Source organism: Chenopodium album, chromosome 8 (assembly GCF_948465745.1).
Source record: "Chenopodium album chromosome 8, dcCheAlbu1.1, whole genome shotgun sequence".
In the NCBI taxonomy this organism is placed as follows: Eukaryota; Viridiplantae; Streptophyta; class Magnoliopsida; order Caryophyllales; family Amaranthaceae; genus Chenopodium; species Chenopodium album.
This window is the reverse complement of record NC_137841.1, coordinates 50,138,054-50,210,142: the sequence shown is the minus strand read 5'-3', so window position 1 is coordinate 50,210,142 and position 72,089 is coordinate 50,138,054. Positions and strand designations below refer to the sequence as shown.

Below are 72,089 nucleotides of genomic sequence, written 5' to 3'. Positions count from 1 at the left end.
TAGCAACTGGCAAAAAGTGACTTTGAGCAATTGGCATGTAATCCCCCATATTTTTAAAATATATTATAAATGAAATTATATATTATTTATAATATTTATTTGTATTTTTCCGGAATTTAATTTCAAAAGTTTCAATTTTAAATTTTGGGTCAAAAATTATTTTGGTACAAATTTTTATACATACCTTCATTCTATATTTATGTCCAAACAATCAAAGCCAAACTCATCTTACTTACTTAAATGACCCATTAATTTTATGAGGCCCAATATTACTATTTACCCTACACCACTCTCTCTCCTATAAATACCCCATACATCCCCAAATTTTTCCCCACACAAAAAGGTTAGTAAACTCTCTTCTCTTTATTTTATTTCTCTTATTTTCCCTTTATTTTTCTTTTCTTTTATTTTTTTCCCCTTCTTTTTCCTTTTTCTTTTCTTTTCTTTTTTTTCTTCTTTCCCTTTCCTCCTCCTTCACGTGAGGAAAACCTCACTCACCACCACTGCCGCCCAGCCACCTCCGGTGCACCCCCCCTGCCGCCGCCGCCGGCGACCCTGCCGGCCCACCAGCCCAGCCACCACCGTGGCTGCCGCCCCTCTCTCTCTCCTTTGTTTTATTTCATTTATGCTTAATGTTTGATTAATTAGTTTTGGGTTTTGATTTTATAGTATAAAGTTTATATTTTTAGTATCAAAATCATGTTTTTGATGTTTTAAACTAATAATTTCAGATTTTAATTATGTTATAAAATTTCAGATTTTGTGATTATAAAACCTAGGGTTTTAATTGGTTCAAATTGGGATTTTAGGGTTCTAACGAGCAATTAATTTGGGGCTTTTATTTCTGTTGTATTTCTATTGATTAATTAAGCATAAAAACATGTTTTTAATGAAGTTTTAAGGAGTTTTAATCTAAATTATATTGCTGGAAATTTGGTTAAGTATTAATTTATTGTTGTTGCTTGTTTTCTAGGAAGTGATTATTTCTTAGGAGACTTTTAAGTGATTAAAAGTGGCACAAAGGATTGTTTATACGAGGTACGTACATGTCTACTTTGTTGTAAGTAGTATCATGTTTAGGTACCAAAGAAAAGAACTTAGTTTAATAATTAGAGAACACTTGGATGAAAATTGTTTGGTTATACATTTAATTAATTCATGTGCTTATATTTATGAGACATGTTTTGGTGAATTGATTATGTTTATATGAAATTATGGATGCAAGCATGTTGAATTATATTGGATTAATTGTTTGTATGGAATGTTGATACAAGCATAATTTTATTGGATTGGTTTGTTAACCACATTTGGATTATTAAAGGATTGGAATTGAATGGTTTAAGTGGAATGAATTTATTAATTATTCCACAAGGTTGTTATTTATTTTATTTATTAATCAAGCATGACTTGTTAGTATGTTGAGTAAAAGTGGATTAAGCCGAAATGGCTAGGTGGGTTGACTATGTTCAACAATTTGGATAATTTGGAAGTTTAATGGATTTAAAGGTCAATTTGTGATGTGATCACTATTGTCCTAAATAAGATTAAAAGTAAATTGATTTATGATTTTTATGTATGGTCTATTTGATTGAGTCGGCTATTAATTAAAATTGTAATCACGTAAAGTGAAACATGGATGAGCAATAAAACTCTAGAAAGCGTGCACTTCTAGAGTATTGACAATTATGGGTTGGGGTACACGGTGGTAGCCCGTGGCTTTTCGAGGCTTGTTTGATCAACATGTCCTCTTCTCTTTTGGTATTTATATTTTTATTTTATAATGAAAGTTAGATGGGATCCTAGACTAACTTTGTGAGAATGGAGTCGCGCCCATTCTTGCATCGCGCTAAACTTTTATTTTAAATGGTCATTTGGGACCAAAATGATTTGATGGATTGGACAACCTCGTCTATTGCTTACTCTATACTAAATTAATTAAATTAAATATAAAGAGTCAAGTGTTTTGAATTTATTAGCAAGTATGTTGAGTCGATTGAATTGTTTAAGTGTAGAGTCTTGATTAATGAATTCGAGTTGTATATTTATTTACTTTAACTAGTTGAGCATGCTAGATTTTGTGCGTTGTAGGTTGTATGTACTCAGCTTTGCTGATTGCGTGCTTTTGTGTGTTTTCTTTTGGTCATGGCCTTCGCCTTTCAAAGACCCTGTGATGATCCAATTATTATACTTGTATTATTGGGGAGCAGTATTGCACAGGTTAGCTTGATGATGTGAAGTTCTGGGATTTGACATACGCATTGTCAAGGGATTGGTGTGATTGAGAGTATTCGTTCTTTGTGTTGAACTTATTTATGTTTTTCAATTTTAATTATGTTTTGGGATTTTGATTATTGGTTTGGTTTTAAATAAGGGCCTTTATGGTTCCAATTTGTAAGCTTTGACTTATTGGTTTTCTAAATTATATTATTTTAATATTTAAGTTGGATTTCCGCTACAATACTTTGATAAAGCCTTAACGTTTTAACACGTGGCGGTAACATGCCAATGGTTCTCCTCTATTTTTATTTAAAGTAAGTGGTTTGGAAAAGGGAGAATTATTGGGGTGTTACATGGCATGTGGAGATGCTATTGCAGGGTGCTACTAATGCTTATATTATTAGAAACGGGCACTTGCCAGTTGCCAATAGTACTTATTCTCAACTGGCGTAAATCTAAGGCAGCTGCTAATAGTACTTTTTTTCAAGTGGCGTAGAACTAGGCCAGCTGCTAATAGTGTTTATTTGCAGCTGACATATAACTAGGCCAACTGCTAATAGTTTATTTTTATAAAAAAAAAAAAAAAAAAAAAAAAAAAAAAAAAAAAAAAAAAACAATTAGCAGCTGGCCTAGTACTATGCTAGTTGCGAATAGTCATTTCTTTAAAGTTCAAAAAAAAAAAAAATCAATCTTGCCAAATTGACATACAAAAATATTATATACAAAAATTTATGTTAATTTTGAAGTATACATTCATTACAAATTAAAAAAATATGCAAAATTTTTATTTTAAAAAAAATGACTGGTTGAAACATCTAGAGATGCTTTGATCACACTGTTGGGGTTTGGTAAGTCCAACTTACCGCGGAAACGACCCCGACCCGAAGAACCACACGCAATTAATAAAACCATAAAGCATAACAAATAAACATAAAAGGATAGAATCGTAGTTTATCTTTGACGCGTACTTCGCCCGACCTAATGGGCTCTTACTTGAAAGCTTTAGCTCCGAAAATACCGAGCCTCCAACGGTATCCACCCACAAAGGACGAACACCGACTTTTTAGGTCCTCTACCTTGGAGTTAGCAAGGTCCGACCAAAACTTGAGTGATTAAATGAGTTCAAAGGTTTTTACAATGGTGATGCCTTTTTCAACTCTCACTCAAGTGATTTTCCCAATACCCCAACTTGGGTATTTATAGGGAAAACAAGATAGTGAAAAGGCTCTCCCATCAATGTGGGAGAATTTGATTTTTCCATTTTATTTTAAAGCAAAATAAAATAAATAATCAAACTAGTAATAAATCAACAAGTGGCAAGCTCATGAGAGAGGTTAGGTGAGGACGATTTGGAGGAGGGAAGGACCAAACTTGCTCCCCACTCCCTCTCCAAAAACCGGCCACCTCATTCCTCAAGCCTCCTTTTACAATGCTCCACATGGCACCACACTTGGGCACCAAGGCCCCCAAGGTGGGGCGCCATGTGCGGCTGCCAGCAGGCCCAGCACAACCGTGCGGGCTGCTTGGCGCTGCTGGCAAGCACGCCCAGCACAGCTTGTGCGGGCTGCTTGCGCACTCGACCAGCAAGCCGCACATCAATGATCCGGGCTGCTTGTTGAGTGTCGATGCACCTTGCGCGCGTTGGCCAGCGCTGCTAGCATGCTATGCTAGCATTGGTGCGCTAGCACGCACCAACAAGCCTAGTCTCGGCTTGGTGCGCATGCTAGCCACCATGCTATACAAAATGCCCCTAGCACTCGGTTTGCTCGGGGCATTCCGACACTACGGGTATTTTGGTCTTGTTGATTTATTATTTTCATGTCTCGTCTTTTATTATTTTGACTCGACTTTCGACGCTCGGTTTCGACGCTCTATGCTCGAATTTCCGACGTCTAAATATTTAATACTCGGACGACGAATTAATTTCTTCCGAATTTATTCGTCGAGTCGGTTCGTATATTTGCTAGGGTGTGACCCGAAGTGTTCAGTCAAGATTAAGCTGTAATATTAATTGTACATTAATATTACTGATCGGAAGCGGCCTTCACCCAGGCATTCCGATCACGTGACCTTGCTGAATTTATTAGCTTTCTAATAATTCTAAACCCGCTATAAGAATAATACACTTGTTCGAAGGAAACCATTCCTTTCAATCTCCCACTTGTCCGGAAGGACAAGTGAGCATTTAATGTATCGTCGTTTTCCTATGTCTCTTCATGTCCTCTTCATGAACTATAAGGTAAGATTATTTTGTCATCCTTATTACGTCCAGAAGTGTTTCTCGATTCCAAGTCCGACTGTCAATAAACAGATGATTTCTAAAATCCATCCGAGCACGACCATGCATTTTACAGTCTCGTTCTACGAGAGGCCTTGTATACAACAAAGACATCTTCCCTATTTTAGTAGGGGGACATTCCCAGTCTGACAATGTAGCTCCTCTTAATTAGAGTACCTAGCCGCCCGAGTGTTGCCGTTATAATCCCTTATTACGGTAGACGTTTGACAACATCAAAACGGACTAGTACTCAAACAAGAGAACTCACAATACTCATGGTCAAGGAATTAGGTTCCGATAGCCATAATGAGAAGTATACTTATGACGATTTTTAATCTCTTAAAGTATTCTCATAGGTCGATCCAGTACGGTTCTAAAACAATACATATGCAAATGATTTATGACAATCATGTCCTCGTAGCACAAGAAACAGTGTTATAAATCAAACTACACACTAATCTCAATTGGTCATTAATCGTCCATCGTTTAAATGACCTTGATTAGGGACAATTTTCGATTATAATATTCAATGTTCACTTAATAGGTGTTTCCTTATCAAGACTGGTCTTGATACCCTATTTTGAATATTCCAAGAATCGAATGGACTCATTATTTAATCCTAAACCACAATTAAATAGCAAACGGAGTAATAAAATATTGCATGTAATTTATATTACTCCAAAACTTGAATGATTTTTCTTAGTGTCTTACATTAAGTGTTTAAAATTTAACTAAAACACTAAACAGGAAAATCAAAGCCAGTCTCCTACATGCCTGATTCCCATTGCCTTAACGTTCTTGTTGTGCTTCACTTGAGGCAAAGGTTTAGTAAGTGGATCGGCTACGTTGTCATCCGTTCTAGCTTTGCAACTTCTTATTTCACCTTCTGATTTCCATTCTCGAATCATGTGAAACCGCCGTTTGACATGTTTGACTTTCTGATGTACCCTTGGCTCTCTGGCCTGAGAAATAGCTCCATTGTTGTCACAATAGAGGGCTATTGGACCCTTTATGGAGGGGTACAACATCAAGTTCACCAATGAACTTACGAATCCAAATAGCCTCCTTAGTCGCTTCAACAGCTGCTAAGTACTCGGCTTCAGTCGTAGAATCTGCGGTTGTACTCTGCTTGGCACTCTTCCAACTGAATGCTCCTCCATTCAAACAGAACACATATCAAGATTGCGATTTGAAATCATCTCTGTCTGTCTGAAATCTTGCTTCGGTATAACCTTCAACAACTTATTCTTCTATACCACCATATACAAGGAATTTATCCTTGTTCCTTTTCAGGTACTTTAGGATATTCTTGGCCGCAGTCCAATGGGCCTCTCCTGGATCTGATTGGTAATGGCTCGTTGCACTCAAGGCATACGATACATCTGGCCTAGTACATATCATGGCATACATGATTGATCCAATAAGCGAAGCATATGGAATCAGATTCATTCTTTCCCGCTCATCAGGTGTCTGTGGACACTGCTTCTTGCTCAGGGTTATGCCATGTGACATTGGCAGGTGACCTCTTTTGGCCCCTTCCATGACAAATCGAGCAAGTACCTTATCAATATAAGTACTTTGACTCAATCCAATCATCCTTTTTTATCTATCCCTATAGATCTTGATGTCTAGTATGTACTAAGACTCTCCTAAGTCTTTCATTGAGAGACATCTTCCAAGCCAGGCCTTTACAAACTCTAACAACGAATTGCTGTTTCCAATGAGCAATATCTCATCGACATATAAGACTAAGAAGGCGATGTCACTCCCACTGAACTTCTTGTAAAAACAAGATTCATCTGGATTCTTAATAAAACCAAACTTACTGATGGCTTCACCGAATCGCATATGCCAACTTTTGCTAGCTTGCTTTAGTCCATAAATGGACTTCTTAAGCTTACAAACCTTCCCAGCATTGTTTCGGTCGACAAAACCTTCTGGCTGTTTCATATACACAATTTCTTCCAAAATACCATTTAAGAAGGCGGTTTTGACGTCCATCTGCCATATTTCATAGTTATAATATGCAGCAATCGCTAGGAGGATCCGAACGGATTTAAGCATTGTGACTAGTGAAAAGGTTTCATCGTAATCAATACTATGAACTTATCATTAACCTTTTGCCACCAATCTATTTTTGTAAATGAATACTTTTCCATCTTTGTCGGTTTTCATATTGAAAATCCACTTACATCCGATAGGTGTATAACCTTCGAGTAAGTCAACCAAGTCCCAGACTTGATTTTCAAACAAGGAATCCATTTCAGATCTCATGGCCTCATGCCATTTAGCAGAGTCGGTGCTTGCCATCGCTTCCTTGCAGGTTGCCGGTTCATCTCCATCCATAATCAGGATGTCCTTTGATATCTCGGTTAATACTAAACCAAGATATCTATCAAGTTGAGATCTCGGCCTCTGGGACCTACGTAGGGTAATGGATTGAGAATTTGTATTGTCGGTTTGACTTCGCACATTTTTACCATTTTGACCTGCGTCAATAGATGCTGTTTGAGCACTTTGACTGTCATTCTGAATTTGTTGCTCATCCGCACGAACTTCGTCGAGTTCGATTTTCCTCCCACTTGTCATTTTGGAACGGTGTTCCTTCTCCAAAAAGACACCATCGCGAGCAACAAACACTTTGTTCTCCGATTTGTTGTAGAAGTAATACCCTTTGGTTTCTTTTGGGTAGCCCACAAAGTAAACCTTGTCAAATTTTGGGATGAAGTTTGTCAGAAATCAATTTCTTGACATATGCTCTGATACCGCTGTTGGGGTTTGGTAAGTCCAACTTACCGCTGAATTGACCCCGACCGAAAGAACCACTCGCAATTAATAAAACCATAAAGCATAACAAATAAACATAAAAGGATAGAATCGTAATTTACCTTTGACGCGTGCTCCGCCCGACCTAATGGGCTCTTACTTGAAAGCTTTAGCTCCGAAAATACCGAGCCTCCAACGGTATCCACCCACAAAGGACGAACACCGAATTTTTAGGTCCGCTACCTTGGAGTTAGCTAGGTCCGACCAAAAGCCGAGTGATTAAATGAGTTTAAAGGTTTTCACAATGGTGATGCATTTTTCAACTCTCACTCCAGTGATTTTCCCAATACCCTAACTTGGGTATTTATAGGGAAAACAAGAGAGTGAAAAGGATGTCCCATCAATGTGGGAGAATTTGATTTTTCCATTTTATTTTAAAGCTAAAATAAAATAAATAATCAAACTAGTAATAAATCAACAAGTGGCAAGCTCATGAGAGAGGTTAGGTGAGGACGATTTGGAGGAAGGGGGACCAAACTTGCTCCCCACTCCCTCTCAAAAAACCAGCCACCTCATTCCTCAAGCCTCCCCTTACAATGCTCCACATGGCACCACACTTGGGCACCAAGGCACCCCAAGGTGGGCTGCCATGTGCAGCTGCCAGCAGGCCCAGCACAAGCGTGCGGGCTGCTTGGCGCTGCTGGCCAGCAAGCCCAGCAAAACTTGTGCTGGCTGCTTTCGCACTCGGCTAGCAAGTCGCGCATCAATGATTCGGGCTGCTTGCTGAGTGCCGATGAACCTTGCGCGCATTGGCCAGCGCTGCTAGCGTGCTATGCTACCATTAGTGCGCTAGCACGCACTAGCCAGCCTAGGCTCGTCTTGGTGCGCATGCTAGCCACCATGCTATACCAAATGCCCCTAGTACTTGGTTTGCTCAGGTTATTCAGATGCTAGGGGTATTTTGGTCTTGTTGATTTATTATTTTTGTGTCTCGTTTTTTATTATTTTTACTCGACTGCCGACGCTCGGTTTCGACGCTCTAAGCTCGAATTTCCAACGTTTAAATATTTAATACTCAGGCAACAAATTAATTTCTTCCGATTTAATTCGTCGAGGCGGTTCGTATATTTGCTAGGGTGTGACCCAAAGGGTTCAGTCAAAATTAAGCTGTAATATTAATTATACAATAATATTACTGATCGGAAGCGACCTCCACCCAGGCATTCCGATGACTTGACCTTGCTGAATATATTTGCTGTCTAATAATTCTGAACCCGTTATCAGAATAATACACTTGTTTGAAGGACACCATTCCTTTCACACACGGCTACAGTCATTTGTATGTATCGCATGATTCACATTAGAAGTATGCGCACAAAATTCCTTCAACGATTTCCCAGACTTCAATCCATGAACCCTGAGTTAAATCAATAACTCAAATTAGTGAAGATATTTAAATTTTAGAACACCAATGTGGAGAGCCCATCATGCCAGACAATAGCAACTTAAAAAAAATTAGAAAAAAAAATATCTGAACTGCTAACAAGCCAGCTGGAACATTCAGAGTAATTAATGGCCATGACGGAGGAAGAAAGGTAGATGGGTTATATACCAGACAAAGAATATATGTAAAAACTGGCACTGATTGTATTCCAGAAGTTGGAAACTCAATCTCCTATAGAGTGTTTATGTTCGACGCAACACTATAGCTACTTGGGCGTATAAACCAAGTGAAAAAAGACACCACATTACAAACCACCAACTGAATATTGCCCTTATTGCTATCTTAGTTGCTTCATTTTCCTGTCATCCACCTAACACAGAAGGAGTGGAGACAGTGAAGTGAGAATCAAAAAGTTGATTTACAAAATGATTACAAACAAGTCACTCAACAAGTACTCCCATGGATTCTAGATCATATAGAAGCACACATTTTGCTCACTAAGATAAATTAGAAGCTTTTAGGGCCTATTTGCGATTCATGAACTACACTCTAATTCCTTTCGACTACAAGCCTCTATTGTGAATTATAACAAACGTCACAGTTATATATCCATCTATGAGGTACAATAGAAACATATAGGGTAAAATTAGGAGAAACCATAAATAACAAAGAAAACAACACAAAACATTAGTCAGTTGCAGAACAACTAGTCAGAACTACATATGTGTAGACACCTAAAAATGTCTCCCCAAAACCAAACCCGATGATAAACAACCTTTCACCGCCATTATTGGTCGAGTTGAGTATTTAATCTTTGGAGTGCTTAAATCCATGTTTCCATTCAATACATTTTATAAACCAATCCATTTCCTAGCCCATTTCCCTACATCATAACTTGTTTTCCTCTTTTTTTTCCACATCGCAAAACCAAGAGAAACTGATTTTTGAAGGAGTTATGTCTTCGATAAGTGCAATTACTAAATATATCAAGGATCACAGTTATGGAGATAATTATTTCATTCTATAGGGTCGTCAATGTTTGGTGCTAGATATGACAATTGATCTTTGGGCTAGCTAAATGGCCCAAAGCCTTATAGAGTGGATCCTACAAGGTCACACATAAGAGTATTGGGTTAAACAAGTTAGAGGCCCATTATTGGGCCTCATGAGTTTATGATATAACTTGTTGATCGTTGGTCTTGGATAGTTAGAGTGGATCCTACAAGCTCTCTCTCTCTCTCTCTCTCTCTCTCTCTCTCTCTCTCTCTCTCTCTCTTTCTCTCTCTCCTGCCTGTCTGTACGGCCCTCCTCCCTGGGTGGGGCGTGTGGTGGCGCGTGGATGGTGTTGTGGTGTGCTCGTGGCTCAAATCTCTGTAGAAGTTTGATTGAAGTGTTCGGTCATAACTAACTAGAATTAGTGGAGGTTTAATCCGTGCTCGTGGACTTAGTAGAGGAATCACATGTGGGGTTCTTGTTCTCCTTATTGTTCTTTCTCGATTACATGTGGAATCACGCTTCAAAGGTATAATTCTTACTCCTTTATATGTTATGCATGAGATCCTTGGTTTAGGTGCTTTATGATTATGATTCATGTCTATTCCACAATTTAGTACCTATATTGTTATCAGTTAGCCTCTTGCAATTACATATATTGAGTATTAATTATTTGATAATCCACAATTTTAATTCAACTAGGGGGGAGAATAATTTCATTATGTGTCAATTATTATATTAAATAAGATTTAACAATATAGAATCAATAAAAGTTGTTTAATTTGCTCCATATTAGCCTTAATATGATCCGAAAATTGCCCTAATTAATTCGAAAAATTCAAACCCCCCACCCTAATTTTTCGAAAATTTCAAAATCATAAACCCAAATTTGTGAAATTTGTGATTTGGTTTTGATTTAATTCGATAGTTATGTTTTTAAAGAATTTAATCCATTTTGATTTCATGTTAAATTATGAATTTTTCATGATCAAATTGTTTAATTTAAAAGTTAAATTGAATTGGGAATTAAATTCATGAAGAACCCTAATTTTGAAATTGAATATGATTTAATTTTAAATTTAAAAGGATCACATTTATTTAATTTTAATAAAATGTTTTGTTTTAATTAAAAATAAAAAAGGGGATTTTAGGTGCGACAGCCACGGCTGGGTGGCGCAGCCACGACGACTGCCGCAACGGTGGTGTTCCAGGAGGGAGGGCGGGCTGGGAAGGGGTCCAATAGAAGTAGCACAACAGTGCACCACCTTGTTGCGTGTGCTGCTGCTACTGCTGTTCTTGCGTCGTTGTAGGACAGTGTACACCGCAAGGTGTACGGCCACCGTGGCCGGCTCTGGCTGGCCACACCACGGTGACTGGCGCGTATTTCAAAAAAAAATTAATTATTTTATTTTATTTTGGATAAAAATCAGTTTTCAAAATTAAAAATTAAGGACTTGTTTGGCATCATTTTAAGTTTTCTGTTTTCTGATATTTTTAAAACCAAAAACCAAAAATAGGAAACAAGAAAAAGGTGTTTCCTTTCTTCTGTTGTCAGTTTTCAAAATTATCATGATTTTAATAAGTCTATATATTTTTTGATTCATTATGTGACATATATAATACACTTTTAAAAAACAAAAAACCAAAAAACAGAAAACCACAGCGATGCCAAACGAACCCTAAAAGATAAGTTTTGATTTTGGAAGATTAACAAAGTTAATCATGTTAATTTAATTAATATAGGATAATTATGGAGCAAAAGATTCTATTAGGATAATATTTGATTTAATAATGTGATTATCCCATATTTATTTTATGATATTAATTGATTTAAAATATGTGATTGGCAAGTAATTTAGATAGAATTTCCTAAATTAGTTAGGATAATCATGGAAAATAAATATGATTTCTGTTCCATAATTAAAATAAGATTTGATTTTATCTCATACCTAAATTAAATATGTGATATTGTATAATTAGTCATAAATAATATATGATATTATCTAATTACATTAATTAAAAAATGAGATATTTAGGAGCTATGTTTCCTTAATTGTGAACAATCGATGTTGTAGTTTAGGAAAGCATGATGAGTGATTTATTAGATGGCATTTTATAATATATGATGTTATTTATTGCTATATAGACTAGTATGGCCCATAGATTTTAAATACAATCTGCGCATCGTGATGTATTTTTGTAATCTAAATACAGTCTGCGTATCGTTAAGTATTTTAATTTATTTTATTTAAGTTGTAGATAGAATAGAATAGTATTACAGGTTGCAATTAATACAAGAAATCCATGGAGTGAAGGCCCAAAGGAGCAAGATGGATGAGATCCATGAAGGTTCAAGTGGGAGCTTTTTGCTTTATTAGTTTTCTTAGGATTAAGGGGCCATACTATGTCATGTTTTATTTTGCATTAGTAGATTATGCATGTTAGATTTTATTTATGTTGCTTGATGATGCGCTAGAGTTCACTAAATAATCACAACATAATAAATCTAGGTCCCGGTAATATTGAGGTAGCTTTTCAAATCAAAAACCCGATGAAACCTTCGATATTTATGATGGGTCATGCCAAAGCAGGGTGTCATATTATATCTTAGGGGAGTGGAGGTAAAAAAAATTTTACAATTTTGATTGGTTATACTCAACAAGGTTACCTAAATAGTTTAGAACCTTGAAGCTAAGGGTAATAATTAAACATGTGATGGGTAATTATACAACCAAGAATTACAAAGAGTTGTAATCAGTAAAGAATTTACTCACCATGAAAATGTAATGGTTGATGGTAGGGCAAAAGTCCTGTCAATTATTGCACAAATAAAGGGTCTTGGAATCATTTTATTCAATAGGGATCAACTAAAATTGAATAAATGCATTAAAGTTACCAGTTTTAAAATCGCTTATGGTACTTTAAGTTTATTAAACATAATTATTGAATTTTGCCTCGTTTGTTTTTGTTTGTAGATGAATAACTTATACGACAACACTATTTTACCAATGAAACTTAATTTAAGGCTGAATCTCATAAACTTCAGGGAATGGGAAAAAGAGTTGAGAAAAGTTCTCAGAAGCCATAGGCTAGAATCTCGTTTATATATACCTGTAGAGAGCGAGTACACTAAAGGTTATAAAGTTGAAAGGCATGCTGAAATTGTTTCAGGTGCAGAAAAATTAGAAGATTCATTTTAGAATCTATTCCAAGTTGTTGGAAAAGAAGATTCAGGCACTATGAGCTAACCAACTTGCATAAATGTCTTCGTGCTATCTGTCGAGGTGGCATTGCGGCATCAGGAAGTAGAGGCTTCAAAGATCATAATGTAAGAGAGGTCGTTAACTTGATCCCTCAAATTTACTATTCCTGGACTGACAGCATTAGGTATGAGGCTTACAATGTTCATTGTAAGATAATGGCTAAGAAACTCATGCCTGGTCAGTCAGTAAGGGCCCATGTCAATGAACTGATTGAATTGTTCAATTAGATGGATGTCCTTGGGAAACCGATTGATGATGACTCTGCACATGATATTATCTTGTTCTCACTCCACGATTGCTTTGATATAGTAAAGCTTACTCATAATGATGAGGGCTCGTCGGTGACATTGATCAACCTTTTACTCAACCATGCTGAGGAGTTCATGAAAATGACAGGAAGTGAATGCTTATTTTGTGGTAGTTGGCCATGCCATACACCAGGGTGTCCCCATCATACACCAGTGAAAACATAAGGGAAGGAGTTACTTGATGTTTTTTTGTAGAAATTAATCTTACTTCATCTTCCACTTGGGTATTCGATACCGGTTATGGTGCTCACATCGTTAATAACGTGCAGGGCTTTAGAGAAAGTATGAAGTTAGCAAAAGGGGAAGTAACGCTTCGAGTAAGAAATGGAGCAAAAGTTGCTGCACTTGCTATTAGAAGTTATCACTTGAAACTTCCTTCTGGACTTATTTTTGTGCTTAATAACTGTTATTATGTACCAACAATTAATAAAAACATAATTTCAGTTCTTGTTTTAAATTCTGAAGGATTTTCATTTGAAATAAGAGACAAATGTTGTTTTATTTCTAAAGAAAATATGTAATATGCTAACGCAAAATTAATTAATTGTTTGTATCTCTTAGAATATACAACTCATGTCTACAACATTGATCATAAAAAGCAAAGAACAGATGGTTCAAACCCAACTTACCTATGACATTGTAGGCTTGGTCACATCAACCAAAAGCGCATCAAGAATTTACATAAGGATGGACTCCTTTCTTCTTTTGATTATGAATCATTAGAAAATTGTGAGTCATGCTTGCTTGGAAAAATGACTAAGTCACCCTTCATGGGTATAGGTGAAAGAACTAGTGACCTTTTGGGACTCATACATACAGATGTGTGTGGACTAATGAGTTCAAAAGTAAGGGGTGGATTTAATTACTTCATTACTTTTACTGATTATTTAAGTAGATATGGTTATATTTACTTAATGAAGAACAAGTCGGAAACCTTTGAAAAGTTCAAAGAATTCCAGATTGAAGTATAAAACCAACTTGGGAAAATATTTAAAGCATTACGATCTGATCGTGGCGGTGAATATTTGACCCAAGAATTTGATGAACATTTAATTAGTTGTGGAATACTTTCACAATTAACCCCTCCAGGAACACCCCAATTAAATGGTGTGTCATAAAGGAGGAATAGGACTTTACTAGATATGGTTCGGTTCATGATGAGCTTTACTGATCTTTACATATCATTTTGGGGATATGCATTAGAAGCAGCTGCCAGAGTAGTAAATAGAAGCCCGTCCAAAGCAGTTGAGAAAACACCATATGAGTTATGGACTAGAAAAGTACCAAAGTTGTCTTATCTCATGATTTGGGGATGTGAAACCTATGTAAAACGTTTACAAGGCGATAAACTATACCCTAAATCAGACAAATGTTTCTTTGTGGGTTATCCAAAAGAAACAAAGGGGTATTACTTCTACAATCGCGAAGATAACAAAGTGTTTGTTGCTCGCGATGGTATCTTTTTAGAAAAGGAATTCCTCTCTAGAAAGCCAAGTGGGAGTAAAGTGGTTCTCAAAGAAATTCGAGACGAGCAACAAATGGATGTGGATAACACCGCATTAGAGGCAAGGGCCCATGAGTCGATTAATCATGCGTCGGAGCAAGCTAATTTGACTAGCGAGACTCTTATCGTCCCACTTGAATCTAATTCATGCGAAAATCTTCAAGGAGTTGGAGAGAATATTTCTATTGTTGCTCCTACCCCACGTAGGTCTGCCAGAATCAGAAAACAAATAGTTTGTTGAGGTTATGACAACTGAGGATTATGAAATCTTCTTATTTGAGAATGTGGAACCTACAACCTACAAAAAAGCATTGGCGAGCCCCAACTCAGATAAATGACTTGAGGCCATGAAGTCCGAAATGGAATCGATGTCTGAAAATGAAGTGTGGACCCTAGTTGAGTTGCCTAATGGGGTAAAACCTATTGGTTGCAAATGGGTTTATAAGATTAAAACATACAAGGATGGAAATGCCTACATCTATAAAGCAAGAATGGTTGAAAAAGGGTACAGAAAGATTCATGGCATTGACTATGATGAATTCTTTTCCCCAATAACTATGCTTAAATCCATTCGGATCCTTCTAGCGATTGATGCATTTTTTTATTATGAAATTTGGCAGATGGATGTCAAAACCGCCTTCTTGAATGGGTTCTTGACGGAGGAAGTGTATATGATACAACCTTAGGGTTTTGAAGATCCAGAAAATCCTTGAAAGGTATGCAAACTTCAGAAATCCATTTATGGATTGAAGCAAACATCCAGGAGTTGGAATCTTTGTTTTGATAAGGCAATCAAACAGTTTGATTTTGTCAAAAGTGAAGAGGAACCTTATGAATACAAGAAGTCCAGTGGGAGCAACATTGTTTTCTTAGTCTTGTATGTAGATGACATACTACTCATGGGGAATGACATACCAATGCTTGAGTCAGTCAAGGAATGGTTGAAGAGTTTTTTCTCCATGAAAGACTTAGGTGAGGATGAATACATATTGGGGATCTAGATCCATTGAGACAGATCTCAAAGGATGATTGGATTGAGTCACGAGACTTATATTGGTAAGGTTCTTGATAGGTATTCCATGAAAGACTCTAAAAGAGGATTTCTCCCCATGTCTCATGGCACTACACTCAGTAAATCTCAGTGCCTTAGTACGCCAGAAGAGATGAGACGTATGGTTGATAAACCTTATGCTTCGGCAATAGGATCAATCATGTATGCCATGATATGTACAAGGCCGAATGTTGCATATGCTCTAAGTATGTGTAGCCGGTTTCAGGCAAGTCTAGGAGAAGCACACTAGACAGCTGCCAAGAACATCCTTAAGTACTTAAGAAGGACTAAAGGAATGTTTCTAGTATATGGTGGCGAAAATGAGTTGGTTTTCAAAGGTTATACAGATGCAAGTTTCCAAACAAACAGAGATGATTTCAGATCATAGTCTTGGTACATTTTCTATCTGAATGGAGGAGCAGTGAGCTAAAAGAGTTCGAAGCAAAGCACTATCGCAGACTCTACGACATAATCAGAATATTTGGCTGCTGTTGAAGCAGCTAAGGAAGCAGTTTGGATTGAGAAGTTCCTAGCTTAGTGATATATCTATTTTATATAGTGTTTTACCCCCGTCCTTTTGTCATAATTAGTAGTGTTTTTGGCTCTTTCGAGTCATTTTTATTACGCATTGGTGTTTTCTAGTGTTTTCTTAGTTTTGGTTGAGTTTTGTAGGAAATTTCACTTTTGGAGCATTTTCCGTGTTTTTATGGATTAACTACGGAAACTGGAGGAGCACGACCATCTTTGAAGCCCAAGGCCGGTTAGAGTTATCAAGCCGGTGATTAAGGGCTCAGTAATCAGGATACCGAGGTATTTGGACAGAGTGATCAAGACCCTAAGTGGATATCCGGATCGGGCAGAAGGAATAAGCCTAATCGAAGTTTCAAGCCTCGAGGTGAAGCAAGGGCCCGATCGGGAAAGCATGTGCTCGATCGGGCAAGGTGCGCAAGAGATGTGCTGGTGCGAGGCAAAAGGTGCGCCCGATCGGGTGAGCTATTAGCTCGATCGGGCGTAGCAGTTTAGCAGGCTACGCTGAGAAAAAGACACGCCCGATCGGGCGACCTTTAGCCCGATCGGGCGCGTGTTTCTGGAGCTGCTCCTTAGACGAGCAGTTAGTTTCTAATTAGGAGTTGTTTAGAGTTTTGTTTAAGTACGCTTTAGGATTATTATTTTCAATTATATCTTTTCTTAGATTTTCTCTCTCCACTTAGATTATTTTCTCTCTCTAGACTTCTCTCAACTTTTGCTCTTGTTCTTAACTCAACTTTGTAGTTCCGTTGTTTTCGGTAACGATTTCTTCTTTATTAATTTCAGCAATTTTATTTCTTTATTCTATCATGTCTTCTTTTATTGCTTTGATTAGTTTAGATTTAATTATGCGTGAGTAGATTTATTTCAAGGGTTTATGGGGATCCATAAATAATATGAAGGGGTAAATTATTGTTGTTAATTGTGAATGCTAGATTGATTTCCTATTGATTGATTTAAATCTCTGTGACTAGATTTCCGCAGATCTTTTATGCATGAGTTTGACAATATTGATTCGAGATTCGAGAGATGAGAATTGATGTTTAGGTCTAGTTTCAATCGACAGGTTAATTTATAAATGGTTAAGTCGAGATTCGAGATATGAGATTTTAATACCGGTAAATTAATTGTGTGATTGTAATACGGAGCGAAAACCCTTTATGATCTGATTAATTTAAAGCATTGATGATTGTTTATTATGTTTTACCCTAGAATATTATTTATTGCTGAACGTATGCCCTAGATCTTTTATTCATTGTTTTCTCTTTACTCTAAATCTCCGTAGTTTAGTTTCCTTTGATTATAATATATTGGTTACTTGATAATTTAGATTGTTTTAATTAATTAGGAATAAAATGACTTGTTTCTATGTGGATTCGACCCTACTTCCCTATCTACATTAGTTAGAGGATTTAGGAATTACTTTTGATCAGGTGATACGACTTTAGCCTGTCAAAATTTTGGCGCCGTTGCCGGGGAGACGATTTTATTTTTATTTCCGATTATTTTTGTAGTCTAGGTTATTTCTTTTTGTCTCAAAGAATGTTAGTTCTTTGAGGCAAGCCTCATATTTGCTTCTAGTTCTTTGTTTATGCCCAGGTGTTCCAGATCAGGTTACATCCCATTCGATCCTGAGATCGAATGATCCTTCCATAGGCAGAAGAATTTTCACAAGCAAATTCTGGCGGGTTCTGGTGATAATAATAATCACCGAGACCCTCCAACTAATTCTAGCGAGTCAGAGGTATCTTTAGATCAAGAATCAAAGATGACGGCTCCAAAGAAGCTTATAGTTTATTCACAACCAAAGCTTACAGATTTTCCACACCTTACTCCCACTCCAACTCTTGATGGGGTACAGTTTGAGATTAAAGCCCAATAAGTAACGATGATAGAAAGGAAGCAATTTAGTGGAGCTAAGGGTGAAGACTCAAATCTTCGTATTGCAGACTACTGTCAGTACTGTAATACCATCAGGCAAGCTGGGGTCACACAAGACCAAATCAGGGAGATTCTCTTTCCTTATTCTTTTACTGGAAAAGCCAAATTATGGTTTAATAAGTTAACTAGAACTGCACTTGGTATAACTGACTGGGAAATTCTTGTTTTGAATTATTATAACAAATATTATCCTACAGAGAGAACAGCTGTACTACGGAGTGCAATTCAGAACTTTGCCCAAGAAGCCGATGAAACTTTATATGAGGGTTGGGAGAGGTTCAAGGACCTACAAAGAGAATGCCCCCACCATAATCTGGCACAATGGCAGTTAATCCAAGCCTTTTACAATGGGATTGGAAATTCATCTAGAATAATATTGGATTCTACAATTAGTGGGAGGTTTATGAACCTTAATGTTGATGATGCAGGTCAAGTTATTGAAGATATGGCGATACATAATTCCCAATATGGGAATCCTAGAGGCTTTGCTAACAAGAGGAAGCATAGTGTTGACTCCGTATCCTTTTTGCAAGCTCAATTAACCTCTATCTGCCAGAAGTTAGATTATCTTAGTACTGTAAATGTAGCTAATGTTTCTGCAATTAATAATAATGCTAATGAGGCTTTCTGTGAAAATTGTGGAATTATAGGTCATTGGGAACAAGATTGCAGGAGTTCTGTGGAGCAAGTCAATGCCTTTCAAGCTTATAGGCAGAATAACCCATCCTCCAACACCTACAATCCTAAGTATCGGAATCATCCGTACCTATCCTACCAGAGCACTAATGTTCAAAATCCACCACCAGAAGAATCACAGGCGCCACAACAACAACAGAAATATTACCACCCCAATGCTAGCCAGAAGAACCAACCCCAACAACCTTCCTAATCTTCTGACCTTGCTTTGGTAGAAATTAGAGCGATGCTGGCTAATATGCAGAAGCACATGGAGAGTAGAGATGCCAAAATTGATTCGATCCTAGCACATAATAAAATTGTAGATAATCAAATTGCGCAAATTTATGCTACTCTACAAGCCCGTGAACATGGATACAAAAATAGGCAATGAGACCCGTCCAAATATGTCTTAGAGACCACATGTGGACAGGTCTCTATCTCAGAGGTATGTTTGATAAACAGACCACCTCATCAGAGGGGTTTGTTTTTAAGAAATAAGAGACTCGTTATTAAAGAAAGGGGGTCTGTTACACTAGCGATACAATGAATAATTCAATAGGCGAAGAGACCCGTCATTAGAAAAATGTGGTCTGTCTGTTTCATAAAAAAAGACCCGTCAACGAAGAAATGCGGTCTCTTTGGATGAATTTTTTCCGAAAAAAAATATATTATTTATTATGGTAAAACCCAGTATACCCCATCAAAAAAAAAAACCCAGTATACGATAAGAACAAATAAATTTGAGTATATTAATAGAACAATAAGTATGCCTCTAAAATATACTTGTATACAATTTTTATTATTGATCAAGATTTATACTGAAAATTTACAATAAAATTACACTTATTACAACAATGAACAATGATCTTTAAAAAATAAAAAAAGCTCACTAGTAATGATAAATTAAAATAAAAATCAAGCTATTCCTTCAATTGAAGCAAATTTGGCAATACTTCAATTCATGTGGTATCATACTGTCATGTCTTTAAAAGTTCATCCATCTGTTTTGCGACTTCACAAGCATTAATAGAAGACCCAGTGCTAGCTGCACAAATTATCATTAACACCAATAAGCATCATAACATATCACCATTGATATTGATATAAATGGAGCCACAGTTAATTAGTAAATGCAAGAATTAGAAAATAAAAACTTAAAGGAAAAATGAAATTAAATAAATCATCCGATTATTTTGAACATAACACATAAATAAGTGAAATTATAGCTTAAATTCACACTAATTAAGATAACCAACCAAAGCAAACAACTAAAATTAAATCATCAATATCAATCCAACAAACTGGAGAAAAGAAAATCATGTAAAACTCATAGTGGTGGAGTAAAAATCACAAAGGAAAGAGAAAATAAAATACCTTCATTGTTACCACATACTCTTTCCCTTTCCTCCCTCAAAACTATAACTCCGACAGTCAACAACCCTTATTTTATTGCTTTATTCTTCGATCTACGCCCTTCCAACAACCATCGTTCCTCCATTGTTGTCTCCTTTCTCTCATAGCACTTTCAATCACCGATAGAAACTAAGAATTCGAATCCGAATCCATCAAAGGAACAATCTGATTTTTGTTGCATCTTTCTCTTATGGTGATGATTATATATTTATATGAAAGTAATAAAGAATCCATGTCTTACATATTCTTATAGTTTAAGTGGTGGGTGGAAGTAATCGATTGACGGCGGATTTAGTTTAGGGTTTGTGGAAAAATAAATACTCCGTAAGAAGAAAATGAAATGAAATAATGAATATAGGAGATAAGAGTGTCAGTTAGCAGACCCGTTAAATTAAACGACGGGTCTCCTATCTCTCTCAATGTATTTCTCCCATCACAATTGTGGGCACATTACATAAAAGAGACCCGTCATTTTTAATATTGGATCTTTTGCATCAAATAGACCCGTTATTTAAATAACAGGTATGTAATTAGAGGTTAGTTTTTCAAGTTTTGTAGTAGAGGAGCCCTACCAGCACAACCGATCAGGCCTACGGATCAAGCCTATGCAATTACTCTAAGGAGTGGTTCAAACTATGAAGGGCCCCCTAATGCCTAGAGATGATGAACCTGTTTTAATAAATAATGCTAATTTTGATTCTTTTAAACCCGACAGTGTAGCTAATAGCCCTGCAGGGCTAAAGAATAGTACTAATATATCTGATTTTACATTGCAGGGTACGACTCCAGGGAAGGTAGCAGCTCCAGATAAGAGCAGTAATGCTCCAAAGCCAGTTATCAAACTTCCATTCCCTAATCGTCACTTGAAAACAAATTTTGATAAGCAGTTTGGTAAGTTTCTAGAGATGGTTAAAGAATTGCAGGTAACATTTCCCTTCACTGAATTAATTACACAAACTCCTGCATATGCAAAATTAATGAAGGAAATATTGACAAGAAAAAGATCTATTAGTGAGGTAGAGACTGTAGCTTTCACTGCAGAGTGTAGTGTCGTACTTCAAAATAAATCTCCACCTAAATTAAAAGATCCGGGTAGTTTTTCTATCCCTTGTCATATTGGCAATCTAATGATTGATAATGCATTGTGTGATTTGGGTGCTAGCGTGAGTGTTATGCCATTATCTGCGTGTTCCAAGCTAAATATGGGTAAATTAAAAGCTACTAATATTACTCTACAAATGGCCGACCGTTCTTTTAAATACCCCTTGGGTGTTTTAAAGGATGTTCCTGTTTAAGTAGGTAAATTTTATATACCTGTTGATTTTGTTGTTCTTGATATGGTTGAGGATATGCAAACCCCAATTATTTTGGGGAGACCATTCCTTAACAATGTAGGAGCAATTATAGATGTGAGATGTGGCAAACTGACACTATCAGTAGGGGACGATAAAATTATTTTTAATCTTAATAATACCCCTAAAAGCCCCATGATAGAGGAGAAGTGCTTTAGTGTTGTTGTGGTCCAAAATTGTTCTAACAAGCCCCAACCTCTTGTGAAAGATCCCCTGGAGGCGGTATCTTGTGTTGCATCCTTTACAGAAGAGATAGACAAATAGCAGAAGGAAGTTGATGCAATTTAAAGGGTCCTCTACACTATCGGTTTTGGCTTTGAGGATGAGAAGGTGGAATTAAACAAGCAAGCTATGGTAATTGAGCCTACAATAAGTGTTCCGTCAGATCGAGTTGCAAGTGCTAAATGTAATGACAATTTGAAGCAACCATCGATCGAAGAGGGATCTCTGGTGCGTAGCATTAAAGAGCTCAGTCCAAGTCAAGGAGGATCCACCAGATAAGGTGAATTGGCATCCCACAGGGTATGTCAGGGTGCCGTGTCGTGGCCTAAACACCGCTCGACCGGGTGAGAAACCACCCGACCAAGCGTTAGGCCAAGGGTCCTAGTTCTTGAACTTGGTAAGAAGGTTGTGCGGGACCTAGATAAACCAGCGCTTTGCGGGAGGCAACCCGTATTTCTTGCTTTCTAGACTAGTTTTTCCTTTATTTTATTTTATTTTATTTTTATTTTTATTTTTATTTTTACTTTTAGAGAGGTGAGGAGAGTGCAATTATACCTTTCATAAGTGTTTTTGTACAGGTATTTGGTCATAAACTAGAGATTTAAAGAGAAAAAGTTCGAAGAAAAGAGCATTATGATTTGGGTACAGGCCCGATCGGGCGAGGCTCACCCGATCAGGCGCGCACCTAAGTGTCAAAAATAGAGGAAAAATATGCCTGATCGGGCAAGGAGTCCCGATCGGGCGCGTAACTTGAGTTTTATTGGAGCTTTATTTCGCCCGATCAGGCGCGCAAGTGAGGTTGGAAATCAAGCTAATTTCGCCCGATCGGGCGCATTTTTTGGGAAATCGAGTGATGAAGAAAGATATATCGGGCGAATCAAGCCCGATCGGCCGGGCAAATGGAGAAAAATTACTTCTCAATCGCGCCCGATCGGGCGGAGCTTGCACGATCGGGCGCGCAATTGGGGTTCAGGAAATCACATTTTCGCCTGATCGGGCAAGGCTTGCCCGATAGGGCGCGTCTCTTTTTGTCGGGCTATTATTTCTTTCTTTCTTCTTCTTTTCTCACTTTCTCCCTATTTCATCTTCTTCATCAACACTTTCTCTCTTTAAAACCTCCATTTTCATACCTTCAAACTTCACTTCTTTTCAAGATCTCCTCTAATTCTTCCATCCAAACTAAATTTTTTTTACATATTCTTAATCCCCTCATCTTTATCTTCAATCTACACTAAATTTCTACCACTTTCTCTCAAATTTTCTCAAAACCCTACGAGAGATAAAGCTTCAAATTCCCCCATTTCACACAAAAATGGCCTTCAAAATATCTAGGACTGTAAGGGGTGAAAGTTCGAGGCAACAACAACCACCAACGGTTGACCCGGAACTCCAAATTCCGGGATGGAGCGAGGTGGTGATTACCTCCAACGAACAACGACAAAGGATGCTCAACCTCATCTCGAGGCAGGTAATTCCTACACGCTTTGTTCATCATCCTACGCTTTCTAGATTAGGAATTGATAAACTGGTAGAAAAATTATTTAAGGGTATTGGAATGAGTGGTTTGTTTAAGTTGCATTATGATACTTATGATTACTTGACTTTGGAATTTATATTTAGTTTCAATGTGATAAATTCGAATGCCCTAATTACTCATGTTCAATTCCATTTTCTTAATAATGATGTGAGATTGACTTTGAAAGAATTTGGTAAACTTTTTGACTTGAAATCGGATAGACCAATTGAACCACCACAAGACAAGATTACCGTTGTCTATCAATCCCTCACGGGGGATGCAAACCTTAACCTCCAACACGCTAAAGGCACTTGGATACAACATCCCGTGCCAAAATTTTGGCAACAGTTTGTTGGCCTCACTATCTTTGGGAGGCATCAACCGGCCAATGTGAGGAAGGATGAACTAGAGTTGTTAGGTTCTTATATGATCCCTAGGAGTGACAAACTAAACATACCCCATAGGATATCTGAACACTTCCAACAGGCGGCCAATGCGGCCGAGGGTCGTAGGGTCTAGGGCCCCTATTTATTTTGGCGGCTTAGTCACCCACATAGCGGTCAAGCACCTTAATTTTGCTCCTAACAACTTTAGGAAGGTAGAAGGCCCAACTCTTATGGACTTACCCTACTTAGGTAGCCTCAACTGGATTAACGTCATTGGGGGTGAGACTTGCTGGGTCATCCCAAGAGAGTCGGGGAGGAGGGACAATGCCATTACGTTGCCTAACCCCGTATTGACTAAGTTTGAGAAGGGTCAACCTTCTTACACCTTTGAGTTAGGTAACCAAGGTGAGGCTCAAGTGGCTCACCAAGCACTACCTTCACCACAACCTCAATTTCACCCACAACCACCACCCCAACCCTACACTTATGACATCCCCACATCTTCCACGAACTATAACATTGACCCTAATGCCCCTTATGACTTCTCGGCTTTTAGGAGCCAACTTTATAGGATTGAGATAGGGCAAGGGAGAGTGCAGAGTATGGTGCGAAACCTAGATACTAGAGTAGGGTCTCAATATAGGAGGGTTGGGAACGTGGAGAGAAACCTAGGGAGGGGTTTATACACCATGTATGATGATTATGCACGTCAGGGGGCTATTCCCCCCGAATCACTTGTTTCCGATTGGTTTCAATATCCTCAAGGAGGATATTTGGACCCCGGTGCCTTTGATACTTATGTGGATTACTCTTCGGTCCATAGTTATGGGACCGATGCTCCTTTTGGTGGGCTTGGGGGGAATGTGGACCCTAACTATTTTGCAGGTGGTTCGGGTTACGGAGGTGGTGGTCCTAGCCATGGAGGAGCCGGTCCTAGCCATGGGGGAGGCTATTTGAGGATGGATGAGGATGAGGAGTAGCTACTTATAGCTACAATCACAAGTCAATAAGGGCATTGCTTGATTTGGCTTGGGGGGTGATCTTGTTTTTGGTAATTCTCTTCCTTTTCTCTATTTATTTGCTTTGTAGTATAGTTTTTGTGCTTTCTTTTATTGCTTTCCTATATGAAAAATACAAAAATAATTGAAAAATAAAAAAAATACAAAAATACGTTACAATGAACTATAAATTATTCTTCCCTGTGCTCCATACTTGAGAAAACTTGTTTTGATTCTTGGTATATGATGATGAGCATTGTGGATTTGTTGATCATGATTTTAAGTTTAATTGCTTGGATGCCTTAACATGCGTCAATTTTGTCCAACTACTTGTGAATATAGTGCTTGACTAGTTGATTTGGTTAGGAATGTGTGTTTAGTTCCTGGTATGTCGATGAATTTGAGTATTGGTTTGCAGCTATGAGTAGTGTTTCATGACTCGTTATTATGCACATGAGTAGGACGAAGGCGTTCATTCTTTTAGGTATGCTTCAGAATAATTTAGATACATTTGTTCCCTTCTTGTTACCCATGTTGTTGCCTTGACTTTTTGTTGTTTACTATTCACATTACAAGCTATATTTGCCCCATTGGTTACTAGTCCCAAGCTTGGCTTGGGGAAGCTATTAGTGAGTAAGGCGAGGGAGTTTGTAGTGTGCTTATTATTTGCACAATTTTGGTGGGTTTTGAGAAGTTATTTGTTCTTGATCATATTTGTTTTGATGAGTTTAAAAGTTCAATGTTCTTCAAAAAATAAAGTATGATGATATGAAAAAAAGAGAAGAAGTTCAAGGAAAAAAAAAGTTAAAAAATGAGAAAAAAAAAAAGTGAACTTCAAAAAGAAAAAAAAGAGCAAAAAAAAAATGTCATATGTTCAAATGATCTAAGTGAACGAAGGTTGATCAAAAGAAAGAAAAGAAAGAAAACAAAAAAAAGTGAGTTTCAATGAAAAATTCATGTTTAATGGTTTTATTAGGATTTGGCTCCCTAGATGCATAGCTTTTCTCTCACATGTTCCCAAATATATCATACCCTTTTTCCTAGCCTTACATTACAATCTTTAAAGACCTTCTGACCTTGTGCATAGAGTTGTGTAGATGTGAAAGTGTTGCTTATTAATGAAAGTTATGACATGACATATTCCGAGTCGACTATTAAGTTGAGTGTATATCTTTTTAAACACACGAGTGTTGTGAGTTTGGGAGGGCATTGTTCACATTAAAGGGGTTGGGATGGAGAGCGATCGAGTACATCTCTTACTCGCCACATAAATGACAGTTGAGTGTGTGAGCACTAGTCTTGAATTCTATATGCTCATGTGGTTTTCTCTATTTGACAATTGTTGGGGAGGATGAGTGATTGGATGAATGAGATTGATTGATGTTGAAGCATGTTCATTAGATTTGCCTTGAATCGTTTGTGCTTGATTTAATTATTGGGGTGAGGCATGTTTTATATGTTCATTGATGAGCTCTTTGCTTAAGGACAAGCAAAGGTTTGGCTTGGGGGAGTTTGATATGTCTATTTTATATAGTGTTATACCCCGTCCATTTGTCATAATTAGTAGTGTTTTTGGCTCTTTCGAACTACTTTTATTACTAATTGGTATTTTCTAGTGTTTTCGTAGTTTTGGTTGAGTTTTATAGGAAATTGCACTTTTGGAGCATTTTCCCGAGTTTTCATGGATCAACTACGGAAATTGGCGGAGTACGACCATCTTTGAAGCCCAAGGCCGGTTAGAGTTATCAAGCAAGTTATTAAGGGCTCGTTAATCCGGATACTGAGGTATTTGGACCGAGTGATCAAGACCCTAAGTGGATATCCGGATTGGGCAAAAGAAATAAGCCTAATCGAAGTTTCAAGCCTCGAGGTGAAGCAAGGGCCCGATCGGACAAGCATGTGCTCGATCGAGCAAGGTGCGCAAGAGATGTGCTGGTGCGTGGCAAAAGGCGCGCCCGATCAGGTGAGCTATCAGCTCGATCGGGCACAGTAGTTTAGTAGGGTACGCGGAGAAACAGGCGCGCCCGATCGGGCAGCCTTTAGCCAGATCGGGCGTGTGTTTATAGAGCTGCTCCTTAGACGAGCAGTTAGTTTCTAATTAGGAGTTGCTTAGAGTTTTGTTTAAGTATGTTTTAGGATTATTATTTTCAATTATCTCTTTTCTTAGATTTTCTCTTTCCACTTAGATTATTTTCTCTCTCTAGACTTCTCTCAACTTTTACTCTTGTTCTTAACTCGACTTTGTAATTCCGTCGCTTTCGGTAACTATTTCTTCTTTATTAATTTCAGCAATTTTATTTCTTTATTCTATCATGTCTTCTTTTATTGCTTTGATTAGTTTAGATTTAATAATGCGTGAGTAAATTTCTTTCTAGGGTTTATGGGGATCCTTAAATAATATGAAGGGGTAAATTATTGTTGTTAATTGTCAATGCTAGATTAATTTCCTATTGATCGATTTAATTCTCTGTGAATAGATTTGCGCAGATCTTTTATGCATGTTTTTGACAATATTGATTCTAGATTCGAGAGATGAGAATTGATGTTTAGGTCTATTTTCAATAGGCAGGTTAATTTATAAATGGTTAAGTCGAGATTCGAGAGATGAGATTTTAAGACCGGTATATTAATTGTGTAATTGTAATACGTAGCGAAAGCCCTTTTTATCTGATTAATTTAAAGCATTGATGATTGATTATTATGTTTTACCCTGGAATATTATTTATTGGTGAACCTATGCCCTAGATCTTTTATTCATTTTTTTCTCTTTACTCTTAATCTCCGTAGTTTAGTTTCCTTTGATTATAATATATTGGTTAATTGATAATTTAGATTATTTTAATTAATTAGGAATAAAAAGACTTGTTTCCCTGTTGATTCGACCCTACTTCCCTATCTACATTAGTTAGAGGATTTAGGAATTACTTTTGATTAGGTGATACGACATTAGCCTGTCACTGAGCTGGATATCATACCAGGTGCTCAAAAGGGAATCGAGTTGTATTGTGATAACAGTGGCACCATTGCTCAATCAAAGGAGCCTAGGTCACACTTCAAATCCAAACATGTAGAGAGGAAGTATCAACTCATTCGAGAGATCGTTGACAAAGGAAATGTCAAGATGTGCAAAATTCATACGGATGAGAATATTGCTGATCCACTTACTAAACCCCTTCCATTTCCAAAGCATGAGAAACATGCCAACGAATCTGGATTGAGGCAAATGATGTAATTAGAAGTTGTATTTGTTTTTGGAGAAAAATTAGTTACATATGGAATACATTCAATTGCAGAATTATGTTTAATCAGATATATTATTATTTCTCTTATTTAATTATGGTTTTCGATGTTAAATAAAATGTCTAAAATAATTATGGATTGATGGGCTCATTAGGTTGATGACCTGGTGAATAAAACCCTACAGGTGAACAAAATCCATATATTATTTGAGTTCCTAGTTCAGAATCATTAAACTGGACATAAATGATTTCATAAAATGAACTAGCATGTATGATTGACTGGATAGTGCAGTTTTATGGCTATAGGAGCATAGTGATGATGCTCGGTCAATCACATGGATATGCATGAATGATGCATGATCGAACTATGAGTTGAGTGGGAGCTTTGGTTGCCATAAAATTGTATTGAGTCTACCTATTTAATTAGGAATGTGTCTTTGCCCCTTGAAGAGTGAGAATTCAGAAAATGCATGGCCGTGCTCAAAAGCATTACACAGTAATCTTTTGTTCTGTGAATCTAACTCGGTATTTCAAGAAAAGATTTGTAGACTAATATGATCACGACATGAGATGCAATCATATCATCAAATCGACACACATTGACTTAAGGAATTTGAATATTGCGCACTTGTCTCAAACAAGTGGGAGATTGAAGGAGTTATGTCTTCGATATGTGCAATTACTAGATATATCAAGGATCACGGTTATGGAGATAATTAGTTCATTACATAGGGTCGTCAATGTTTGGTGCTAGATATGACAATTGATCTTTGGGCTTGCTAAATGGCCCAAATACTTATAGAGAGGATCCTACAAGGCCACACATAAGAGTATTGGGTTAAACAAGTTAGAGGCCCATTATTGGGCCTCATGAGTTTATGACATACCATGTTGATAGTTGGGCTTGGATAGTTAGAAGAGTTTAATGGGTTTTGGACTTGACATGGTTTTATTTCTAGATATGATCTATAAATATAAACCATGCCTAGGGTTACATGATATAACAATTGACATACAGTGAATTTTCACACAAGCAACCAATCTTCTCAAAACCCTAACTCCCTCTCTCTCTAATCGGCTCTCTCTCTCCTCCCTGTCCGTACGGCCCTCCTCCCTTGGTGGCGCGTATGGTGGCGCGTGGGTGGTGTTGTGGTGTGCTCGTGGATCAAATCTCCATAGAAGGTTGATTGAAGTGTTCGGTCATAACTAACTAGCATTAGTGGAGGTCTAATCCGTGCTCGTGGACTTAGTAGAGGAATCACACATGGGGTTCTTGTTCTCCTTATTGTTCTTGCTTGATTACATGTGGAATCACGCTTCAAAGGTATAATTCTTACTTCTTTATATGTTATGCATGAGATCCTTGGTTTAGGTGCTATATGAATATGATTTATGTCTATTCCGCAATTTAGTACCTATATTCAGCTACAATTTTGTGGGCTAATAATTTTGATCCAATTATTTTTTTTTTGGATAGGCCTTGAAATAAGCTTTCCAACCATATATCATGATATGAAATAAAGAACAAAGATCAATTTTTGAGGAATTTTTGTGAGTTTTTTAGTGCAAGAAAAATAAAGATGTGATCTTGGATCAAGATCTAAGCTAAATAATCAACACAAAGTAAGATTATCTAGCAAAAGAACTTGATTCACTAGTCACATAGTCTAGAGAAACAAGGGTTTCAATCTAATCAACCACAAAGTTTGATAAAGATTGAGGTTTTACCACAAAGGAAAGATCACAAAGGACACAAAGAAGAGAAAGAAACTCTCAAATTTTCAATATTTAAAAACAAGTCTATTCTATTACATCATAAAGTAACTCCTTTTATAGGGAGGCAATAGTACATGAAATAAAACCCTAAACCTCATTAAATCTAAACCATACAAAATGAAAGGCTAGGATTAATTACAAGATAGTAATTAAATAAATACAATCAAAGTCACATCCCACATACGAGGAAAATTATCTAAATAATTTCAAATTAAGCTCAAATATTTTCCGATCTTGAACAAGTCAACAATAGTCAATTTGGCCCAAAAGTAGTGTCCATGCTCTCGCATCATATCATAAGTCTAATAATGATTTAAAACGAAGAAGATATGAGAAAAATACTAAACTCGGCCAAAAATCGACACCCTTTCATTAAAACGACCATTTAATAAAATCTACACATAATTTTAACTTTATTAAAATTGGGTTGTAAAATAGACTTGATAAGCTTTCCAATGATAAATTATATGCCTTATTCCAAGTTACAGATCAAAAGTTATGATTAAATACTGGAATTACCGCGCAGCAGCTAAATTGCCGCGACGCGGCAATTGCTTTCGTTGCACGGGGCATATTGCCATGACACAGTGCCTTTATGTGTATTTTTTGCATTTTTCTTCAAACGTTTATGAATTTGGACTCATTTCTAGAAAAATAGTGTACCTTGACACTGCGTCACGTGCCGCGCCACGGTGGAAGTTGCCGCTCCACGGCAGCTTCCGTCGTGTCACGGTACCCATTGTAGACATCTACTTTTGGCCTCTTGTCCTGACAGGAAGTGCAATGACAATAAATAAAACCATCTTCGTATAAGATCAAAGTGAAGAATACTTATGGATAACTAGTTAAGCCAAAAAACAAAAAAAAACTAGCCCAAATTAAATATAAAAGCTAAAAAAAAGGTCCAATTAACTAAACCCGATCATAATTAGGTTTAAGCCCATGCTTAAAACCTAATAATGACGGATTTAGGAGCGCCTAGGTTAAATCTCAGTGCTGCCGCAGAAAAAGCCGCGTGCATCTCAAACAGTCACGCTAGGCTGCCGTGCGCAACTAATTCAGTTGCACGCGACACCCAGCGCAACCTCCAGAGTTGCGCTGCGGAAGATTCAAAATTATACGGAAAATATAAAATCGAATATTACCATAAAGCCACGCACAAGACAATTAGTTGTGCTGCCCATAGTAGGGCAACCTAATCACTTGCATTGGGATGCCGCGCGCAACTCATCCTGTTGCGCGCGACACCTGCTATGGCAGAATGCTCGAAACCCTAAACCTAGTCATTCCCTATAAATAAGAGCTTAAACCCAGGCTTAGACAGACATAAAATAACCTAAAACTATGGCAAAATACTTGTGAACTTGTGCAACCTAGCCCTTCTTGTCCTAAACACTACCCTTTTGATATTTTGTTACTACGGTGGAGGTTCCCCAACAAGAAAGAGTCCATAAGTGTTCTAAACGGAGATCTAGCAAAGAGAAGTGGTAAATTCCCGAGCACTTAGTTAAATCATATTTATTTTCTTGTTGAAAACAACCTTAATTAATTAATTAGTGTTGTTTGAATACCTTTAAAATAATAAATTAATCAATTCCACATAGTATCTTGCGTTAAATAAAGATTAGAATTGAATTAAATAATTGTTGGTTGATCACTCAAGCCAAGGCGAATATTGTTTATTTTCTTGTCCTTTTCAAGAATTTCATTAAATAAGAATAAGACATTACGATGTAATTCCTACGTGAATTAATATGTATAAATAAAATCAACTAACATAGAATAAGGTATCGCGTTGCATATATTGTTTGGTGATGAAATTGTAAAAAAAGGAAGAGCTAGTAGAGGTCGTACTAGGGCTAGGATAACGATTCCCCTCTAAAAGGAACGTTATTTTAGTACCCTCGCTCCCGAACTCATTTCTGGTTTATAGACCAATTTGGGCATGGGTGAACTTATGATTCGTGCTAATTATTCCATGAAATCCACATGGAAGAAAGGCATGAACGAGGTTTATGAGTTTTCCTAGATCGTGCTAATTATTTCTGGTTTAGTAGAGGTTACATGATTAATTCGTAGTTATGGTCCAAGGTTTCCAACACTAGGTTGCCTATGGGTTGTAACAAGAATTAACTTGGATAATCTCTAGTTAGAGAGCGAGGCTTGAACGCATAATATATTCCTTTTGCACAAGAGTAAAAACAAAACAAGCAACATTACATCATGCATAAGTATAGCACACTTAAACCATTAGGGATTGGCTCATCTACTAGGGGTCGCCAACACTAGGCTTCTATCCCGAAATCAATAACAATCATCCCACCCATATCGCCAACAAAATGTTAGGAGGGCGATGCCATGAGTCAACACGTTGAGTGATTGATTTGTGCGTCGTTTCTTAAGATATGATACCTTTGGACAACCAAGCCTTTTTGACCTTAGAATGGCATTGCGTGAATCTTTACTTATGGCGTGCTTATGTGATTATGTGACTATATGCAACGTGTTAGGATAGTCTTCTTTTTCTCTTTTAAGTTTGGTCTAGGTTCCCAATTACAAAGTTGTCTCCTCGTGATTTAGCGTCATATTCAAAGGATATCATAAAAATAAAAAAATCAAGTCAAAAAGTAATCGAATACAAAAATATGATGACAAAAAAAAAACGCTCGAATTAAAAAAAATTACGAGCAGGTGGCGCGCGCAACTTCGTGAGTTGCGCGACCCCTCCCAGCGCAAGTGATTTCGTTGCGCCTGACAGCCGTGCGCAACTGAGTCACTTTCGTGCGCCCACTGGGCGAGTCAATTTTGATTTCTCAAAAAACAAATTGACTCGTGTGAACAATATCTTCATTGAAAAATTGTTAAGGGCGATGTTATCGGTTTGAATATATTTTGCTCCTTTTCTTTTTTTTTTTCTTTCTCCCTTTTTAAACAGGCGTATTGATTTACTAATCCTTTCGTACTCCTTTATGCCGGTTTTCAAGCTTGGGAAAGAGGACCCTCGGACACTCGCATTCTACGTTTTCCACCTAAAGATCAACCCCTTTCAAACCACTTTGCTTCGACAACTAATCCTAGTCCAACAACAATGCCAACCATCGAAGGACTTCAACAAGAGATTCTTCGTTTGAGAGAGCAAAAGGCTCAAGAGGCCGAGGAGAGAAGAATTAAGAAAATGGAAAAGGCTGAAAAGAAAAATGCTGAAACCTTAGCCTCGCAAGAAAAGATGGAACAATTATCCATCAAAGAAAAGTCGTTGGAGAAGCTAGTTCTTCGTTCTATAATGGGGAACAAGTAATTTGACGTAGAAAAGTTTGCTCATCCCCCAGGATTTGCTTTACCAGAAAAGTTCGTAGCTACAGACTTGCCAATATTTAAGGTGACCAATAATCCACAAAATCATTTAATGTGTTTTACTGGCACTATGGCATTAAAGGGAGTTGATCCTAAGCTTTATGCTTTAACATTTCCTTTATCCCTAGACCCAACCACGAGAGAGTGGTACTATGGGTTAGATCAAAAATTCAAGGCAACATGGGAAGATGTAGTTTTGGCTTTCATCACCCAATATGAGAGTAACGTAGAGTTTAAGTCAACTCTACATGAACTCGAGATGCTTAAGCAAGGCGACGATGAAGGTTTCCTTGCTTTCTATGGTAGATGGCGAGAAAAGGAGGCCCACCTTTCCCAAAGGCCTCCTGAACTCGAGTTAGTAAAAAAATTCATTGACAACTGTCAAGAAAAGTACAACAAACATCTATTTTACCTTGGTCTAGACACTTTTCAAACGGTCTATTTTGTGGCTACTAGGATTGAAGATGATCTTGCTAAAGAAAAAAAAAAAAACAAACCTCATCATCATCATCAACCTAAGAATAACTACAAGAAGGGGAATGATAATGCATCATCCTTTATTGACGTATTTGCGACTTCCACGCAATACCATAACACAAATTGATATGATGATCTTAGGAATAGATGGACAAAAGAAAGAAAATTTACTCCATTTCCTGTAAGTTATAAAGAATTGTTAGAAAATTTAAATGAAAAAGGCTTACTTGCACCAACAAGGCCAACACCACCCGCTCCACCAGAAAGAAGATTTCCTCAATGGAATGGTAGTGCTTATTGTTCTTATCATAGAGGCGTTGGACATGATACTGAACGTTGCTATGTTTTAAAGCACAAAATACAAGATTTAGTAGACGATGGAAGAATTCCTACGCCTAAACCTAACAATAATGCATCCTCTTTAGGGGTGTTTCACATCGATGAGGACCATATGAGAAGTGATACGTTCAATCCTTTGGACTATATCACCCTATAGGATAACCTCTACCCACAATACTCATTCGGGCAATTAATGAAGTATGTGGACTATGCACTAGTAGAAAAACACAAATGCGCACTGAGTTATTGGCACCGGTTCTTAAAAACCAGTGGCAAAAATATTAGGCGGAATTTAGTATAATAAAAAGACACCGGTTCAAACCAAACCGGTGCTAAAAATTTTAAATAGCACTAGTTTGAACCGGTGGGAATTTATTAGAGTGAAAAAAACCCTGCCCCTCTTCCCTTATTTCTCTTTCCTTCTCGCTCTCTCTCTCCTCTTCGTTCAGACCTCTACTGGGTTTGTCATCCTCTTTAACTTCTGTATTCAACCATTACTCTCTCTTCACCATTTTTATTACCTTCACTAACCTCCCTTTCGGTTCATCAATGCGTCTTCTCCTTGATCTTCCACCTCCTCTTCCTTTGACGAATTCGACGACGAAATTAGACTTAAAGATCCGATTTTCAGCGATCTCTTTGTTGCTTGCTTCATTTATCCTTCCCACCCCGCAGCGCCATCTATCTTATCTCTTTACGAAGGTATGTGCTCTTCGATTTCAAATCTAGGGTTTCTGATTTTTAATTACTTTTTTTTTTATTAGTGATGAACAATTGAAATGATAGGGCATTTGATTGAATTAGTTGGGGTTATGTTGTGATGAGGTCGATGAACATGGTGAACATGTCGATAATTTTTTTTTGGTCCCTCTTGTTCGATAATTATTGTAATTTTCTGAATCCCCGAAACCCCTTATTTATTTTTCTAGTAATTTTGATATTCAATTGTTTTCACTTAGTTTAAATTATGGGTTTAATTAGGTTTTACTAGCCTTAGCAGACTTGATAGTAAGTTTTGGGGTTTTAGTACCCATTCCTGTTCTGGGGAACTGTTTGGAGCAACCCTGTTTGATTATTTCCGTTGAGGATTCTTATTTCTTGTTGACACTTATTCACAATTGTTCATTTACCCTTATGTTCTTGAAGGATGGTTATGAGTTGGGGTTTAGATGTAGTATGTAGGCTAGAACGATTTGTAAGTGAATGAATAAGATGACTTGCATATATTTGCTTCTCTAATTTTTGTCCTTTCATAGTCAAATTTGAATTGTTGTTATGAGTTGGGGTTTTAATTCCTTTTTTTTTTTTAAAGAGTCTTCGACATTTGAATGCATGATTATTTAATTAATAACACATTACTCGTTGTTAGTGATTCTTTATAAGGCTAATTTAATATTTAGGGTCTCTATAACATGTTACAAATTATGTTCATTCATTTTTCATAGAATGCTTTCGACTCTAATTTAATAATTTAATCTTAACATCTAATACCAAATATTCAATTGACCTTAATGTTTGAGTGATATGGATTCATTGATTAAGGTTTTTAGGTAGCATAATTTGAGTTGGCAACAACCCTTTTTTTATAACAACTTGGTAATATGGATATGAGCTTGATAGTTATATCATTTTCTAATATTTTTTTATTTTATTTCTTTTTTGAATTTAGTCCTCTGTGTTTCTTAGCTTTGAATGAAAATTATTACAGCTTCATTAAGTATTAATGCATGCCTTTTATTTTATAATCTCTTATAAATTTTGTTACTACTTGTGGCTCATGGCAGTATATCAGACTGCTTTCAAAAGAAAGTGAGGAAAGTTCCTCCGGAAAAAAGGATCAAGAGCCTGCTTTGGCAAAAGGTGTTGAATGTATGAAGGCTAGCATGGAAGCTTCTACCGATTTTGAAAATAAGAGAGATAAACAACGTGAGTATGCATTGGAATGCCGAGAAAAGTGCTTTGTCCCTGAGGTGCCAGAGACACCGTCAACTACTAATGAGATAGAAGTGATCCAGTCTATACAAGAAAGAACTATTGCAAATGTTCCTGAAGAAATTCCCACTCAAGGACCTGAATATAAGTAATAATTGAGGTCTAGACACTTTTACAATCTCCCTCTTTATAATATTTGCATTCTAACATTGCAGTCCCAACCACTTTCTCATAGTCTAACAGACTCGCTCTTTATAGTATATAAGTAATTCCTTTACTCTCAAACTTGCAATTTTGATTAGAATAATTCTGAAATAAATCCTTGATAAAGTGGGTGCTTACATTATTTTGGGAATTCCTTTATCCTGTCTAGTTTTTTTTTAGTTTGCTACAAATTAAATGTGAATTATAGTTTGCATTAAGGAGAGCTCACACCATTAGTATCTTCTGAAAATGGATGTGTAATATATAAATTTCAAATATATATTGATTACTGTGATGATCTTTCATCTTGCGTGGAGATGATATGAATAGTTTGAAATATGCTTGCAAAATCAGGAGCTAGGAAATTGAAGGAGACTTTGCTTTACCTTATTAGATTGTGGAATTGACTGAGATATCCTAGAACACGAAAGAGTGCAGTAGAATGAAGTTTTAATGTCTTTTCTTGTCAAGGTCTTTTGGGCCTTGGGGGTGTCGTAGTAGGATGTATTTTGAATGTTCTCACATTGCACATTTGTAGCTTGCAAGTATATAAGTTTTCTTATACTCTTATGTAGTTATATGCTCCTAGTTGTTTGAAAATCATTTTTGTTAAGGGTCACAAGATTATCAAGCTTACGATATTAATATGAATGATCACGCAATTCTAACATTCTGAGTCCATGTTTCAAGAAAAAATGTCTGGCTTACCCAGTTACCCTTTAATTATTCTCTTCTTCATTAACTTCCTTCTCTATCCAGTTGGCTCTTCGAATTGTCCCCTATTTTTTAAATTGAATTGAAGGGGGGGTGGAAGTATGTGTGGCTGGGTCATCAAGTGTTTTCATTTCTGGCTTTCCAATTTTAAAAGGGAAATTGAGGAATCAGTCCGGTACATGTTCATAGGGGTATCGAAAAAATCTGAAGAATTAGCATCAGTCTTGTCTTATTTCATGTGGTTCAAAACTTGAAATATTGGAGAAGTGAAAGAGGGAGAGGGAGAGAGAGAGAGAGGGGGGGGGGGGGGGAGGGGGAGGGAGGTGCTTGACCATATTAGGAATTTTATCAGTTGTTTTGCAACACCAACTTTTGCCATGTAAGAAATATTCTATAGCTCCAATTACATCGTTCTTCTATTTGACACATAATTTAGAAGAATGAAAGACGTAATAGTTGATGATATAGTCTCCTTTGTGAGCTTTAGTAAAAATGCACATCTGCTAGGTTTTGACATTTGCATCATGAGTTGACCATTGGTGCTGATTTAACAGAAACCATGATGTTCTGTCTACATACTAGAAATTTTCTACATGTTGTCTTGATTTGTTTCGTGTCATGATAGGGAATGCTCTCATTCTGCTGAAAATGATAGTATTGCTGATTACCTTTCCAGTTTAAGTTGGCTACTTGAAGTTTAATATTGAGATTGCTTCGTTGCTGTCTCCTGTAGAGCTCCTATGGAAAGCAAAATATGGAAGATGAGAGCGCGTACATGGCTGAAGTAGAAGATAACTCACAGCCAAATCAGGGGATTTCTCCTGTTTCAGAATTGATCATATAGGAAAATGGAAAATTTGGCAATTCAATTCAAAATTTACAAACTCCTAAGAGTGATGTTGCAGGTAAATATACCTATACTGTTGTACATGATGCTGCCTCTAATCCATTAAACCAATTACATCTCTTTATTTAGTTTCTATTATCTTTTTTCTTTTTAATATAACATTTCTGCTCCATAGTTTTCTTGGAGAAAGATTTTAATTGTTGGATCAGATACTGCTGCGTGCAACAGTAACAATGTAATCAATGAAGATTAAAAGGTAGAACACCAAAGTTGTGAGGAGAATGTGACTTTCTACACAGAAGATAATGATATCATGGATGTTAACCACAATTCTTCAAGAGAAGCCCTTGATTTGATTGAAGCTCTAGATAGCCATTCTAATCACAACGTGTGCTTAAATGACGGTGAAAACAAATCAGAGCCCTCTCAACAGTTGGATCTCAATTTGAGGAGATTCTTTCCTGGTGTTATTGAAAATAAGAGTAGTAATGAAAATCAAATGCTGAATCATTTCAACGCATCAGCTTTTACACGGTGAGTTACTTCCTTCCTTCATGATGAGTCATGTGTAATATGCTTCTAGGCAGCTACTCAATGATATCGAACATAAAAGCTAGTAAAGAAATTAGTAGCAAAACAGGCTTTTATGGTTTTCAAATTTTCTAAATTATGTTGTTCGTTCTGTAGGTATGTGAACAAGGCATCACACATGTCAAATTCAAATCCAAGTTCCATTTCAAGTCCTAAAGACAAAATAGGCAAACCTGTTGATCACTCATTAGACAATGTTCTAGAGAGAAGCTACAGTGCTAAGGATCCTCTGCTTTGCAACTGTTCCTGAAGAAATTCCCACTCAAGGACCTGAATATAAATTCAAAGAAGAGCCAATGGAGGAGGAGAAAATACATGGCTATGAGAGGAAAATAACAGTTCTATGTTATGTCAGAAGATAGCAAAAAGTCTAAGCAAAGAAGTCTTGAAAAAGGGATAGCTTATGTCTTGTTCAAAACAAGGGTGTGCCTTATTCTTTGTCTGTGCAACCACTGCAGCTTCTGCCTCGAAAGGCTGCTGCCTCACATCACAAGGTTGCTGCTGCATGCTTCCATGATCCTGCTGTTGTTCTAGTCTACGCTGATGCTACTGCTACGCTCTACGCCACTACTGCTAATCTGCTCTACGCTACTATTGTAATATTATTACAGTCGGACTGTTTACAATATAAAACTATTTTTTGTGATTTTTTTTTGAATTAAAATTGTAATTTTACTACTTTATATATTAATGAAATTATAAGTTTAATATATGTATAAGTTTATATATCAATTTAAGTCATGTTACTGCTTTATATATTGATGTCATGTCAAGTTGTACGTTCATAACACTTTCCATTATTCACAAGATATACACAACACAAGCTTGCTTTAAAAAAGAACCTATATCAAAATTCATTTACCAAAATCTCCAAAAACATGATCATTTGCTTCACAAAAACCAAAAATGGAACAAAAAGAAACAAAAGGCTCAAAGTTCTAAAGATGTGGCTTGAAAAGAAGGGAAAAGGCTCAAATGGTTAGCAAGTAGGCAAATGTGAACCCAATAACTAGAATAAAGAAGATTAACCTAGAGAAAGAAAAATTATCACCCCGAAAAGATGCCTTTGTCCTCCCTTGATGGTTCGATCTCGAGTTTGAAAATTATGAGTCAAAATTCAATATTAGGTTTGCAAAAGTCAAGGATCCAAGCCGCTCATGCAAGATATGTATAAGGCTAGAAAAATATGTAAACCTCACATGGATGTAGTAAAAACTCACTAAAGGTGTCAAATCGACTATAGAAAGCAACTACCAAGCATGCCACAAACAAGTAGAATCGGCTTTCATGATCCCCCTAGTTCTTAGACATGCTACCTTAGCATATGCTATCCTAGAATAAAACAAGCATATTCTCAAACCGTGCATACCACTACCAATTAGGAAGATGTTCATTCAAAAGAAAAGTTCCATTGGTATATAGTCCAATTCACAAGAAAGTCAACAAAAAGAAAAAGGAAAGCCTCAAAAACATTATTCAAACCAAAAAAAAAAAAGAAAGAAAAATAAGGAAAAGTAAAGAAAATAAAAGAAAAATAGGAAAACAAAGATAGAGGAAAACACAGGAAAATAAAGAAAGGAAGAAAGATGCAAGTAGAACATGTAATTCCCAATCATGAAACAAGTGGTCATTTGACAACAACGTCAATGACCCCAAACACTCTAAGGTGTTACAAGCATTACATCCTCGAACATTTCAACTTCTCCTAAACTAATCCTAATCTATGCATCCTTGAAAAGAAAAGAAAAGAAAAGAAAACAAATAAGAATGATCTCACTCCCAGCATTGCTAATAAAAATAAGGCGAAAAGTCTACCGCCCTCATTAAGTTTCAAGAATCAATCTCATCATCAACAAAGCCAAGTGAGAAGAAGAATATACAGAAAATAGAGCTATAAACAAAAAAACTGTTAGTAACTTCAAAACAAATTAAAAGAAATTAAACTAAACAAAAAGAAACTACAAAGCAAACAGTAAAGAAACTATCGAAAAGAAAGTAAGAGAATTAAAGAAATCTAAACTACAGGATTTGGATTTAAGGGTTTTGGACATTAGGGCTTTGGATTTGCAGGAGCAAACAATATGCATCATCATCAAAGTAATCATAACAACAACATCATCATCAAGAGAGAAAGAGAGATGAAAGGCCTAAAGAAACAACAAGCGAACAATATCAAGAGGAGACTAAGGCATGCAAATGTCAAGCATCAAGGCAAGAAGTAGACAAGGAAATTTCCAACAACAAGATTGGCCACCGAGACAAACCCCTAAGAAAAACAAGTTCCCCCAAGCTAAACATGAATGCATCTCAACATCCCTCCAATACAAGGCAAACAATACATAATGTAAGGGATGGAGGAACAATGCACAAAGAAGAGGAACTAACTACCACTCGGCCCGACATTATCATTATCATCCCAATCGTAGGAAAACCCGGATTGGGGACCATAAGGATCCCATCCCCCGGTGTAACCGGGTGGCCAACCATAGTGCCCCTTGAAGTTTTCTTGTTGCCAAGGAGCGAGAGGAGCATATTACTTGGGCAAGACGAGCAGTAGTGGATGATCAGGGTGCACATAAGGGTCGTTGATCATAAATGCCTTCCAAATGAATTTGCATCCCCTTTATTTTCCTACTGAGAGCATCCAAATCAGGATTAGCAAACTCGTAATCTTGTTGATCTTGATGTTGTTGCGGTAGTCGTTGATGCAGATTTTGTTGTTGTTGTTACTCTTATTCTTCTTCTTCTTCATCACCTTCACCCATATCTATATTATTATCATCATAGGGAAGGCGGTGACTTAAGGGAACATGCCATACATTAGGCACATCCTCACGGTGGATAGAAGTCAAGGAAGGGTTAGGGAGATAACACCATTTTTGTTCTCCCTAAGCCAATCAAACACCTCATCATCTTCATTCTTTGCCAAAAATTACACTTGCTTCAATTGTGAAATATCAAGGTAAAGAGTGCTCGGACTACCTACCGGAGTACAAGAGGGCAAGTAGTCTAACTATAGAGTGTGATCTCCATTTTTGACGCGGGTTAAAACTAGGTCGTCGAAACGAATCCTCCCACAGTCAAAACTAAATTTTTAAACACATAACCAACCCAAATACTAGTATAGAGGCAAGTCAAGGGTCGAACCCAAGGGAATGAAGGTAAGCTAACTATTGCTAAAGTTAAGCTATCTCGAAATGCAAGAAGGAAAGTAGGTTGTCTAAATCAACTAAACAAACAAGTAAACACCAAGTAATCAATATATCGAATCACTAGGGAATTATTATCCACATATACTTGCAATGAATACACACTAATTGAGGTGGAGATTGATTAATTTGAGTATTGCGAGGGAAGATAGATAATGTAATCAAAAGAGCTCGAAAAGTTATCTCCTAGAGGTTAAACTAGCGCCAACTACGAAAGACTCTACTAGGATCGCCACAAGCCAAACTCAAGCGATAAATGCGAGTTACAAATCAATGTTCCGTATCAATGAAGACACACAATGCAAGCATGAAAAACAAGGTTGATCACTCCTTCCAATCCATACACATGCACAAAATCAATCAACCAATTTAATTACAATGCTAAATCAATCAAAAACCTCCCAACTAGCTAATAATCCATCACTAATACATGCTTCACCACATCCCTAGCAAGAAAACTACTTACAATCTACTAAAGAAATAAAAAACAAAGATATGCAATTCATCAAACACTAGTGGAAAAAACGCTATTAGCAATTGGCAAAAAGTGACTTTTAGCAGTTGGCATGTGGAGATGCTATTGCGGGGGCTACTAATGCTTATATTATTAGCAACGGGAACTTGCCAGTTGCTAATAGTGCTTATTCGCAACTGGCGTAAATCTAGGGCAGCTGGTAATAGTACTTATTTGCAAGTGGCGTAGAACTAGGCCAGCTACTTATAGTGTTTATTTGCAGCTGACATATAACTAGGCCAGCTGCTAATAGTTTATTTTTATATATAAAAAAAAAAACTATTAGGAGCTGGCCTAGTACTATGCCAGTTGCGAATAGTCATTTCTTTAAATTAAAAAAAAATATTTCAATGTTGCCAAATTGACATACAAAAATATTATATACAAAAATTTATGTTAATTTTGAAGTATACATTCATAACAAATTACAAAATATGCAAAATTTTTATTTTTAAAAAACTGACTGGTTGAAACATTTAGAGATGCTTTGATCACACTGTTGGGGTTTAATAAGTCCAACTTACTGCGGAAACGACCCCGACCCAAAGAACCACTCGCAATTAATAAAACCATAAAGCATAACAAATAAACATAAAAGGATAGAATCGTAATTTACCTTTGACGCGTCCTTCGCCCGACCTAATGGGCTCTTACTTGAAAGCTTTAGCTCCGAAAATACCGAGCCTCCAACGGTATCCACCCACAAAGGACGAACACCGACTTTTTAGGTCCGCTACCTTGGAGTTAGCAAGGTCCGACCAATACCCGAGTGATTAAATGAGTTCAAAGGTTTTCACAATGGTGAATCCTTTTTCAACTCTCACTCAAGTGATTTTACCAATACCCCAACTTGGGTATTTATGGGGAAAACAAGAGTGTGAAAAGGCTCTCCCATCAATGTAGGAGAATTTGATTTTTTTCATTTTATTTTAAAGCTAAAATAAAATAAATAATCAAACTAGTAATAAATCAACAAGTGGCAAGCTCTTTAGAGAGGTTAGGTGAGGACGATTTGGAGGAGGGAAGGACCAAACTTGCTCCCCACTCCCTCTCCAAAAACCGGCCACCTCATTCCTTAAGCCTCCCCTTACAATGCTCCACATAGCACCACACTTGGGCACCAAGGCACCCCAAGGTGGGATGCCATGTGCGGCTGCCAGCAGGCCCAGCACAAGCGTGCGGGCTACTTGGCGCTGCTGGCCAGCACACCCAGCACAGCTTGTGCAGGCTTCTTGTGCACTCGGCCAGCAAGCCGCGCATCAATGATGCGTGCAGCTTGCTGAGTGCCGATGCACATTGCGTGCGTTGGCCAGCGCTGCTAGCATGCTATGCTAGCACTGGTGCGCTAGCACGCACCAGCCGAAGGGTTCAGTCAAGATTAAGCTGTAATATTAATTATACATTAATTTACTGATCGGAAGCGGCCTCCACCCAGGCATTCCGATCACTTGACCTTGCTGAATATATTAGCTTTCTAATAATTTTAAACCCTCTATCAAAATAATACACTTGTTCGAAGGACACCATTCCTTTCAATCTCCCACTTTGTCGGAAGGACAAGTGAGCATTTAGTGTATTGCCTTTTTCCTATGTCTCTTCATGTCCTCTTCATGGACTATAAGGTAAGATTATTTCGTCATCCTTATTACGTACAGAAGTGTTTCTCGATTCCAAGCTTGACTGTCAATAAACAGATGATTTCTAAAATCCATCCGAGCACGACCATGCATTTTACAGTGTCGTTCTATGAGAGGCCTTGTATACAACAAAGACATCTTCCCTATTTTAGTAGGGGGACATTCCTAGTCTTATAATGTAGCTCCTCTTACTGAGAGTACCTAGCCGTCCGAGTGTTGCCGTTATAATCCCTTATTACGGCAAACCTTTGACAACATCAAAACGGACTAGTACTCAAACAAGAGAACTCACAATACTCATGGTCAAGGAATTAGGTTCCAATAGCCATAATGAGAAGTATACTTATGACGATTTTTAATCTCTTAAAGTATTCTCATAGGTCGATCAAGTACGGTTCTAAACCAATACCTGTGCAAATGATTTATGACAGTCATGTCCTCGTAGCACAAGAAACAGTGCTATAAATCAAACTACACAATAATCTCAATTGGTCATTAATCTTCCATCGTTTAAATGACCTCGATTAGGGACAATTTTCGATTATAATATTCAATGTTCACTTAATAGGTGTTTCCTTATCAAGACTGGTCTTGATACCCTATTTTAAATATTCCAAGAATCGAATGGACTCATTATTTAATCCTAAACCACAATTAAATAGCAAACGGAGTAATAAAATATTGTATGAAATTTATATTACTCCAAAACTTGAATGATTTTTCTTTGTGTCTTACATTAAGTGTTCAAAATTTAACTAAAACACTAAACAGGGAAATCAAAGCCAGTCTCCTACATGCCTGATTCCCATTGCCTCAACGTGCTTGTTGTGCTTCACTTGAGGAAAAGTTTTTGTAAGTGGATCGGCTACGTTGTCATCCGTTCCAGCTTTGCAAATTCTGATTCCACCTTCTGATTTCCATTCTCGAATCATGTGAAACCGCCGTTTGACATGATTGACTTTCTGATGTTCCCTTGGCTCTCTGGCCTGAGCAATAGCTCCATTGTTGTCACAATAGAGGGATATTGGACACTTTATGGAGGGTACAACATCATGTTCACCTATGAACTTACGAATCCAAACAGCCTCCTTAGCCGCTTCAGAAGCTGCTAAGTACTCGGCTTCAGTCGTAGAATCTGCAGTTGTACTCTGCTTGGCACTCTTCCGACTGAAAGCTCCTCCATTCAGACAGAACACATATCCAGATTGCAATTTGAAATCGTCTCTGTCTGTCTGAAAGCTTGCGTCGGTATAACCTTCAACAACTAATTCTTCTGAACCACCATATACCAGGAAATTATCCTTGTTCCTTTTCAGGTATTTTAGGATATTCTTGGCCGCAGTCTAATGAGCCTCTCCTGGATCTGATTGGTAATGGATCGTTGCACTCAAGGCATACGATACATCTGGCCTAGTACATATCATGGCATACATGATTGATCCAATAAGCGAAGCATATGGAATCAGGTTCATTCTTTGCCGCTCATCAGGTGTATGTGGACACTGCTTCTTGCTCAGGGTTATGCCATGTGACATTGGCAGGTGACCTCTTTTGGCCCCTTCCATGCCAAATCGAGCAAGTACCTTATCAATATAAGTACTTTGACTCAATCCAATCATCCTTTTTTTTTATCTATTCCTATAGATCTTGATGCCTAGTATGTACTGAGCCTTTCCTAAGTCTTTCATTGAGAGACATTTTCCAAGCCAGGCCTTTACAAACTCTAACAACGAAATGTTGTTTCCAATGAGCAATATGTCATCGACATATAAGACTAAGAAGGCGATGTCACTCCCACTGACCTTCTTGTAAACACAAGATTCATCTGGATTCTTGATAAAACCTAACTTACCGATGGCTTCATCGAATCGCGGATTCCAACTTCTGCTAGCTTGCTTTAGTCCATAAATGTACTTCTTAAGCTTACAAACCTTCACAGCATTGTTTCGGTCGACAAAACCTTCTGGTTGTGTCATGTACATAGTTTCTTCCAAATACCATTTAAGAAGGCGGTTTTGACGTCCATCTGCCATATTTCATAGTTATAATATGCAGCAATCGCTAGGAGGATCCAAACGGATTTAAGCATTGCAACTGGTGAAAAGGTTTCATCGTAATCAATACCATGAACTTATCTATAACCTTTTGCCACCAATCTAGCTTTGTAAATGAATACATTTCCATCTTCGTCGGTTTTCATCTTGAAAATCCACTTACATCCGATAGGTGTAAAACCTTCGGGTAAGTCAACCAAGTCCCAGACTTGATTTTCAAACATGGAATCCATTTAAGATCTCATGGCCTCATGCCATTTAGCAGAGTCGGTGCTTGCCATCGCTTCCTTGTAGGTTGCCGGTTCATCTACATCTATAATCAGGCTGTCCTTTGATATCTCGGTTAATACTAAACCAAGATATCTATCAGATTGAGATCTCGGCCTCTAAGACCTACGTAGGGTAATGGATTGAGCATTTGCATTGTCGGTTTGACTTTGCACATTTTGACCATTTTGACCTGCGTCAACAGATGCTACTTGAGCACTTTGACTGTCATTCTGATTTTGTTGCTCATCCTCACGAACTTCGTCGAGTTTGATTTTTCTCCCACTTGTCATTTTGGAAAGGTGTTCCTTCTCCAAAAATACACCATCGGGAGCAACAAACACTTTGTTCTCCGATTTGTTGTAGAAGTAATACCCTTTGGTTTCTTTTGGGTAGCCCACAAAGTAAACCTTGTCAGATTTGGGATGATGTTTGTCAGAAATCAATTTCTTGACATATGCTCCAATACCGCTGTTGGGGTTTGGTAAGTCCAACTTACCGCTAAAACGACCACGACCCAAAGAACCACTCGCAGTTAATAAAACCATAAAACATAACAAATAAACATAAAAGGATAGAATCATAATTTACCTTTGACGCGTCCTTCGCCCGACCTAATGGGCTCTTACTTGAAAGCTTTAGCTCCAAAAATATCGAGCCTCCAACGGTATCCACCCACAAAGGACAAACACCGAATTTTTAGGTACGCTACCTTGGAGTTAGCAAGGTCCGACCAAAACCCGAGTGATTAAATAAGTTCAAAGGTTTTCACAATGGTGATGCCTTTTTCAACACTCACTCAAGTGATTATCCCAATACCCCAACTTGGGTATTTATAGGGAAAACAAGAGAGTGAAAAGGCTCTCCCATCAATGTGGGAGAATTTGATTTTTCCATTTTATTTTAAAGCTAAAATAAAATAAATAATCAAACTAGTAATAAATCAACAAGTGGCAAGCTCATGAGAGAGGTTAAGTGAGGACGATTTGGAGGAGGGAGGGACCAAACTTGCTCCCCACTCCCTCTCCAAAAACCGAGCACCTCATTCCTCAAGCCTCCCCTTATAATGCTCCACATGGCACCAAGGCACCCCAAGGTGGGCTGCCATGTGCGGCTGCCAGCAGGCCCAGCACAAGCGTGTGGGCAGCTTGGTGCTGCTGGCCAGCAAGCCCAGCACAGCTTGTGCGGGCTGCTTGCGCACTCGGCCAGCAAGCCGCGCATCAATGATGTGGGCTGCTTACTGAGTGCCGATGCACCTTGCGTGTGTTGGCCAGCGCTGCTAGCATGCTATGCTAGCATTGGTGCGCTTGCACGCACCAGCCAGCCTAGGCTTGGCTTGGTGCGCATGCTAGCCACCATGCTATACCAAATGCTCCTAGCACTCGGTTTGCTCGGGGCATTCCGATGCTAGGGGTATTTTGGTCTTGTTGATTTATTATTTTCGTGTCTCGTCTTTTATTATTTAAACTCGACTTCCGACGCTCCGTTTCGACGCTCTAAGCTCAAATTTCCGACGTCTAAATATTTAATACTCAGGCAACGAATTAATTTCTTCCTAATTAATTCGTCAAGTCGGTTCGTATATTTTATAGGGTGTGACCCAAAGGGTTCAGTCGAAATTAAGCTGTAATATTAATTATACATTAATAAAACTGATCGGAAGCGGCCTCCACCCAGGCATTCCGATCACTTGACCTTGTTGAATATATTAGCTTTCGAATAATTCTTAACCCGTTATTAGAATAATACACTTGTTTGAAGGACACCATTTCTTTCACACACGACTACAATCATTTGTATGGATTGCATGATTCACATTAGAAGTATGCGCACAAAATTCCTTTAACGATTTCCCAGACTTCAATCCATGAACCCTGAGTTAAATCAATAACTCAAATTAGTGAAGATATTTAAATTTTAGAACACCAACATGGAGAGCCCATCATGCTAGACAATAGCAACTTTAAAAAAATTAGAAAAAAAAAATCTAAATTGCTAACAAGCCAGTTGGAAAATTCAGAGTAATTAATGGCCATGACGGACAAAGAAAGGGAGATGGGTCATATACCAGACAAAGAATATATGTAAAAACTGGCACTGATTGTAGTCTAGAAGTTGGAAACTCAATCTCCTGCAGAGTGTTTATGTTAGACGCAACACTATAGCTACTTGGGCGTATAAACCAAGTGAAAATAGACACCACATTACAAACCACCAACTGAATATTGCCCTTACTGCTATCTTAGTTGCTTCATTTGCCTGTCATCCACACAACACAGAAGGAGTGGAGACAGTGAAGTGAGAATCAAAAAATTGATTTACAAAATGATTACAAACAAGTCACTCAACAAGTAATCCCATGGATTCTAGATAATATAGAAGCACACATTTTGCTCACTAAGATATATTAGAAGCTTTTAAGGCCTATTTGCGATTCATGAACTACACTCTAATTCCTTTCGACTACAAGCCTCTATTGTGAATTATAACAAACGTCATAGTTATATATCCATCTATGAGGTACAATAGAATAATCTAGGGTAAAATTAAGAGAAACCATAAATAACAAAGAAAACAACACAAAACATTAGCCAGTTGTAGAACAACTAGTCAGAACTACATATGTGTAGACACCTAAAAATGTCTCCCCAAAACCAAACCCGATGATGAACAACCTTTCACCGACATTATTGGTCAAGTTGAGTATATAATCTTTGGAGTGCTTAAATCCATGTTTCCATTCAATACATTTTATAAATCAATCCATTTCCTAGCCCATTTCCCTACATCATAACTTGTTTTCCTCTTTTTGTGTCCACATCAGAAAACCTAAGAGAAACTGATTTTTGAATGAGTTATGTCTTCGATAAGTGCAATTACTAGATATATCAAGGATCACGGTTATGGAGATAAATATTTCATTCTATAGGGTCGTCAATGTTTGGTGCTAGATATGACAATTGATCTTTGGGCTAGCTAAATGGCCCAAAGCCTTATAGAGTGGATCCTACAAGGTCACACATAAGAGTATTGAGTTAAACAAGTTAGAGGCCCATTATTGGGCCTCATGAGTTTATGATATAACTTGTTGATCGTTGGTCTTGGATAGTTAGAAGAGTTTAATGGGTTTTGGACTTGACATGGTTTTATTTTTAGATATGATCTATAAATATAAACCATGCCTAGGGTTGCATGATATAACAATTAACATATAGTGAATTGTCACACAAGAAACCAATCTTCCCAAAACCCTAACTCTCTCTCTCTACTTGGCTCTCTCTCTCTCTCTCCTGCCTGTCCGTACGACCCTCCTCCTTGGGTGGCGCGTTAATGGTGTTGTGGTGTGCTTGTGGCTCAAATCTCCGTAGAAGGTTGATTGAAGTGTTCGGTCACAACTAACTAGCATTAGTGGAGGTTTATTCCGTGCTCGTGGACTTAGTAGAGGAATCACACGTGGGGTTCTTGTTTTCCTTATTATTCTTTCTCAATTACATGTGGAATCACGCTTTAAAGGTATAATTCTTACTCCTTTATATGTTATGAATGAGATCCTTGGTTTAGATTCTTTATGATTATGATTCATGTCTATTCTGCAATTTAGTACCTATATTCTCCTACAAAGGTATCAGTTAGCCTCTTGCAATTACATATATTGAGTATTAATTATTTGATAATCCACAATTTTAATTTAATTAGGAGGGAGAATAATTTAATTATGTGTCAATTATTATATTAAATAAGATTTAACAATATAGAATCATTAAAAGTTGTTTAATTTGCTCCATATTAGCCTTAATTTGATCCGAAAATTTCCCTAATTAATTCGAAAAATTCAAACCCCCCACCCTAATTTTTTTGAAAATTTCAAAATCATAAACCCAAATTTGTGAAATTTGTGATTTGGTTTTGATTTAATTCGATAGTTATGTGTTTAAAGAATTTAATCCATTTTGATTTCATGTTAAATTATGAATTTTTCATGATCAAATTGTTTAATTTAAAAGTTAAATTGAAATGGGAATTAAATTCATGAAGAACCTTAATTTTGAAATTGAATATGATTTAATTTTAAAATTAATAGGACCACATTAATTTAATTTCAATAAAATGTTTTGTTTTAATTAAAAATAAAAAAAGGGGATTTTAGGTGCGGCAGCCACGGCTGGGTGGCGCAGCCACGACGATTGCCGCACCGGTGGTGGTCCAGGAGGGAGGGCGGGCTAGGAAGGGGTCGAATAGGAGTAGCACAACAGTGCACCACCTTGTTGCGTGTGCTGCTGCTGCTGCTGCTGTTCTTGTGTCGCTGTAGGACAGTGTACACTGCAAGGTGTACGACCACCGTGGCCGGCTCTGGCTGGCCACACTACGGTGGCTGGCGCGTATTTCAAAAAAAATTAATTATTTTATTTTATTTTGGATAAAAATCAGTTTTCAAAATTAAAAATTAAAATATAAGTTTTGATTTTGGAAGATTAACAAAGTTAATCATGTTAATTTAATTAAGATAGGATAATTATGGAGCAAAAGATTCTATTTGGATAATATTTGATTTAATAATGTGATTATCCCATAATTATTTTATGGTATTAATTCATTTAAAATATGTGATTGGCAATTAATTTAGATAGAATCTCAATCATGGAAAATAAATATGATTTATCTTCCATAATTAAAATAAAATTTGATTTTATCTCATACCTAAATTAAATATATGATATTTTATAATTGGTCATGAATAATATATGATATTATCTAATTACAATAATTAAAATATGAGATATTTAGGAGCCATGTTTCCTTAATTGTGAACAGTCGACGTTGTAGTTTAGGAAAGCATGATGAGTGATTTATTATATGGCATTTTATAATATATGATGTTATTTATTGCTATATAGACTAGTATGTCCCATAGATTCTAAATACAATCTGCGCATCGTGATGTATTTTTGTAATCTAAATACAGTCTGCGTATCGTTAAGTATTTTAATTTGTAATTTTATTTTATTTTATTTATGTTGTAGATAGAATAGAATAGTATTACAGGTTGCAATTAATCCAAGAAATCCATGGAGTGAAGGCCCATAGGAGCAAGATGGATGAGATCCATGAAGGTTCAAGTGGGAGCCTTTTGCTTTATTAGTTTTCTTAGGATTAAGGGGACATACTATGTCATGTTTTATTTTGCATTAGTAGATTATGCATGTTAGATTTATGTTGATTGATGATGCGCTAAAATTCACTAAATAATCACAACATAATAAATCTAGGTCCCGGTAATATTGAGGTAGCTTTTCCAATAAAAAACCCGATGAAACCTTCGATATTTATGATGAGTCATGCAAAAGCAGGGTGTCATATTATATCTTAGGGGAATGGGGGTAAAACAAATTTTACAATATTGATTGGTTATACTCAACAAGGTTAGCTAAAGAGTTTAGAACCTTGAAGCTAAGGGTAATAATTAAACATGTGATGGGTAATTATTCAACCAAGAATTACAAAAAGCTGTAATCTGTAAAGAATTTACTCACCTTGAAAATGAAATAGTTGATGGTAGGGCAAAAGTCCGGTCAATTATAGCACAAATAAAGGGTCTTGGAATCATTTTATTCAATAGGGATCAACTAAAATTGAATAAATGCTTTAAAGTTACCAGTTTTAAAATCACTTATAGTACTTTAAGTTTATTAAACATAATTATTGAATTTTGTCTCGTTTGTTTTTGTTTGTAGATGAATAACTTATACGACAACACTGTTTTACCAATGAAACTTAATTTAAGGATGAATCTCAAAAACTTCGGGGAATGGGAAAACGAGTTGAGAGACGTTCTCACAAGCCATAGGCTAGGATCTCGTTTATATATACCTGTAGAGAGCGAGTACACTAAGGGTTATAAAGCTGAAAGGCATGCTGAAATTATTTCAGATGCAGAGAAATTAGAAGACTCATTTTAGAATCTATTCCTTGGAAAAGAAGATCCAGGCACTATGAGCTAACCAACTTGCATAAATGTCTTCGTGCTATCTGTCGAGGTGGCATTGCGGCATTAGGAAGTGGAGGCTTCAAAGATCATAATGTAAGAGAGGTCGTTAACTTGATCCCTCAAATTTACTATTCATGGACTGACAGCATTAGGTATGAGGCTTACAATGTTCATTGTAAGATACTGGCTAAGAAACTCATGCCTGGTCATTCAGTAAGGGCCCATGTCAATGAACTGATTGAATTGTTCAATTAGATGAATGTCCTTGAGAAACTAATAGATGATGACTATGCACATGATATTATCATGTTCTCACTCCACGATTGTTTTGATATAGTAAAGCTCACTCATAATGATGAGGGCTCATCGGTGACATTGATCAACCTTTTACCCAACCATGCTGAGGAGTTCCTGAAAATGAGAGAAAGTGAATGCTTATTTTGTGGTAGTTGGCCATGCCATACACCAGGGTGTCCCCATCATACACCAGTGAAAACAGAAGGTAAGGAGTTACTAGATGTTTTTGTTGTAGAAATTAATCTTACTTCATCTTCCACTTGGGTATTCAATACCGGTTATGGTGCTCACATCGTTAATAACGTGCAGGGCTTGAGAGAAAGTAAGAAGTTAGCAAAAGAGGAAGTAACGCTTCGAGTAGGAAATGGAGCAAAAGTTGCTGCACTTGCTATTAGAAGTTATCACTTGAAACTTCCCTCTGGACTTATTTTTGTGCTTAATAACTATTATTATGTACCAACAATTACTAAAAACATTATTTCAGTTCCTGTTTTAGATTCTGAAGGATTTTCATTTGAAATAAGAGACAAATGTTGTTTTATTTCTACAGAAAATATGTATTATGCTAACGCAAAATTAATTAATGGTTTGTATGTCTTAGATTATATAACTCATGTCTACAACATTGATCATAAAAAGCAAAGAACAGAAATTACATAAGGATGGACTCCTTTCTTCTTTTGATTATGAATCATTTGAAAATTGTGAGTCATGCTTGCTTGGAAAAATGACTAAGTCACCCTTCACGGGTATAGGTGAAAGAACTAGTGACCTTTTGGGACTCATACATAAAGATGTGTGTGGACCAATGAGTTCAAAATTAAGGGGTGGATTTAATTACTTCATTACTTTTACTGATGATTTAAGTAGATATGGTTATATTTACTTAATAAAGAACAAGTCGGAAACCTTTGAAAAGTTCAAAAAATTCCAGATTGAAGAATAAAACCAACTTGGGAAAATAAATAAAGCATTACGATCTGATCGTGGTGGTGAATATTTGACCCAAGAATTTGATGAACATCTGATTAGTTGTGGAATACTTTCACAATTAACCCCTCTAGGAACACCCCAATTAAATGGTGTGTCAGAAAGGAGGAATATGACTTTACTAGATATGGTTCGGTCCATGATGAGCTTTACTGATCTTCACATATCATTTTGGGGATATGCATTAGAAGCAGCTGCCAGAGTACTAAACAGAAGCCCGTCCAAAGCAGTTGAGAAGACACCATATGAGTTATAGACTTGAAAAGTACCAAAGTTGTCTTATCTCATGATTTGGGGATGTGAAGCCTATGTAAAATGTTTACAAGGCGATAAACTATACCCTAAATCAGACAAATGTTTCTTTGTGGGTTATCCAAAAGAAACAAAGGGGTATTACTTCTACAATCGCGAAGATAACAAAGTGTTTGTTGCTTGCGATGGTATCTTTTTAGAAAAGGAATTCCTCTCTAGAAAGCCAAGTGGGAGTAAAGTGGTTCTCAAAGAAATTCGAGACGAGTAACAAATGGATGTGGATAACACCACATCAGAGCCAAGGGCGCATGAGTCAATTAATCATGCGTCGGAGCAAGCTAATTTGACTAGCGAGACTTTTATCGTCCCACTTGAATCTAATTCATGCGAAAATCTTCAAGGAGTTGGAGAGAATATTTCTATTGTTGCTCCTACCCCATGTAGGTCTGCCAGAATCAGAAACAAATAGTTTGTTGAGGTTATGACAACTGAAGATTATGAAATGTTCTTATTGGAGAATGAGGAACCTACAACCTACAAAAAAGCATTGGCGAGCCCCAACTCGGATAAATGGCTTGAGGCCATGAAGTCCGAAATGGAATCGATGTCTGAAAATGAAGTATGGACCCTAGTTGGCTTGCCTTATGGGGTAAAACCTATATGTTGCAAATGGGTTTATAAGATTAAAACATACAAGGATGAAAATGCCTACATCTATAAAGCAAGATTGGTTGAAAAAGGGTACAGATAGATTCATGGTATTGACTATGATGAATTCTTTTCCCCAGTAGCTATGCTTAAGTCCATTCGGATCCTTCTAGCAATTGTTGCATTTTTTTATTACGAAATTTGGCAGATGGATGTCAAAACCGCCTTCTTGATGGGTTCTTGACGGAGGAAGTGTATATGATACAACCTGAGGGTTTTGAAGATCAAGAAAATCCTTGAAAGGTATGCAAACTTCACAAATCCATTTACAGATTGAAAAAAACATCCAGGAGTTGGAATCTTTGTTTTGATAAGGTGATCAAATAGTTTTATTTAGTCAAAAGTGAAGAAAAACCTTATGTATACAAGAAGTCCAGTTGGAGCAGCATTGTTTTCTTAGTCTTATATGTAGATGACATACTACTCATAGGGAATGACATACCAATGCTTGAGTCAGTCAAGGAATGGTTGAAGAGTTGTTTCTCCATGAAAGACTTAGGTGAGGATGAATACATATTGGGGATCAAGATCCATCGCGACAGATCTCAAAGGATGATTGGATTAAGTCACGAGACTTATATTGGTAAGGTTCTTGATAATTATTCCATGAAAGACTCTAAAAGAGGATTTCTCCTTATGTCTCATGGCACTACACTCAGTAAATCTCAGTGCCTTAGTACGCCAGAAGAGATGAGACGTATGGTTGATAAATCTTATGCTTTGGCAATAGGATCAATCATGTATGTCATTATATGTACAAGGCAGGATGTTTCATATGCTCTAAGTATGTGAAGCAGGATTTAGGCAAGTCCAGGAGAAGCACACTGGACAACTGCCAAGAACATCCCTAAGTACTTAAGAAGGACTAAAGGAATGTTTCTAGAATATGGTGGCGAAAATGAGTTGGTTGTCAAAGGTTATACAGATGCGAGTTTCCAAATAGACAGAGATGATTTCAGATCACATTCTGGGTACATTTTCTATCTGAAGGGAGGAGCAGTGAGCTAATAGAGTTCGAAGCAAAGCACTATCGTAGACTCTACGACAAAATTAGAATATTTGCTTGCTGTTGAAGCAGCTAAGGAAGCAGTTTGGATTGAAAAGTTCCTAACTGAGTGATATATCTATTTTATATAGTGTTTTACCCCCGTCCTTTTGTTATAATTAGTAGTGTTTTTGGCTCTTTCGAGCCACTTTTATTACTTATTGGTGTTTTCTAGTGTTTTCTTAGTTTTGGTTGAGTTTTGTAGGAAATTTCACTTTTGGAGCATTTTCCCGGGTTTTCATGGATCAACTACGGAAATTGGAGGAGCACGACCATCTTTGAAGCCCAAGGTTGGTTAGAGTTATCAAGCTGGTGATTAAGGGCTCGGTAATCGGGATACCGAGGTATTTTGACCAAGTGATCAAGACCCAAAGTGGATATCCGGATCGGGCAAAAGAAATAAGCCTAATCGAAGTTTCAAGCCTTGAGGTGAAGCAAGGGCCCGATCGGGCAAGCATGTGCTCGATCGGGCAAGGTGTGCAAGAGATGTGTAGGCACGAGGCAAAAGGCACGCCCGATCGGGTGAGTTATCAGCTCGATCAGGCGCAGCTGTTTAGCAAGGCACGCGGAGAAAAAGGCTAGCCCGATCGGGTGGCCTTTAGCCCGATCGGGCGCGTGTTTCTGGAGCTGCTCCTTAGTCGAGTTGTTAGTTTCTAATTAGGAGTTGTTTAGAGTTTTTTTTAAGTACGTTTTAGGATTATTATTTTCAATTATCTCTTTTCTTAGATTTTCTCTCTCCACTTAGATTATTTTCTCTCTCTAGACTTCTCTCAACTTTTACTCTTGTTCTTAACTCAACTTTGTAGTTCCGTTGTTTTCGGTAACGATTTCTTCTTTATTAATTTCAGCAATTTTATTTCTTTATTTTATCATGTCTTCTTTTATTGCTTTGATTAGTTTAGATTTAATTATGCGTCAGTAGATTTCTTTCTAGGGTTTATGGGGATCCATAAATAATATGAAGGGGTAAATTATTGTTGTTAATTGTCAATGCTAGATTAATTTCCTATTGATTGATTTAATGCTCTGTGAATAGATTTGCGCAGATCTTTTATGCATGAGTTTGACAATATTGATTCGAGATTCGAGAGATGAGAATTGATGTTTAGGTCTAGTTTTAATAGGCAGGTTAACTTATAAATGGTTAAGTCGAGATTCGAGAGGTGAGATTTTAAGACCGGTAAATTAATTGTGCGATTGTAATACGTAGCGAAAGCCCTTTATGATCTGATTAATTTAAAGCATTGATGATTGATTCTTATGTTTTACCCTGGAATATTATTTATTGGTGAACGTATGCCCTAGATCTTTTATTCATTGTTTTCTTTTTACTCTACATCTCCGTAGTTTAGTTTCCTTTTATTATAATATATTGGTTACTTAATTTAGATTATTTTAATTAATTAGGAATAAAAATACTTGTTTCCCTGTGGATTCGACCCTATTTCCCTATCTACATTAGTTAGAGGATTTAGGAATTACTTTTGATTAGGTGATACGCCTTTAGCCTGTCAAAATTTTGGCGCTGTTGCCGGGGAGACGGTTTTTTTTAATTTTTGATTATTTTTGTAGTCTAGGTTATTTCTTTTTGTCTCAGAGATGCCTAGGTGTTCCAAATCAGATTACATCTATTCGATCCTGAGATCGAACGTTCCTTCCATAGGCAGAAGAATTTTCACAAGCAAATTCTGGCGAGTTCTGGTGATAATAATAATCACCGTGACCCTCCAACTGGTTCTAGCGATTCAGAGGTATCTTCAGATCCAAAATCAGAGATGACGGCTTCAAAGAAGATTAGTGATTATTCACAACCAAAGCTTGCAGATTTTCCACACCATACTCCCACTCCAGCTCTTGATGGGGTACAGTTTGAGATTAAACCCCAATTTATAACGATGATAGAAAGGAAGCAATTTAGTGGAGCTAAGGGTGAAGACCCAAATCTTCATATTGCAGACTACTGTAAGTACTGTAATACCATCAGGCAAGCTTGGGTCACACAAGACCAAATCAGGGAGATTCTCTTTCCTTTTTCTTTGACTGGAAAAGCCAAATTATGGTTTAATGGATTAAATAGAACTGCACTTGGTATAACTGACTGGGAAACTCTTTTTTTGAATTTTTATAACAAATATTATCCTGTAAAGAGAACAGCTGTACTGCAGTGCAATTCAGAACTTTGCCCAAGAAGCCGATGAAACTTTATATGAGGCTTGGGAGAGGTTCAAGGACCTACAAAGAGAATGCCCCCACCATAATCTGGCATAATGGCAGTTAATCCAAGCCTTTTACAATGGGATTGGAAATTCATCTAGAATAATATTAGATTCTACACCTAGTGGGAGGTTTATGAACCTTAATGTTGATGATGCAGGTTAAGTTATTGAAGATATGGCGATACATAATTCCCAATATGGTAATCCTAGAGGCTTTGCTAAGAAGAGGAAGCATAGTGTTGACTCTGTATCCTTTTTGCAAGCTCAATTAACCTCTATCTGCCAGAAGTTAGATAATCCTAGTACTGCAAATGTAGCTAATTTTTCTGCAATTAATAATAATGCTAATGAGGATTTCTGTGAAAATTGTGGAATTATAGGTCATTGGGAACAAGATTGCAGGATTCCGTGGAGCAAGTCAATTATTTTAAAACACCAACTTTTGCCATGTAAAAAATATTCTATAGCTCCAATTACATCGTTCTTCTATTTGACGCATAATTTAGAAGAATGAAAGACATAATAGTGGATGATGTGGTCTCCTTTGTGAGCTATCTGCTAGGTTTTGACATTTGCATCATGAGTTGACCATTGGTGCTGATTTAACAGAAACAATGATGATCTGTCTACATACTAGAAATTTTCTACATGTTGTCTTGATTTGTTTCGTGTCATGATAGGGAATGCTCTCATTCTGCTGAAAATGATAGTATTGCTGATTACCTTTCCAGTTTAAGTTAGCTACTTCAAGTTTAATATTGAGATTGCTTCGTTGCTGTCTCCTGTAGAGCTCCTGTGGAAAGCAAAATATGGAAGATGAGAGCACGTACATGGCTAAAGTAGAAGGTAACTCACAGCCAAATCAGGGGATTTCTCCTGTTTCAGAATTGATCATATAGGAAAATGGAAAATTTGGTAATTCAAGTCAAAATTTACAAACTCCTGAGAGTGATGTTGCAGGTAAATATACCTATACTGTTGTACATGATGCTGCCTCAAATCCATTAAACCAATTACATCTCTTTATTTAGTTTCTACTATCTTTTTGCTTTTTAATATAAAATTTGTGCTCCAAAGTTTTCTTACAAAAAGATTTTACTTGTAGGATCAGATATTGCTGCATGCAATAGTAACAATGCAATCAATGAAGATCAAAAGGTAGAACAACAAAGTTGTGAGGAGAATGTGACTTTCTACACAGAAGATAATGATATCATGTATGTTAACCCAAATTCTTCAAGAGAAGCCATTGATCTGATTGAAGCTCTAGATAGCCATTCTAATCACAATGTGTGCTTAAATGACGGTGAAAACAAATCAGAGCCCTCTCAACAGTTGGATCTCAGTTTGAGGAGATTCTTTCCTTGTGTTATTGAAAATAAGAGTAGTAATGAAAATCAAATGCTGAATCATTTCAACGCATCTGCTTTTACACGGTGAGTTACTTCCTTCCTTCATGATGAGTCATGTGTAATATGCTTCTAGGCTGCTACTCAATGATATCGAACATAAAAGCTAGTAAAGAAATTAGTAGCAAAACAGGCTTTTATGGTTTTCAAATTTTCTAAATTATGTTGTTCGTTCTGTAGGTATGTGAACAAGGCATCACATATGTCAAATTCAAATCCAAGTTCCATTTCAAGTCCTAAAGACAAAACAGGCAAACTTGTTGATCACTCATCAGACAATGCTCTAGAGAGAAGCTACAGTTTTAAGGATTCTCTGCTTTGCAACTATTCCTGAAGAAATTCCAACTCAAGGACATGAATATAAATTCAAAGAAGAGCCAGTGGAGGAGGATAAAATACTTGGCTATGAGAGGAAAATAACAGTTCTATGTTATGTCAGAAGATAGCAAATAGTCTAAGCAAAGAAGTCTTTAAAAAGGGATAGCTTATGTCTTGTTCAAAACAAGGGTATGCCTTATTCTTTGTCTGTGCAACCACTGCAGCTTCTGCCTCGAAAGGCTGATGCCTCACATCACAAGGTTGCTGCTACATGCTTCCATGCTCCTGCTGATGTTCTAGTCTACGCTGATGCTGCTGCTACGCTCTACGCCACTGCTGCTAATCTGCTCTACGCTACTATTGTAATATTATTACAGTCGGTCTGTTTACAATATAAAACTATTGTTTGTGATTTTTTTTGAATTAAAATTGTAATGTTATTGCTTTATATATTAATGAAATTATAAGTCTATATATATGTATATGTTTATATATCAATTTCATTAAAAAAAAAAATCCAAAAAAAATGCAAAAAAAAAAATAATTTGGGGGCATTAAGGGCACCGGTTTTGAACCAAACCGATGCTAATAACTATGTTATTGCCACCGGTTGTGAACCGAATCGGTGCTAATAACTATGTTATTGGCACCGGTTCTTAACCGGTGACAAAAGCTCTCACTTTTGGCATCCCTCAAATAAGCACCGGTTCAAACCGGTACTATAGGGGGGTTTTGAACCGGTGCCCTTTTATATTTTTCTACTAGTGATGGGACGAAGACTTTCAAGACTTATATGTCTCTAAGTATGCCGACGTCCCACCTCCATCTTGTTTACAAAATGAAACAAATGGAGCGCTTGATTGGGATCATTTCTTGAGGAACTCGCAAGATTTATCGAATCTCTCCTTGGATGAACAATAGCATTAAGCACTACTCATGGAAAATCTTGAAATGGAGGCACATCCAAAGCCTCTAGAAGAAAGTTGGTTTGTGAGTCCTACTACTAACCCGAACGAGCTGAGATAGATCATTTAACTCGTTCTGGCCGAGTCTACCAAGCACCACCACTGACGAGTGGAAAACTAGGTCGTTATCTAATCTTTACTCGGTGAAACTAAATTTATAAACACTTAACAAACCTAAATACGAGTATAGAGGCAAGTCAAGGGTCGAACCCAAAGGAAAAGTAATGTTTAAGCACTTTCAATCATGCGCCTAAGCTAGGTCGAAGAAAAAGGTAAGAGTGAATACTAACAACTAACGATACAAGCAACCAAACAGATAAAACACTAGGAACGGGGATCAACAAGTAATCATGTTAATGGCAACAACTTGTGAAGAGCAAACCAATAAAAGGTTGTGAGGTGTAGTGATAAGAGCAATAAATTGGAATCAAAGAGCTATCACCTAATTGTTAAGCTAGGGTTCACTATGAATAACAAACCAAAAGAATCACAATCCAAACCAATCGATAATTGCAATTCCTAAATCAATTGTTCCTGTCATTAGCAATTACAATGCAATCTAGCATAATTCTCAAGGCCTAATTGAATTACACACATGCAAACCTTCATTAATCAGTTTAATCTAAACAATCAATCAACACAATTCCCAAATTAATCACAATCAATCAATCATACAAGTTTCACCCAATTCCTAGCCAACAACTACTCAAATATCATCATCTACCAACTAACATCTATGGAAATCAAGAATCAACAATATATCAAAAACAACTACACTAATCAAGCATCAAACATCAAAATCAATCCAAATAAACATGAAATTAAACAAAGAAATAAAGTGAGATAGAGTTAAGAATGCTCATCGATAATAGAGAAGATCTTGAACACAATTATCACCCTTATATCTTCAATCTCTCAATCACCATTGAAATCCTTCACTTTCTCTCTCTGAAACTACTCCTAATCTAGAGAGAGGAACTCCTAATCTAAGCTAAACCTCCTTAGAGGAGAGAGAAACTATCATAACTTAAAGTATTTCATGTATGAAAAATAAAGAAGGTCGTACACTATATATACAAAAGGAGGAAATAAATGAAATCGCAAGTAAAACCCAAAAAGCCGCACCCGCGGAGAAATATGTCGCGCCTGCGGGGCTAGGCCCGTGCTCGCGGGGTTCCCACGACTAGACCTCTCCAAGTTCCTAGTCGAAAATGGGAAGAAATAGGTTGCGGCAGCCCCGTGCCCGCGGGTACTGTAGCCCGCCCCCGCGGACTGCCCGCGACAGATTTGAAGGGCCAACTTTGGAACGCTGTAACTCAGAATTTAAGAATTGTATGAAGGTGTGCAACCTATAATTGGAAAGCTCTTCAAGTCTAGTTTCCAACCCAACTTGAATATCCTCAATCCGATCTGTAGAACTCATGATATGGCTGAAACAATGCACAAAGGTCCTTTTTTATACTTTGCAAGCCTTCATTTTCCTTTGTTTCTTGGATTATCTTGACTTGCGTGATTGGCTTCCCTAACATGGCTCCGTTAAATTCCTTGAATGCACTTGAGCTTCCTCCTTGATTATTAAATCCGCAGGAGCTTGACGTACCTACAAAACAAAACAAAGAAACGGAGAAGCAAGAGAAATAGCCGAGAAATGAATAAAATGATAAGAAAACCATTAAAAGCACACATTTCTCTAAAATAACACAAAAACACGCAAATAGAGCATGATTCTCTAAAAACACAACATAAATGACTAATAACGAGCATAGAAATATAAAGAAAACATAGGCTAAAGGTGCCATTTTAGCAACTAAAGAAAAGCCATTTAAACCCCTAGATTGCCCTAGATGACGAGTGATGCTCTCGTAAAGGTTTCCTAAGAGATTAACCCATAACTCTCATAATAATACAATCAAGGCAAAGCATAAAGAAGGAAATCAAAAGAAAAGAAGATCAAACACATGTTCATGAAAGGACTTTTTAAACTGTACAAGCACAAATGAATGCAAATCTTTCAAAATAAGTAAGGGAGTGCACGCTCTAAGATACATAAGGTTGATTGAAACATAAATATGCTAAGCATAGGAACTAGTTATCACACTCCACTTTCATCCCAAACGGTCTTACCGCGTTCCCCCCTAATAATCTCATGTCTCCCCTTAGTGAGCATCTCATAAGTTCAACGAAGGAACCGAAAAAAGATCAAATTTATGGCTACTCGACGTCTTGACTACGCATTCCCTTTCCTTAGGCTATAACCCATGATTCCCTCCACTGATGAATGACTCAACCCCTAGGTCAAAAGGTCTTCCAAAGGTTGTAACGTAAGGCAAAAAGGGTTAAGGTTGGCTAAATTTAAAATTTTGTGGTTAACCAAAATTGTGAAGCAAAAATTGCGCATTTCTTTACACCATAACCAAGTAATCACCAAACAAAAATACCAACACCCCCAAGCTTATTCAAAGCTAAGATCACAAACATATACACAAAAAGCGTGAGAACGCTTCCCCCCAAGCTTAAATGGAGCATTGTCCTCAATGCTCAAAAAGGAAGAATACTCACATAAAAATATTTTTGCATTTTTCAATTTTTTTCATATTTCTTTATTAGTGCTTTGTCCTCGCCTCTTTTAACTTTGGACGGCTTTTTCAACTTTGCACTTGCTTTATCCTTGCCTTTTTTTTTTACTTTGGACGGATTTTTCATTTATTCACTTGCCATTATTCACAAAATATACACAACATAAACTTGCTTTCAAGAGAACCAAATATCAAAACTCCTCCACCACAAACTCCAACAATTATTGCTTCACAAAAACCAAGAATGGAAATGAAAATGAAACAAAAGACTCAAGATCTAGAGATGTGGCTTGAAAAGAAGGGAAAAAGGCTCAAAGGGTTAGCAAGTAGGCAAATGTAAACCCAAAAACCGAAGAAAATGAAAACTATCCTAGAAAAGAAAAATTACCACCCCGAAAAGATGTCTTTGTCCTCCTTAGGTGGTTCGGTCTCGATCTTGGGAACCATAAGTCAAGATTCTAGAATAGGTCCGCAATAGTCAAGGATCCATGCCGCTCATGCAAGTGAATGTTAAAGGCTTGAAAAATAATGAACCTCATACGGATGTAGCCAAAAACTCACTATGGGTGTCAATCGACTATATGGAGCAACTACCAATCATGCCACATACAAGTAGAATCCGGCTTCATGATCCCCCTAGTTCTAGACAACTACCTTAGCATGTTTTATCCTACAATCAACCAAGCGTACTCTCAAACCGTGCACACCACTACCACTTAGGAAGAAAAGCATTCAAGTTTACAAGTCCAAATGTTATTATATCCAAAGCAAGAAAAAAACAAAACACATTGCAAATTTGCCTTGATAGAAACAAAAATCTTTTTGGAGTTTTTCAGAATATGAGAACATGGAAAAGCATATACAAAGGTGCATGACATATATGAATCAACATCCCACCAAACATGATAGAATACCCTCCCCCAAGCTTGAATGAGACAACATGCTCAAACATAAATCAAATAATCCATGGGAGGGGAAAACAAGGAGATTAATCCAATCAAACCAACATATATGTCCAACAAGTCCTCATCCACTTGAGAAATTGCAAGGAAGTATATTACCGGATATTAGGTGGGTGTAAATACCCGCAAATGACCCAATTAAACCTGTCAAAACTAATTTCCTCAAGAATTGAACCTTGTTCCCATATGCTAGCAAAAATAGGAGTCAACCTTTCTTGATTCTTGATCCAAATCGAAGCATCAAAGTATATCAAGACATGTACCTAGGAAAAGGCACACAAACATTTCCATGAGAGAAAATATATTCAAAAAAGAAAAGAAAATGAAAGCAATAAAACACGGGTTACTTCCTGAGAAAGGCTTGCTTAAGGTCCAAGCTTGACCGCTCTAGTAAAATAATATTGCAACAGACGCAAGAGCTTGTCAAATGCACTACTAAACATTTCATATGAAAGCAAGTGTGCACATGACAAAAATAAGGCATGCAACAACCTTAGTGCACACCTATGAGGAGTGATATGCCAAGAGAAGGGAGAAGAATCAAAAGAAAACTCAACAAAATAAGAAAAGGAAAAAGAAAAAGAAGAAGAAGGCAAACTCTCCTCACAATACTTTTGGGTGGCAACATCACCCTTTTCCTTAATTTGGGACAAATGAGCCACATACAAATCATCATAGACAAGGGGGGTCCCAATAGGCTCATTAACAAAGGAAGGGAGGGATATAGGAGTGTAGGAAATATGGTTGAAATTGCTTGAAAAAGGGACGTGAGAGGAGGGAATAGAGGCTATGGTCTCACAAATGAACTCTTCTTCACCACCATGCCTCAAATCACCAATAAGAGTATGAAAATCAATCATAGAATCCTCAAAAAGAAGAACACTAAAGATCATCATCTCCGTAAAACATCTAACTTCCAAGAGGACAACAACTCCCTCAACTTCCTTAAACCCCAAAGTCTCAAAGCCATGCATGAATGGATGCAAATTCATTTCAAACTCATCTCTCTCCCATGAAGCATTCTTAATGAACTCACTTAAAAAGATATGGGTTTTCATTTGACACTCAAAGAACACATTGGTCATAACCTCAATCGAGCCAAAATACTCATGGATAGAAGAATCACAATCATGCATAAGAGATTCATCAAGATGGGTGGGAGGGTTGGAGTTTTCAAATTCAATACTCTCTTCATTCTCAACTCCTTCACCATCACAAAAATGCTCGTCGACGGTATCCTCACACTCTCTTGGTTGCTCAAAATCATCATCATCATCCTCAACACACACATTGGATAAGGATTTTTCACATACAAGCATCAAGGATGACAATTCGTTTTCAAACTCTTCTTTTCTTTTTAATTTTTTATTAAAAAGATCCTCACCCTCTCTAATCATCTCCAATTGGCTCCTTAAAGTTTCCATCATTTGTCTCTCTAAAGGCCTAAGATTAGGATTCATCTCTAACTCCCTCAAAGATTCATCAATTTGGCTATAGGGGACAAGAGACTCATCACAAGAGTTTGGAGAATGAAAAAGCAAAGAGGGTTGATCAATAGTAAAAGAAGAGTCACAATCAAGGGTTGGACCATGCACATTAAAATCATGAGCATTTTCATTAAATAGGGGAGAGGAGGCACAATTAAGAATATGAGATTCGTTATTAAGGGAATGAACCACATTACAAGAAGGCATGACAAATAATGAAGAAAATTGAAACACACCATTAGCATCCACTTGATCATGTACTTCATCATTATGAACAACAGAGAGAATAGAATCGAAAGCACTTGTTCTAGGTTCACTTAAGGGATCATGTGACAAATCATGGGAATTCATGCTAATATTAGAAGAACCAACACATTGCATATCAATATTAGAATCATGATTAACCCTATTATAGACATCCCTAGAAAACCATACATAAAAATCCCAAGCATCATCAATTGACAATGTTCTAAATTTACCATTATGCATACATTAAACTTCATTTCCTGTTTGCTCATTCAAACCAAAATTACAAATCTCACAAGCCTCCCAAAGACTACAACAATTATAATCCAAAAATCCCTCAAGTCTATTGAAATATTCACAAAAAGGCTCACAGTCAAATTGAGGAAATTATAGACATGCCATTTTTTTATTTTTTTATTTTTTTCACAAAAAAAAAAAAAATCAAATATAATAAAAGTATATACAAATACCTAGACTAAAGCAATAAAAAACACTCAAACATAGTCACCGTTCCCCGGCAACAGCGCCATTTTGACGAGTGGAAAACTAGGTCGTTACCTAATCTTCCCTCGGTCAAACTAAATTTATAAACACTTAACAAACCTAAATACGAGTACAGAGGCAAGTCAAGGGTCGAACCCAAAGGAACAGTAATGTTTAAGCACTTTCAATCATCCGCCTAAGCTAGGTCGAAGACGAAGGTAAGAGTGAATACTAACAACTAACGATACAAGCGACCAAACAGATAAAACACTAGGAACGGGGATCAACAAGTAATCATGTTAAGTGCAACAACTTGGGAAGAGAAAACCAATAAAAGGTTGTGAGGTCTAGTGATAAGAGCAATCAAATGGAATCAAAGAGCTATCACCTAATTGTTGAGCTAGGGTCACTATGAGTAACAAACCAAAAGAATCACAATCCAAACCAATCGATAATTGCAATTCCTAAATCAATTGTTCCTGTCATTAGCAATTACAATGCAATCTAGCATAATTCTCAAGGCCTAATTGAATTACACACATGCAAACCTTCATTAATCACTTTATTATCAACAACCAATCAACACAATTCCCAAATTAATCAATCATACAAGTTTCACCTAATTACTAGCAAACAACTACTCAAATATCATCATCTATCAACTAACAACTATGGAAATCAAGAATCAACTATATATCAAGAACAACTATACTAATCAAACATCAAACATCAAAATTAATCAAAACAAACATGAAATAAAACAAAGCAATAAGGTGAGATAGAGTTAAGAATGCTAATTGATAATAGAGAAGATCTTGAACACAATTGTCACCCTTGTATCTTAATCTCTCAATCACCATTGAAATCCTTCACTTTCTCTCTCTAAAACTACTCCTAATCTAGAGAGAGGAACTCCTAATCTAAGCTAATCCTCCTTAGAGGAGAGAGAAACTAACCAAAACTAAAGTATTTCATGTATGAAGAATAAAGAAGGTCGTACACTACACATACAAAAGGAGGAAATTAATGAAATCGCAAGTAAAACCAAGAAAGCCGCGCCCGCGGGGTGCCCGCGGCTAGCCCTCTCCAAGTTCCTGGTCGAAAATGGGAAGAAATAGGTTGCGCAGCCCGCGACAGATTTGCAGGGCCAACTTTGGAAGGCTGTAACTCACAATCTAGGAATTGTATGAAGGCGTGCAACCTATCATTGGAAAGCTCTTCAATTCTAGTTTCCAACCCAACTTGAATCACCTAAATCCAATCTGTAGAACCCGAGATATGGCTGAAACAATACACAAAGGTCCTTTTTGATAATTTGCAAGCCTTCATTTTCCTTTGTTTCTTGGATTGGCTTGACTTGCGTGCTAGGCTTCCCCAACTTGGCTCCGTTAAATTCCTTGAATGCACTTGAGCTCCCTCCTTGACTATTAAATCCGCGGGAACTTGACGTACCTACAAGACAAGACAAAGAAACGGAGAAGCGAGAGAAATAGCCGAGAAATGAATAAAATGATAAGAAAACCATTAAAAGCACGCATTTCTCTAAACTAACACAAACACGTAAATCGAGCATTATTCTCTAAAAACACAACATAAATGACTAAAAACGAGCATAGAAATATAAAGAAAACATAGCCTAAAGGTGCCATGAATGGCACGGATCAACCACCAAATGGATCTTCACCACACAAAATCAAACTCAAGGTCAAGTTCAAAATCCAATACCACCTCCACTTGAGGTTGAAGATCCATTGGTCAAACAACTTCGCCAATCCAAGGCGAATGTTATCATTTGGGAACTCCTAAGTACTTCTAAAGAACATAGGAATTCTCTCATGAACGCATTAACGGCTTTGTCTGTAAGCAGAGACACAACCCCTCATGATCTCGTTAGCTTGCTTACTGGCGAGAAATCCAACAAATCAATCATTTTCACTAATAATGATTTGCCTTCAAAAGACACTACCCACAAAAATGCATTATACTTAACTGTGGGATGCAAGGGATACAATATCCCTCTAATTTTGGTAGACAATGGGTCAGCTGTAAAAGTAGGCCCATTACAAACGGCAAAATACTTAGGCGTAAATCCAGAAAGAGATTTTCAATCAACAAAACAAAGTATTAAGGCCTATGACAATTTGAGAAGATCGGTGTGTGGAATTTTTAAGCTACCAATTACCATAGGCCCAATTCAAAAGATGGTTGAATTCCATGTTATGAACATAAAACCTACATTCAACCTTACCTACATTCAACCTTTTACTTGGACGTCCTTAGATACATGAGCTTGGTGCAATACCATCCTCACTTCATCAAATGATTAGGTTGAACTATCAAGGGCTTCCTATTACTATACATGCTTCTCCACTCAAAATAGCAATAAATGATCAATCACTCTTAGAAATAAAATCATGATAATGGTGAAGAGGACATGTCAGAATTCGCTGTGGAGCCAATCTTCACAATTGAAATGGAAGAAGACTTTGAAGAACCATTCAAGCTTGATCCATATTCCACTCGGATAGTAAACAACATCTTAATCAAAAGTAGTTACTTTCCTGGGATGCCTTTGGGAATAGGAATGAAGAAATCTTTCTTACTTCCTATCCCAAAGAAAAGCTTCTCCTTTGGATTGGGATATAAACCAACCAAAGAAGAATTAGAGTCTCACGATGCAAAACACGAAGCACGTAGAGACAATAATAAGAAAGGGATAATCCCTTTACTCCCATCCTATCAACAAACCCTTAATGGGCAATGAATCAAGAAGCCTGGATTTGAAATATCTCATGATTGCTACTTCTTGGATGGCGATCTTAGTATCGTTAAATTAAAACACCCAATTCTAGGGTGCTATGATGGGCAAGCATTTAACTTGCTATTTGGACTAGAGCAAAAACATGTCGCTACAATGACCATCAAAACGCCATTCAAGATGAAGCTTTTGACCCAACCTCGTTAATCACCCTTTCAAACGAAACTTTTGAGCATGGATGGAAGAAATCTTTCAAATGGACCAATCACAAAGGCGATAAGCTGAAAATCGTCACAGGCGAAGGGAAGATGTTTGAAGAATCGGATGATGAATCTATTGTAGACTCTAGGGAAGCTGAAAATATAGGTCTTGTGGCCATTACTAAGTCTTTATTTTCTAGTCTTAAGGACGAAGATCCCAAAAAGGATTCTTCTCTTGATGTACTCTCTTTTGATTTTAATAATATGAGCTCTATTTTCGAGTATATGCCTTCTCTTGAATCTTTCGAATGCTATAAAAATCAATCTAATGAAGATGATAACTGTAGGCGTCGCTCGAAGTGCGCCTACGTTAAAGCATGTGGTGAATATGCTTGGCACTCATAGGAAGTGGGAATTGACATAATACGATTAGGGACAAGGAAAGTAGGGAGCCGCCAACAAGTTTTTAAGGAACTTGTAAACCGTTCACGGATCATAAAAGGCAACCACGATAAAGGGACAACGAAGGCAACAACGATTGACCCGTGAAGGTTACACCCCATTCATAATCCATGAGATTACTAACTTCATATGGTTCGGAACCACGAAAGGAGGATCGGGGATGATGGTACGAAGTGAGTCATGGAGTCACATTCGCCCGTATTGGCCTCTACTCGATTCTTATTGTGAAAAGCATTCCTGCGATCTCAAAGGCATACAAACAAATATTCAATTTACTCCAAACTATTATTAAGCTAAATTGGTTGAATATTAATGCAACACATAATTCTATAAAATTTGTGATCACTTGAATTAAACAACAAGATTAAAAAGGATCCTAAACCGGTTGTCCAAATTATCTTATTAGGCGTGATTTTCAATTACATATTCCCTTTAAACATGCAATATGGTGATCATAAAAATAATAGAATAAACATTAATATTAGAAGCAATTTAACAATAAATTGTTAGTCAAATAAAATTTAAAATAACCCTAATCATGATACTAGCAATATAAAATAATAAGAGTAATTAAATTGATTAATTACTCACATTCTACGCGTTCTTTTAAATTGCTACATCATTAATAAACTGTTAGTAACTTCAATGAAAATATAAATCAAATGGAAATTAAATTAAACTAAATAAAAGTAGAGTTAATTTGGTCCAAACCCTCAGTTAATTATACCTTTCACGCCTTGGTTTAAGTAAAGAACTTCGGGTAAAGTATGGACTCCTTGGAGTGCTTAAGGAAGGAATGAAAGAATAGGGAGGCTAATGTTTAGGCTAAAGAGGGAGAAGAGAATTATTTGATGATCAAGCTTATTTATGAATCAAAAAGGGGAGATATGACCTCTATTTATAGAGAAAAAAAAGAGGGTTCGAATCAAGAAAAGATAAGAATTCGAATCGGATAAAATCCTTGCGATAGACAGCAGTTTTTGTTGTTTTGTTTTTATCATATCTTTTGATCCATAAATTGGAATAAGATGAATAAGATATCGTTGGAAATATCTTGAAGTCTAATTTCTAACCCAATTAAAATATATTGTAGAACAAAAGATATAGCCGAAATAGTGAGACGGTGTCAGTTTTGGATAGAGTTTGACATTTTATTCATATCTTTTCCGTTATAGCTCAGAATTGATATTATAATATATCATTGGAAAGATAATTTCAAGGGATATCCAACCATATAAAATTTGGATAAAAACTATAAGAAACAAAAATAATTTCTATCTATCTTTGAACGTCTTTCAATTCGGATATAAATAGGACTTTCAAAAAGAAAAGTTTTATTCAATTTCAAACTCTTTAATTTTATCTTTTCAAAAAGGATAATTAAGATCTTTTAGAAACTTATAGAATCTTCCAATTAATCCTAATTGGTTTAGGAATTGGATCAAAAAATTTGGACCCTCCACATGATCATTGGGCCGTAGGTAAGGTGGGCTTAGGTTCGATTTGGGCTTGTTTAATATTTTGGCTATAACTTATTCGTTATAACTCGGATTTGGGCTTATAATATATTGTTGGAAAGCTCTTTAAAATCCCTATACAACTATTCAATCATTGAAACCAGATAATGGACCAAAATAAACCGGATCAAACATTTTAATAAAAAGGACACGAAATGAATGATTTTAAAGGACACGAAATGAATTATTTTGGGTTTAAAGGCACAAAAAGAGGAAAATAAGTTATGGTTTGGGTAAATGGGCTAGGAATTGGGTTGGTTTATGAAATGAAAATATGGATTTGAATATGGATTTAAGCACTCAAAAGATTAAATACTAAACCCGACCAATAATGGCGGTGAAAGGTTGTTCATCATCGGGTTTGGTTTTGGGGAGACATTTTTAGGTGTCTACAGAAGCCCCCACTTTGACGAAGTTTGTAGAAACGTCAATTTCGAAAACGATAGTCAAAGTAGTCGATAGGGACGGAGAATGATTTAAGACGTTCTGCGATCCTAAATCATTTTGTACACGCCGATACCTACAAAAAAATGTTAATTCCACAGATAAAAGAGTAAAAGGATAGAATACGTATCTGGCACCAGTGTATCAGTGACAAATGAGTTTGGCAGCTTCCTATGCTTGAAGGAATCCACCGGATGACGTTTGTTGAAACGCTTTCCATGCCTGAGGAAAGCCGACTGAGGAGTTTGGTAGTTTTCTAAGCCTGAAGAAACCTACCGGATGATACTTTCCATGCCTGAGGAAAGTCGACATATGAATTTGGTGTCATTCTATGCTTGAAGAAATCCACCAATGATGCTTTCCATGCTTGAGGAAAGCCGACAAAGGAATTTGGCGGTTTTCTATGCTTGAAGAAAAATCCACCGACAACGCTTTCCATGCTTGAGGAAAGCCGACAAAGGAATTTGGCGGTTTTCTATGCTTGAAGAAAAATCCACCGATAACGCTTTCCATGCTTGAGGAAAGCCGGTAAAGGAATTTGGCGGTTTTCTATGCTTGAAGAAAAATCCACCGATAACGCTTTCCATGCTTGAGGAAAGTCGACAGATGATGAGATTGCAAGTCTCTGTGTATCGAGAACCTTGCGTCATGAAATGAAGGTGGTTCGATTGTCCCCGAACGTGGGCTGTAGATGGTTCGCTTGTCCCCGAACATGGGCTGTAGATGGTTCGCTTGTCCCCGAACGTGGGTTGTAGA

At 37.0% G+C, this 72,089-nt stretch overlaps 1 protein-coding gene, 1 long non-coding RNA gene and 2 other non-coding genes across 8 annotated transcripts; 1 reads left to right on the top strand and 3 right to left on the bottom strand.

Moving 5' to 3' along the window:
- Window positions 1-18,501: 18,501 nt before the first annotated feature.
- Window positions 18,502-18,608, bottom strand: LOC145557181 (small nucleolar RNA R71). Its single transcript, XR_014092232.1, has one exon. It is a non-coding gene; the product is annotated as a small nucleolar RNA R71 (small nucleolar RNA).
- Window positions 18,609-19,738: 1,130 nt separating this feature from the next.
- On the bottom strand, window positions 19,739-20,723 carry LOC145556109 (uncharacterized). The gene is made up of 2 exons (XR_014091746.1): window positions 20,346-20,723; window positions 19,739-20,016 (listed from the first exon to the last, which is right to left on the bottom strand). It is a non-coding gene; the product is annotated as an uncharacterized LOC145556109 (long non-coding RNA).
- Window positions 20,724-34,449: 13,726 nt separating this feature from the next.
- Window positions 34,450-59,610, top strand: LOC145556108 (uncharacterized). Of its 5 annotated transcripts, none has more exons than XR_014091745.1 (5): window positions 34,450-34,745; window positions 35,836-36,135; window positions 58,295-58,466; window positions 58,612-58,942; window positions 59,096-59,610. XR_014091745.1 is itself a non-coding variant. In XM_081617780.1 (5 exons), the coding sequence occupies exons 1-2, from the start codon at window positions 34,593-34,595 to the stop codon at window positions 36,125-36,127; spliced, it is 453 nt and encodes a 150-aa protein (XP_081473906.1). In that variant the 5' UTR covers window positions 34,450-34,592; the 3' UTR covers window positions 36,128-36,135; window positions 58,295-58,466; window positions 58,612-58,942; window positions 59,096-59,610. The 5 variants fall into 5 exon arrangements, 4 of the variants coding, with proteins under 4 accessions (XP_081473906.1, XP_081473905.1, XP_081473904.1 ...); XM_081617780.1 differs by having other exon boundaries at window positions 35,828-36,135; XM_081617779.1 differs by lacking the exons at window positions 58,295-58,466; window positions 58,612-58,942; window positions 59,096-59,610 and adding exons at window positions 37,627-37,798; window positions 37,916-38,274; window positions 38,428-38,974 and having other exon boundaries at window positions 35,828-36,123.
- Window positions 57,443-57,551, bottom strand: LOC145557163 (small nucleolar RNA R71). The gene has a single exon (XR_014092217.1). It is a non-coding gene; the product is annotated as a small nucleolar RNA R71 (small nucleolar RNA).
- Window positions 59,611-72,089: the final 12,479 nt, after the last annotated feature.

Excerpts from the sequence above, each read along its gene's own strand:
- LOC145556108 (XM_081617779.1), top strand. The coding sequence starts at position 34,593 with ATGCGTCTTCTCCTTGATCTTCCACCTCCTCTTCCTTTGACGAATTCG. Across the intron at positions 34,746-35,827 it reads TATCTTATCTCTTTACGAAG|TATATCAGACTGCTTTCAAA; the intron begins GTATGTGCTCTT and ends GGCTCATGGCAG. Across the intron at positions 36,124-37,626 it reads ACTCAAGGACCTGAATATAA|AGCTCCTATGGAAAGCAAAA; the intron begins GTAATAATTGAG and ends TGTCTCCTGTAG.